At 37.5% G+C, this 72,089-nt stretch overlaps 1 protein-coding gene and 1 pseudogene across 1 annotated transcript; both read left to right on the top strand.

Annotated features, from left to right (window-relative positions):
* Nucleotides 1–25,056: 25,056 nt before the first annotated feature.
* On the top strand, nucleotides 25,057–31,482 carry LOC114265950 (wall-associated receptor kinase-like 1 pseudogene; annotated as a pseudogene).
* A 22,007-nt stretch (nucleotides 31,483–53,489) lies between these two features.
* Nucleotides 53,490–63,976, top strand: LOC114265929 (vinorine hydroxylase). Its single transcript, XM_028206800.2, has 2 exons — nucleotides 53,490–54,473; nucleotides 63,218–63,976. The coding sequence occupies exons 1-2, from the start codon at nucleotides 53,490–53,492 to the stop codon at nucleotides 63,842–63,844; spliced, it is 1,611 nt and encodes a 536-aa protein (XP_028062601.2). The 3' UTR covers nucleotides 63,845–63,976.
* Nucleotides 63,977–72,089: the final 8,113 nt, after the last annotated feature.

Raw genomic sequence — 72,089 nt, forward strand, 5'->3', positions numbered from 1 at the left:
TACTAGACTAAAAAGGAAGTTTTATAGAATGGCTATTAGACAAGCGATGTCGTATGGAACGGAATGTTAGATAATTAAGAAACATGTATATAAGATGAATATTGTTGAGATGAGGATGCTTAGGTAGATGTGTGACGAAATTAGAAAGAGAGAGAATAGATTGAGATGGTTTAGTCATATACAATGGAGACCAACAGAAGCAATATTGAAGAAGAGATGCGATACAGTGATGGTAGATGAAAGTGTTAGGAGAAGGGACAGACCTAGGTTGACGTGAGTTAGTGTAGTAAATAAAAATACGAATCTCCTTAATTTGACTAACGATATGGCCTTGGATAAAATCGAATGGAAAAGGATGATTCATGTAATCGATCCCGTTTGATAAAATTTAAGGCTTGATTTGGGCTGATTTGGTTTGGGTCAAGTGTGGCAGGCTTGATATAGGCTATTTCTTTTCAACTAATAATTGTTTAATGTGTCAAAATTGACATTTTCAAATTTTATTGTACACGAGAAGCTCCAAACCAGAAGAAATGTTCATCGAACTTATCGATTGGCTTTTCTTTGAGAAGAGAAATGACATGCAAACAGAAACTGAGAGGGTAATTTATATGTAAATTGGGCCGAGCTGGGTAATGGGCCGTTCTGTGGGCCACAGTAAAAAGGGCTGAATAAAAGAGCCTTGTAGTTAGCCCGGTCTAGAAAGAGCCTTGTAGTTAGCTCGGTCCAAGAGAGCCTTGTATTTAGCTCGGTCACCGCTGTTAGAGTGATGACAGTTAGCTCGGCCATACCCTTATGAGCCGAAGTATTTTGAGCTTTTCTGAGGACCTTGCTACGGTTTAGCTCGGTCCAATCTCGTTATGGTTAGCACGGTCTCAGCAGGAGAAGCTGATGTACACGTAGTGAAGGGGAGAATCGAGCTAGGTAAAGCTCGGTCATTTCAGCCAGTATAGCATGGCTGTGATAGCTCGGTCGTTTTGTCATACCACCGAGGTAAAACCATCTCACTTGGTTTAAGTAGTAAGGGCAGTGTTGAAGGATAAGAATTATCTTTCAAGAGTGTGATTCCTTGGAGAACTCTGTATGGAGGAATAAGAGTCCTACTAGGATTGTGCCACGCGGAACCTATAAAAGCTCATAACATCACTTATGGAGAGGTAACACAACTTTGATTCTCGAATACACATAGCTTTTGTCTATTTGTCTATTTTGCTGACTTAGGCATCGAATAGGTATCCGGCACACACCTGCTGGCTAGCTCACGTTTGTGTTTTCAGGGAATAAAGCGACGACGTTTGAAGGAGCGCAGATTTGATCAACAGGATTATACGAGAAGATTATTTCTTGCTCGTACAATTGGCGCAGTCTGTGGGAATCACAGAAAGAACAAAACCTCTTGATCAAAGTTTTCCTCGCTAGATTAGACGCAATGGCACACAATGAAGATTTATCGCAGTCCGCCATTGACGGACAAACCCCAGAGGGAGGTGGGAGGCGCGAAGGTTTGCCTTCCATCCCTCCCATAGCAGATTTAGAGCCCCAACGACAAAACTCCTGGAGGGATGCAAGGGGGAGGCGGGGTAACAGCCCCCGTTGCTCATCAAGTCCTGATAGGCAAAGGTGAATGGGAGGATCGGGTAAAGGAGCAGGACGAGTCAGAAGATCGTGGTAGGCATACCATGCCATCGTAAACAGAGAGTAGGAGCCTCAGAACAGGCGACACTCAATCAAGGACTTCTAGAACTCGTTACTCTAGGTCTGAGAGAACGAGATCATTGAGGTCTTACACTGAGGGAAGCACCTATCGACCCTCATATACGCATCAGACATTATCCAGGCAAACGGAGTTGCCTAGATCGTCCGACTTACGAACTATGCTTGAAGAAAGGGCACGACGGAAGGAGGATGCCAAGGCACGCGACCCGCACAGAATTTCAGCCCTTCAGCGGTTGGCTCCTCGGACGCATGGACGCGTCGAGGTAAGAATGCCAATACCGCATTTTGCCTACGAACTAACAGATAAAGCATTGGCAAGGCTACATAGCTCGCCGTTCGTTCCGGCGATTGAGAACGCACCCTTACCTTTAGGCTTCATCCAGCATAAATTTACGACTTACGAGGGGACGACAGACCCTTACATGCACCTAAGCCACTTTCGCTAGGTCATGGCAGTATACCGGCAGAACGAGGCTTTGATGTGCATTCTATTCCCATCTAGCCTTGGCGACCTAGGTTTAACCTGGTTCGAAAGGCTACCAGAAGGCAGCATAGCCTCCTGGGCACAATTAGCGAAGGCGTTCGTGACAAGGTTCAGAACGAACACCAAGATGCCAGTAGAGATCGATCAGCTACTCTCCATTGACATGGGCGACAAGGAGACGTTGAGATCCTACAACAGTCGTTATTGGGAGACCTTCAACCAGATAGGAAATTGCCCCACAAATCTCGCCATCGCACAATACAAAAGGGGTCTTTCAGTCGGAAACAGGCTGAGGGACTCAATTACCATGACGCCCCCTCTCACAATGGAAGCCTTAATGGAGAGGGTACACCAGCACATTCGGGTGGAGGAGGACGGCGCCCGCGCTAAAACGAAGTCTGGTACAACCGTAATACCAGATAAAAAGACTTCGGCAAAAGTCAACGTGGTAGAACGTCCAAGCAAAAAGGGCGAGACAGGCGGGACAACGGAGATGACCACGATAAAAGGTGGTTGAGAGTCCGCACTGCCATTACCACGGTGTTCAAAAAATCGATCTATCGGATTCTCAATGAGATACGTGATGAACCTTTCGTCAGATGACCAGCTAAATTGGGAGAGGCACAGAAGGACTATGACGAAAGATCCCGGTGCACCTTCTATAAGGAAAAAGGCACCGCACTGAGAATTGCACGTTATTGAGACAGCATCTGAAAGAATTAGTGGCAGCTGGGCACCTAGACCAGTACATAGAAGGAGGGACACAACCAACCCCTCAAAACCACGATCACCTAGACGGAACGCCGATCGACGCCCCACCACAAGGCGTGATAAACGTAATACATGGGGTATTCGAACTTGAGTGAGTATATGAGCTCAGGGGAATAATCAAGAAGGCTCAACACTTAAGGGAGGTATTAAGTGCGCAGCCTACCATTAAAAAAGGGAGAACAGAGGCCACGAACGTCATGTCTTCTTCAGACAGAGACTTGGCAAGGATATATTGCCCTCACAACGATGCACTGGTCGTCACTCTCTGCGTCAAGGATTACGACGTCAAGCGAATTTTGATTGACCAAGGGAGCTCATGTGAGATAATGTACTACGAAACCTTCAAACAACTGAAACTAGAGGACAAAGACTTGGCACCTGCCGTATCTCCCCTGATCGGATTCAACTTAATGCCAGAGTGGCCAGTTGGCAAGATTATCCTCCCAGTCAGAACAGGAAGCATGACGAAACAAGTGAAATTCTGGGTATTAAAAGTCCCTTCCACTTACAACATAATCTTGGGAAGGACATGGCTGCATGCCATGCGATCGGTAGCGTCAACCTACCATCAAGTAATGCGATTTCCCAACGAAGCCAGAGTAATTGAAGACGTCTTTGGAGACCAAATTAAGTCCAAGCAGTGCTTCGTCACAGTAAATGGCAGCCGAGCTGCCAAAGGGTTTGTTCAGATGGTGGAAGAACATGAGAGTAATGAATTGTTTGCGGATGTTGGCAAAGCTGCAGAACAGAAGGCAGTGGAAGACTTGGTACAGGTAAGAATAGATGAAAAGGACCTGAAAAAGTTTTTTTTGCTTGGCTCATCTATGTCCAACACTGAGAGAATAGAGGTCATGGAATTTTTGACCTTTAACATCGAAGTGTTTGCTTGGACGCTATATGACATGCCTGACATTAACCCAAACTTCATCTATCACCAATTGAATGTTGTCCACCCAACTGCAAGACCAATTATACAGCGCACTCGCAGATCAGCACTCCACCACGCCAAGATAGTGGCGGAAGAAGTGGGAAACCTTCTAGAGGCACGAGCTATCAGAGAAGTGCACTATCCCAAGTGGATATCCAATACAGTAGTGGTGCCAAAGAAGAATGGAAAATGGCGTGTCTGCGTGGACTACAAAACAGTCAACAAGGCATGCTCAAAAGACAGCTTTCTCCTACCACGGATAGACCAACTGGTAGACCTAACGGCAGGACACAATCGACTTAGCTTTCTTGATGCATATAGAGGTTATCATCAGATCGCTATGTATGAACCAGACCAGGAGGTCACATCTTTTACAACGTCAAGAGGTCTGTATTGCTACAAGGTCATGCCCTTTGGCCTAAAAAATGCAAGGGCAACATTCCAGCGGATGATCACCAAGATGTTCGAACCATTGTTAGGCAGAACAATGGAGGCTTACATCGATGATATGGTAGTCAAAAGCAAGGATGAGAATGACCATCTCAGGGACCTAGGTGAGATGTTTCAGATCCTAAAGAAGCACAAGTTGCGCCTTAATGCATCTAAGTGTGCGTTCGGCGTAGGATCAGGCAAGTTCCTAGGCTTCCTGGTGACCAACCGAGGTATAGAGGCAGACCCTTCTCAGATCAAAGCAATTCAAGATCTAGAAAGGCCCAACTCAGTAAAAGAAGTACATTATCTCACCGGTATGGCAGCCGCGCTAAACCGGTTTATAAGTCGGTCGTCAGACAGATGTCGACCATTTTTTCAAGTATTAAAGGCCAAGTTTGAGTGGGATGAAGAATGCGACCGCGCCCTAGAAAGTTTGAAAGAATACATGTCTTCTCCACCGCTGCTAGTGACCCCAATACCTGGAGAATAACTATTTTTGTACCTGGCAATTTCACAGCACGCAATTAGCGCAGTGTTGGTCCGAGCGGAAGGAATCCAACATCTGCCCATCTTTTATGTCAGCAAGACATTGTTAGGCGTAGAAACCAGGTACTTACCATTGGAAAAACTGGCCTTAGCCTTGATGATGGCCTCAAGGAAGTTGTTGCATTACTTTCATGCCTACACCATAATCGTTCTCACAGCTTTTCCATTAAAAGTTTTGCTTGAGAGGGTGAACTTTTCTAGGCGAATCTTGAAGTGGGTAGTAGAGTTGGGACAGTTTGACATCAAGTTTCAACCCAGAACCGCGATAAAAGCCCAAGCTTTAGCAGGCTTTGTCGCAGAATTCACACCAGGAAGTCATCACGTCTGCCTAGTTGACTTAACGGGTACAATCGAAATAGGGATGGAAAGTGGCGCCGGAATAGCGCAACCCCTAATACAGAATACCCAGCTACTTCCTAGGGCAGACCAGAGTGAACAAAGGGAGGGAGAAACAAACCATGCAGCACCAAGCAAAGACCCATCAACACATAAAGACTTGGTCCAATCAGATAGCGAGGGGCAAACAGTAAGTGTGGACTTTGAAGAAAACACCAGCAACACTCAGGACCCCAAGGCATCATCCGATCCCTCTACCTGCTGGAAGCTATTCGTTGGAGAGATGTGAAAGCTCTTTGTGGATAGAGCATCCACCAGGCACGGAGCCGGACTCGGTATAGTCCTCATCTCACCGGATGGCCTAGTGGTGGAACAGGCAGTTAACCTTGGCTTCCCAGTATCAAACAACGAGGCGGAGTATGAAGCACTTTTAGTAGGACTGAAATCAGCATTCTACATGAAGGCCACCGAGCTCATGGTCTATAGTGACTCACAGCTGGTGGTAAATCAGATTTCAGGTGACTACGAGGAAAATGATGAAAGGATGGCTAAGTACCAAGAGTTGATCAGAAAAGAGATCATGAAATTTGAAGTAGTACGGATAGAGCAGATTGGCCGAGAAGAAAACAGCAGAGCAGACGAGCTAGCAGGCTTTGCTTCAATGGCAGATACGTCCATCCCACATTCGTTACTGATTGACTACTCATCAAGACCAAGCATTGAAGAACCCGAAGTAGAAGAGGTATGTTGTGCGGAACTAGGCCCTTCATGGATGGATCCCATTATATTGTTCCTAAAAGACGGCATTTTGCCCGAAGAGAAGAAGGAGGCCAACAAGATTAGAGCAAAGTCACAACGATTTTGTCTCTCCTCATCAATGGCCTTGTACAAGAAATCCTTCACAGGACCTTACCTGAAGTGTGTCCATTCCAGCAAAGTCGAAGCATTCCTGTTCGAGATTCACCAAGGCGTATGCGGCAGCCACCAAGGAGGAAGATCTTTAGCCTACAGAGCAATTTCACAAGGATATTGGTGGCCCTACATGCAGATTCAGAGAAGTATGTGAAGAAGTGCGAGAAATGTCAGAAGTTTGCACATCAAATACATCAATCGGCTAGAGAACTTTTACCACTAACTAGCCCATGGCCTTTTGCAATGTGGGGCTTGGACATAGTAGGACCACTTCCAACAGCACCCGGCAACAGAAAGTTTTTTCTTACAGCAACAGACTACTTCACAAAGTGGGTGGAAGTAGAAGCACTAGTATCAATAAAGGAGAAAGATGTAAAGAAGTTCGTCTGACAGAATATCATCACTCGGTTCGGCATACCCAAGGCGTTAATATCAGACAACGACACTCAGTTCGACGGCAAAATTTTTAGAGGCTTTTGTGAGGAGTACAAGATAGAATTCTACAACTCTACAACTCTACACCGGCATACCTCCAAGCAAATGGCCGGGCGGAAGCATCAAACAAGGTCGTCTTAGATGGATTGAAGAAAATGTTAGAGAAAGCAAAAGGCAAGTGGGCTGAACAACTTCCTCATGTTTTATGGGCTTAACGTACCACACCTCGGCGATCAACCGGAGAAACGCCATTCTCTTTAGCCTATGGCATGGAGGCAGTAATCCCACTAGAAGTCGGCCTCCCCACAATGAAAAGCGAGAATTTTGATCCAGACTTAAATGGAGAAGCCATAGCCTTGGAACTCGACCTTGCAGAAGAAAGAAGAGAAAGAGCACTGGTTCACATTGCCTCATACCAGCAAGAGTTGTCCAGAAAGTATAACAAGACAGTACATCCAAGACAATTCAAGGTTGGAGATTGGGTACTACGCAAAGTAATGGGAAACACCCTGGTACCCGGAGACGGCAAGTTAGGGCCCAATTGGGAAGGACCTTACAAAGTGGTTGGGTTAGCAGGAAAAGGGGCATACCACTTGGAAGACGAGGACAGCAAAGCCATTCCCAGGCTATGGAACACTGTCAATCTTAAACTATTTTATTTTTAGATTTCTCTTTAGACATACTTGTCATTTTTCTTTTCCTCAATAAAACAAGTAGTTTTCTTTTCAGCATAATTGTTTGATTCTGTAAAAGTTGTTTGAGTAAGCTAGGGGCAACAAAAGCAGAGTTGGCCGGAATAACTAACTTTGCACTCTCTTCAGCTAGGATTAGGATCTGGGCTGAAGAGGTTGGCTGGAAAAACCAACAAACACTTCTTCTAAGCCCAAGATAAGGATCCAGGCTGCAGGACGTTTGACTGGAAAAATCAAACACTTTACTCTAGGTTGGTAGGAACAACCAACTTAGAGGTTGGTTGGAAAAATTAACAAACACTTCTCCTAAGTCCAGGATAAGGATCCAGGCTGCAGGACATTTGGCCGGAAAAATCAAACACTTTACTCTAGGTTGGCAGGAACAACCAACTTAGAGGTTGGCTGGAATAACCAACACTTCTTCTAAGCCCAGGATAAGGATCCAGGCTGTAGGACGTTTGGTCAGAATAACCAAACACTTTACTCTAGGTTGGCAGGAATAACCAACTTAGAAGTTGGCTGGAATAACCAACACGCCCCCTAAGCCCAGGATAAGGATCCAGGCTGCAGGACGTTTGGCAGGAATAACCAAACACTTCACTCAGGGTTGGCAGGAAAAACCAACTTTGAGCTCTCTTCAGCTAAGATTAGGATCTAGGCTGAAGAGGTTGGCTGGAAAAACTAACACTTATTGTTCTTCAGCCGAGATAAGGATCTAGGCTGAAGAGGTTGGCTGGAAAAATCAACATTTATTGTTCTTCAGCCGAGATAAGGATCTAGGCTGTAGAAGTTAGCTGGAAAAACCAACACTTATTGTTCTTCAGCCGATATACGGATCTAGGCTGAAGAGGTTAGCAGGTAGGGCCAGTTAGATTACAAAGTTAAGACCAGAATAAATATCTCGGCCAGGGAATTTACTTCATTCAGATTATATCATAGAAGTAAACCGAACAGACAGTTGAAGAAAACAAAAGATGATTTCATTGATAATGCAAAGCCAAAGTACAAAAGATGGGGCCGTAGCCCAGTTACAAAAACTTCTAAAGTTAGCGCCTAAAACAAAAGAAAGTACATAATCAAGCAAAGAGGTCATCTAAATCGGCGTCCAAAACAACCCGGTCTTCACTTATAGGTAGCTCGGTTGTTGCAAGCACCTCTTGGTTCAGCTCGGTTGGAGGCACCGCATCAGACATAGCAGGCAAAGGGGGGATGGAGACCATTGGAATTGGGGAGATAGACTGATAGCCGGGCTGGGTGTTGTCTTCTGGAACAAAATCTTCGTCCTCTCTCTCTTGCAGAAATTTTTACTGAATCGCAGCAGCGTACTCCGCCATACAGCTTGGTATGAAATACGGGGAAGGGTTTAAGACCTCGGTCTCTGGACCATGACCGAGCTGCGCCACAGCCGCCTTCCATCCGCATTTGAAGAAGAGATCTTTCGCAGCTTCGCATTGCTTGATATAAGTGGCCTCCCCCTCCTTGTAATCCCGGTCCTCTGCATCGTTTGCTTTCTTCTCCAGCTTGGCAATTTCAGCGTTCTTCTTGCCCTCAAGCTTGGCCAGCTCGCGCAGGTACTTATCTTTTACCACGGTCGCGGCCTTTTTCTTATCTGCCTCAGCCGACCTGACAAGATCGGTTAGACGTGCTATCTCGGTTTGTAGCTCGGCTATTTGCTTCTTTGACTCTTCTAGCTCGGTGGTTTTGGCATTAGCTTCTGCCATGGCCTGCCTTGTGGTTTTGCGCAGTTCCAGCACTCGCTTGTGAGCGATGTGGTTTTTCTGCATGGCCTGCAAAATGATGGTACGAAGCTTTTAAAAGAAACCGAGCAGAAAGTCGTTCAAAATTAGAAAGACAAGCAAGGAGGTAACTTACCAGCACCATTGATTTTGTGGCTGAGCGAATGGCCTTCAGCTCGGTTAGATGGTCGTGGTGCTCCATGTCGGCTGGAAGGCAAACGCTTTTAGCAAGGTTGAACGCCAAGAAATGGTCTTTTTCTGCGACCACGGAGTCAGAATCCTTGATAGCACGGTTCTAAAACGTGATCTTTGGCACCCACTTGGAGGAGCTAGCTCGGTCTGAGCGCTTCGGTTGTGGGCTTGGTGGAGTAGATTGTGGGAGAATGGTGTCTTCTTCATCAACAAGGTGTGGCTCGGTTGTGGAAATCCGAGCACGCTTGCTTGCCCGCGATGTTGAAGGCTGATGGGTTGGCAGGGCTACCATGGTCTCTTGAGCTTGGCAGGCTGGTGGTACCTCGGGCTGGTTTGTCTCGGTCAGAAGGGCTCTTACGGGTTTTTTGTTGGCCATTTCTTGCTCAGCAGTTAGTGGGATCAAGTTGATTTGGGGCAAGGTTGGATCCGGTTCAGGAGAGGCTTCCAACAAAAAGTCAGTTACCTTGGTCTTTTGTCTGCTGCTGTATCTATACGTCGGTTCAAAATTCAGTAGTTCGGCCCAACTTCTATTAGGGTACCATAGTGCGGCACGAAAGGTGTTTAAGTTGGGGTAGCTGTATTAGGACTTGAGAAAGTTCAAATCTGTATGAAGTAAAAAAGACAACAGTCAGTGCGGTTCAAGATAAGAAAATCGAGGTAAAAGAAGGCAGAAAGCTAAGCCGAGGTAATTATACCGGCGATTCCTTTATTCCAGTTTATCCGGTCGCCCGGGATCTGGGTTTCTTGGTCTTCGAAGTTCCCAGAAACCCAGAAAAAATCATCATCGTTTACATCATTATCTGGGGTATTCTTTATTATCTTTTCACGCCGGGGTCTTATTTTTAAATAGTAAACCCAGCCATCTTCAGCCGATCCTATGGAATATTGGTGGAAAAGTTCGGCTAAACTGAGATTAAGGCCAGCCCGACGGTTTAGCTCGGCGATACCATTGATTATGCGGTAAGAATTGGTGGAAAGCTGGGTAGGGCAAAGGTTTGTTTGTTTGAGGAATTCACAGAGAAGGGGCTGTACAGGGAATCACAGTCCGGTTTCTACAATGGAAAGAAGGGTAAAGGGAACGAAGCTAGCGTTTTCCCAGGGTATGGTATCTAGTTCGGCTAAGGTAAGATGGACATTATTAGGGATATGGTAGTCCCTTCGGAACTCGGTCATAGCACCTGGTGAGTTTACTAAGAACCTATACTTCCCAATATGGGTTTAAATTATGTATAAATTAGCCTAAGTGTTAGCTCGGTGCTGAAAAGATGTTGGATATCTCGGTCGGACGTTCAAAGGAGTGCCTGGGCAACCTAGTCAGAGTCTGCAAAGTGAAAAAAGAAAGGTGTTAAGCATAGATCGATGGACCGTGCTAAAAGAAATAAAGGCAAGATATATGAAGTCCTAGCTCGGCTACGTGGGCGACTATCCATTCTTAGCTTGGTTTGAGCAAGGGCTGTTAGCCCGGTTGAACTTTTGGGGCAGCATTCTTAGTTCGATTTTAGCTAAGGGAGTTGATTTAGCTCCAAGTTTTTAGCTCGGTCGGTGGTTAGGACTTTCTAGCGCGGTATTGCGCAAACTTAATGCAGTTCGCTAGCCCGGCTAAAAGGTACGGCCTATTAAAACTATGAGTAAGGTATGAAGTTTTAGTTCGGTTGTCTAGTTCGGCCAGGGTCGTACCTAATATAAACAGTATCCTAGTTCGGTTGGAGTGTGATTTTGGATCAAAACTACCATTTCTCAGGTTATTCATATAGATAGTGGTTATGTTATAGGGGTTTTTTCCAGAAAAATGGAAACCAAAATGCTATGTGTTGTGAAAAGTATACAAGTATTGTGCTATATATTTCAAAAACTAGACAAACAAAAAGGGAATGGGACTAAGGTACTTACAGTTTGAAGGAAGGATGCAGATCTGAAACCACGAAAAGGGTGTTGAAAATGCAAGCTTCACAGGTGCAAAGGTCGCTGAAATGGAGACTCAAGCAAGAGAGAGAGAAGATGAATAGTGCAGGTGAAATGGTTTGAAGCATAAGGGTTTGTTTTATGAAAAGGGAAGCAAAATGGCGGGACTGTTCAAATTTTGCGAAGTACAAAGACAGCTCGCCATGTGTGCTCGAAATGGGAAGCGATTCAGTTTCAGTACGACTGGAGAGACGTTTTGTAACCGTACCAATCGGTAGCACGGCGACATACTAGCTCAGTTAAAAGGCTAAAGTTTTTTAGCTCGGCTGGAAAAAGATAATCCCGCGCAGATGGAATTAAGGGGCAATTGAGAGGGTAATTTATATGTAAATTGGGCCGAACTGGGTAATGGGCCATTCTGTGGGCCACAGTAAAAATGGCTGAGTAAAAGAGCTTTGTAGTTAGCCCGGTCCAGAAAGAGCCTTGTAGTTAGCTCGATCAAAGAGAGCCTTGTATTTAGCTCGGTCATCGCTGTTAGAGTGATGGCAGTTAGCTCGGCCATACCCTTCTGAGCCGAAGTATTTTGAGCTTTTCTTAGGACCTTGCTACGGTTTAGCTCGGTCCAATCTCGTTATGGTTAGCACGGTTTCAGCAGGAGAAGTTGATGTACACGCAGTGAAGGGGAGAATCGAGCTAGGTAAAGCTCGGTCATTTTAGCCAGTATAGCATGGCTGTGATAGCTCAGTCGTTTTGTCATACCACCGAGGTAAAACCATCTCACTTGGTTTAAGCAGTGAGGGGGGTGCTGAAGGATCAGCATTATCTTTCAGGAGTGTGATTCCTATGAGGACTCTGCATGGAGGAATAAGAGTCCTACTAGGATTGTGCCACGCGGAACCTATAAAAGCTCATAACATCACCTATGGAGAGGTAACACAACTTTGATTCTCGAATACACAGAGCTTTTGTCTATTTGTCTATTTTGCTGACTTAGGCATCGGAGAGGTATTCGGCACACACTTGCCGGCTAGCTTACGTTTGTGTTTTCAGGAAATAAAGCGACGACGTTTGGAGGAACGCAGACTTGATCAACAAGATTATACGTGAAGATTATTTCTTACTCGTACAGAAACTATATTATTTTTATTTATTTATTTGAAGTCAATATATTCATTAAAATGAGTTGGTATTTTATAGGATAAATTGTAAACACTCTTTAATATTAAATGGATGATTATCTCTTAATTACTTAACAAATATTTCACCTATAAAATTTTATATTTATTTTAGAGATGGACAATATACTTATAAAATCGTACTTATCTCAATAAATAATATGTTTTTAATGAACAATACCATCACAGCTGCGCAAATAAACAGACTGGTTCTTGCAATTTCCATTATATATGAACAAAACCGTTGCGAGCATACAGGAACAGGTACACTTATTTATGGAGAACAGAGATAATTGATGATGATAACAAACATCAACATAGATATTTCAAACTCAAAATGTTTATCATCATCATCACAATAATATTGTGTTTAACCAACACAAGATAACAAAAATCAACAAAGATATTTCAAACTCAAAATATTTATCATCATCATCACAATATTGTGTTTAACCAACACAATATTATCACCACCGTCACCATTGTTGTCACCTCTAACAAATCTAGGTTGTCAATTAACCTGCAGTGACATTTTAATCCCATACCCCTTTGGAATCAACCCTAATTGCTCCGTTGACTCGAACAAGTTCTCAAATAACTTGCAACACCGCAATTACTCCCCAAAAACCCTTCCTCCAATCCATAAACCTCCAACTCCTAAGGTTTCCTTTGGAAATTAGCTTTTTAATTTTTTTTTATAAAAAAATGTACAAAATAATAATAATAATATAATAATTTACCATGACCTTTTAATTATTTTAGTCAAATATCAAATGAGAAAATAAAAACTCATTAGTAGCTTTGAGGTCTATCACTTTAAAACAAAAGTTCATTTCTATGATTTCTATTTTAAAAAGAATAAATTACAAATATATCCCATGTGATTTAATTAAAATACGAATCACCTCTTGTAGTTTTAAAATTTACATTTCACTCCTGAGGTTTCTAATTTTATAACAAATTGTCCATTTTATTAATAAATCATCAAGTTGATTAACCATTTTTAATGATGTTAGAAATATGTTTCAATTAATAATTTAGGTAATTTTATTATTGTATAGGAAAACAATTATGAATTTCATTTTTTTTAGTTAATTCTGTTAAATAAATTTTTTTAATAAGGAGGTATTTATAATTTTTCAAACTATATAGGACAATATATACTTTAAACAAACCTCAAAAAATATATTTATAATTTACTCTTTTAAAAATTATTACCGTTACATCATTCTGTTTATATATCACTTTTCTTTCTTTTTTTTTAATTATAACTGTTAACTCTTTACATTTTCAATCAAGTTGCAAAGTGGTTGTTTCCTTAATCTACTGCTAAATTAGTTAACAAAAGTTGCCATATAAGACAAAAATGTCATTTTCTTTCTCTCGATCTTTTTCTTCGTCAACAATTGTCAACTTCTTTCTGTGGCATTATTTCTTTTTTTGTGTGTATTTTTTATATTTTCAAACCCTTCACAACCCACGGATCCAAAAAGAAAAGGAAAAAAAAAAAACCATTCACAACCACTAGGGAAGGGCGGCCAGTAGTACTGATGGTCTTTGAAAATACAATGAATAAAGGAGAAGAAAATGGAAGATTACTATACATTTATATTAAAAAATGCTTTATGTGATGCTTAAATAAATGAAAGAACCACATACTATCTTGACCAAAGTAGGATTTGCTATAAATCTAGGAGTCTATCCAATTTATTTAAAAATTTATCAATTATTGATAATTTAATTAATTAGAATGTTATTTTTTTCTTAAACTAGTCTTCACTTTGAGGTAGGCTACCGTGTATTCGGATAAATTAGAGAGGCTCCCTAGTCTTATTGTAGGATTTGATGTACAAATTGAAATTTATTAATAGAAGAATTTCACCATAGTGAGATAGATAAAAAAAAATTATAAAAATATATGGAGTGTAAGTGATTTTGTGATGGGATACAAGTGAAAGTTTGTATGGGTACAAGTGCGATTTGTACCATTTCATATTTGTGATGGGATACAGATGTAATTTTCTTTTATTTATTTATTGTTTTTTTGTAAAAATTAACTGTGAAAAGCATATACCCATCCATGGTAATTGAATGACAAATATTGATGAATGTGCAAAGAGTAATGTTAGAAATTTTGAATATTTTATCAAATGTTTCATATGGATGTGAGATTTTTATAAGACCTACATAATATGGATTTCATACCTGAGAGGGTAATTTTTGGGAAAAATTGGGCCGAGCTGCGAGTTGGGCTTTGAGGCCCAAAACGCGAAGGACTGAGTAAAAAAGGCCGTAAAGGATACTCCGGCCCAGTAGAGCAAGGTTACTCCGGCAAAGTTACTCCGGCCAAGGAGGTGTGATTACTCCGGCTCAAGCAGAGATAGTTACGTCGGCCCAAGGAAGAGTAAAACTACTCCGGTCCGGAGGCAGCTCGGAGTTAGGCCGGTCTCAGAGTTAGTCCGGTCGCTGTATGTTCTGTGAAGGCCGGTTTCGGAATTAGTCCGGTCGTGACTTACAATGGTTAGGTCGGTCAGAACTTATTACTTGGAAGTTTGATCTAAGCACATCAAGGTTGAACAGGGCAGCCGAAGTAAGGAGTTAGAGGAAAAGACCGAGCTAAGGATAGTTCGGCCCTCTGTGGCTCGGTATAGCCAATTTTACTTCGGTCAAATGGAAGTTCGGCCATAAAGAAAACCATCCCACTTGGTTTAAGCAGTGGGGGAGGGTGTAAAAGGATAAGCATTATCCTTAGGAGAATGAATCCTAGGAGGACTCTGCATGGAGAAATACAAGTCCTACTAGGATTGTGTCACGGGAAACTTATAAAAGCTCACAAGCATCACCTTGGAGGAGGTAATTGAACACAATACTTTTTGAGAACATAAAACTTTGTCTATTTGTCAAGCTTACTGACTTAGGCATCGGAGAGGTTTCCGGCATACACCCGCCGGCTAGCTCACGTTTGTGTTTTCAGGTAACAAAGCGACGTCGTACGGAGGAGCGTGGACTTGGTCAACAGGATTATACGAGGAGAATTATTTCCTCCCCGTACAATTGGCGCCGTCTGTGGGAACAACAGACAAGAACAAAAACCTCTTGACTAAGCTTCTCCTTTTCTCATTCAATGGCACACATTGAAGACTTGCCGCAGTCCGCCGTCGACGGACTAACTCCAGAAGGAGGCGCAAGGCGTGAAGGATTACCTGCTGTCCCTCCCATGGCGGACTTGGAGCCCCAACAACATAATTCCAGGAGGAGTGGCAGGGGAAGGCGGAATGGCAGCCCTCGTCACTCTCAAAGTCCCGACAGGCAAAGGAGGAGGATTGATCCTCAAGCCCTGGAAGATCGCGTAAAGGAACAGGATGAACTAATTCGAAGGATGGCGGCGGACATGGAGGCTTTGAAACGCCAGATGAAGACTAAAGATGTGGCGACGGGAGAGGGGCGCAAGCACAAGACGCCCCCTCGCCACTCAGAGAATCGTAGTAGGAATACTACACCCTCCCAAGGAGAGAGCAGAAGCCTCAGGACAGGCGACACTCACTCCTTATCTTCAAGGACTCGTCACTCCAGGTCTGAGAGGACGAGATCCGAAAGATCATACACTGAAGGAAGCACGTATTGGCCTTCACATTCACACCAAACCAGATCCAGACAAATAGAGCTGCCCAGGTCATCCGACTTACGAACCGTGCTAGAAGAAAAAGCACGATACAAGGAGGATGCCAGGGCAAGAGATCCACACCGAGTTTCGGCCTTACAACGGTTGGCTCCTCGGACGCATGGAAGCGTCGAGGTTGGAATGCCAATACCGCGACCGGCCTACGAACCAACGGACAAGGCATTGGCAAGACTACAGACTTCGCCGTTTGTCCCAGCGATCGAAAACGCACCCCTACCATCAGGCTTCCTTCAGCCGAAATTCAATACATATGAAGGGAAGACGGACCCGTATTCACACTTGAGCCACTTTCGCCAAGTCATGGCTGTGTACAGGCGAAACGAGGCCTTAATGTGCATACTCTTCCCGTCAAGTCTTGGCGACCTAGGCTTGACTTGGTTCGAGAAACTCCCAGAAGGCAGCATAGCCTCCTGGGCTCAACTGGCGGAAGCGTTCGTAACAAGGTTTCGGACAAATACTAAAACACCGGTGGAGATAGACCAGTTACTCTCCATCGACATGGGTGAAAAAGAGACCCTCAGATCTTACAACAGTCGCTACTGGGAGACATTCAACCAGATTGGAGACTGCCCCACCAATCTAGCCATTGCGCAATATAAAAGAGGCCTACCAGTAGGGAACCGACTAAGGGATTCAATTACCATGACGCCACCCCTCACCATGGAGGCCCTGATGGAGAGAGTGCATCAGCACATCAGGGTAGAAGAGGATGACGCACGTGCAAAAGCGAAAACTAGTGCAACCACGGTACCAGAAAAGAAGGCCTCAGCAAAGGTCAATACAGTAGATAGGCAGAACAAAAACGGGCGTAGCAGACGAGATAACGGAGAAGACCCAGACAAAAGATGGTTGAGAATCCGCACTGCCATTACAACGGTATTAAAAAAACCAATATATCGGATTCTGAGCGAAATAAAAGACGAGCCATTTGTCAAGTGGCCAGCCAAGCTAGGGGAAGCTCAGAAGAATTACGACGACAGATCACGGTGCACCTTCCACAAAGAAAAGGGGCACCGAACTGAGAATTGCACGCCACTGAGACAGCACTTGGAAGAATTAGTGGCAGCAGGCCACTTGGACAAATACATTGAAGGAGGAGCGCAACCGGCCCCCCAAGATCATAATGACCATCCCAATAGAATGCCAATCGATGCACCACCTCAAGGCATTATCAATGTAATTCATGGAGTTTTTGAACCTGAGCGCGTATGCGAGCTCAGGGGTTCAATCAAGAAGGCTGAGCACTTTAGGGAAGTATTAAGTGCCCAACCTGCCATCAAGAAGAGGAGGACAGAGGCAACAAACGTCATGTCCTTTTCGGATAAGGACTTGGAACGAATTTACTGCCCCCATAATGATGCCCTGGTCGTCACTCTCCGAGTCAAGGATTTTGACGTCAAGCGGATTCTGATTGACCAGGGTAGTTCATGTGAGATCATGTATTACGACACATTCAAACAACTAAAGCTGCAAGACAAAGACTTGGCGCCTGCAGTTTCTCCCCTGATTGGATTCAACTCCATGCCAGAGTGGCCTGTCTGCAAAATAATCCTTCCAGTCAGAGCAGGAAGTGTAACAAAACAAGTGGAGTTCTGGGTATTGAAGGTCTCCTCCACCTACAACATCATCCTGGGCAGAACATGGCTGCATGCCATGCGTTTGGTAGCGTCATCATACCATCAGGTAATACGGTTCCCCAATGACGCCGGTATAATAGAAGAAGTCTATGGCGATCAGATCATGTCAAAACAGTGCTTCGCCACAGCAAATGGAAGCCGAGCTGCCAAAGGATACGTTCATTCGGTGGAAGAGCCAGAAGGTAATGAACTATTCGCGGACGTCGGCAAAGAGGCTGATCAGAAAGCGGTGGAAGACTTGGTGGAGGTAAAAATAGATGAGAAGAACCCGGATAAGTTCTTCTTGCTTGGCTCATCGTTGTCCAGCGCTGAGAGATTAGAGGTCTTGGAATTCTTGACCTCTAATATCGAAGTGTTTGCCTGGACACCTTACGACATGCCAGGCATTGATCCAAACTTCATCAGTCACCAACTCAATGTCCACCCATCCGCCAGACCAGTCATTCAACGCACACGTAGATCGGCACTCCACCACGCCGAAATAGTGACAGAAGAGGTAGGCAACCTGCTGAAGGCAGGAGCAATAAGGGAAGTGCACTACCCAAGGTGGATCTCCAACACAGTTGTAGTGCCAAAAAAGAATGGTAAATGGCGTGTCTGCGTCGACTACAAAACAGTCAACAAGGCGTGCCCAAAAGATAGCTTTCCTCTACCAAGGATAGATCAACTGGTGGACCTAACGGCAGGGCATAACCGTCTTAGCTTCCTGGATGCATACAGAGGCTACCACCAGATCGCCATGCATGAACCAGACCAAGAGGTCACCTCCTTCACAACACCAAGGGGGTTATATTGCTACAAGGTCATGCCCTTTGGCCTAAAGAACGCTGGGGCGACATTCCAAAGGATGGTCACCAAGATGTTTGAACCATTGTTAGGCAGAACAATGGAGGCTTACATCGACGACATGGTGGTCAAAAGCAAGGATGAGAATGACCATCTTAAAGACCTAGGCGAGATGTTCCAGATCCTGAAGAAACACAAGCTACGCCTCAATGCGTCCAAATGCGCATTCGGAGTTGGATCTGGCAAATTCTTGGGCTTCCTGGTGACCAACCGAGGTATAGAAGCCGACCCCTCTCAGATCAAAGCAATCTAGGAGTTGGAGAGACCAAACTCAGTCAAAGAAGTGCAGCATCTCACTGGTATGGCGGCTGCACTCAACCGGTTCATAAGCAGATCGTCGGACAGACTACGACCGTTCTTCCAAGCTTTAAAGGCCAAATTTGAGTGGGACGAAGAATGCGACCGAGCTCTGGAAAGCTTGAAGGAATACATGTCTTCCCCACCACTACTTGTTACTCCAGTACCTGGTGAAGAACTCTTTTTGTACCTAGCAGTCTCTCAGCACGCAGTCAGCGCAGTGTTGGTTCGTGCAGAAGGAATACAACACTTGCCCATCTTTTATGTCAGCAAGACATTATTGGGAGCCGAAACAAGGTACTTGCCATTGGAGAAACTAGCATTAGCATTAATGATGGCATCCAGAAAATTAGCGCACTACTTTCACGCCCACACCATAGTCGTCCTCACAGCCTTTCCATTAAAAGCTCTGTTTGAAAGGGCGAACTTTAGTGGGCGAATTTTGAAGTGGGCAGTAGAGTTGGGACAATTCGACATCAAATTCCAACCTAAAACCGCAATAAAAGCCCAATCCTTGGCAGACTTCGTCGCAGAATTTACTCCTGGAAGTCATCATATCTGCCCAGTCGACCTGACTGACACAACCGAACTAGGGACGGAAGTTGACGCCGGAATAGCGCAACCCCTAGTGGAAGGTAGTCCATCAAGCACAAAGGCAGACCATACTAAGGACAACAAGGAAGAGCCAAACAAAGGCTCACCAGCAGTTCAAACAGAGGACGAAGGGCAGACAGCCAACATGGACTTTGAAGAAAACACCATTCTTGACCTCACAACATCGTCTGATCCTTCCACTTGTTGGAAACTATTCGTTGGAGAGATGTGGAAGCTCTTTGTGGATGGAGCATCCAACCGACATGGTGCAGGGCTTGGCATAATCCTCATCTCTCCAGACGGCCTGGTTATAGAGCAAGCAATCAACCTTGGCTTCCCAGCATCCAACAATGAAGCGGAGTATGAGACACTTCTCGCAGGACTCAAGTCAGCACACTTCATGAAAGCAACCGAAATAATGGTATACAGTGACTCTCTGCTGGTGGTAAACCAAATTTCTGGCGAATACGAAGCAAAGGACGACAGAATGGCCAAGTACCAAGAGTTAGTCAGAACGGAGATCAAAAAGTTTGATGTGGTAAGGATAGAACAAATTGGCAGAGAGGAAAACAGCCGAGCGGATGAGCTAGCAGGCCTGGCCTCAATGGCAGATACATCAATCCCTCATCCATTACTCATCGACTTCTTACCAAGACCAAGCATAGAAGACCCCGAAGCAGAAGAAGTATGTTGCACAGAATTAGGCCCTTCTTGGATGGATCCCATCATCCTGTTCCTAAAAGACGGCATCCTACCAGAAGAGAAAAAAGAAGCCAACAGAATAAGGGCAAAGTCGCAGCGGTTTTGGCTATCTCCATCTTTGGCATTATACAAGAAGTCGTTCTCTGGGCCTTACCTCAAGTGCGTTCATCCCAGCAAAGTAGAAGCATTCCTGTTTGAAATACACGAAGGGGTGTGTGGAAGTCATCAAGGGGGAAGGTCGCTCGCTTACAGGGCTATTTCGCAAGGATATTGATGGCCATATATGCAAGCAGACTCAGAGAAATATGTGAAGAAGTGTGAAAAATGCCAGAAATTCGCACACCAAATACATCAACCAGCAAGAGAACTCCTACCCTTAACTAGCCCATGGCCTTTCGCATTGTGGGGCTTGGACATAGTAGGACCACTTCCAACAGCGCCCGGCGGCAGAAAATTCTTTCTCGCAGCAACAGACTACTTCACAAAGTGGGTGGAAGCAGAAGCATTGGCGTCAATCAAAGAAAAAGATGTGAAAAAGTTTGTTTGGCAGAATATCATCACTCGGTTTGGCATACCAAAAGCACTCATCTCAGACAATGGTACTCAGTTCGACGGCAGAATCTTCAGAAGCTTTTGTGAAGAATACAAGATAGAGTTCTACAATTCCACACCGGCATATCCTCAAGCGAATGGACAAGCTGAAGCATCGAATAAAGTCGTCTTGGATGGACTAAAGAAAAGGCTAGAGAAAGCAAAAGGCAAGTGGGCGGATGAACTTCCTCACGTCTTATGGGCTTACCGCACCACACCTCGGCGATCAACTGGAGAAACACCATTTTCCTTAGCCTATGGCATGGAAGCAGTGATCCCACTAGAAGTTGGCCTCCCCACAATTCGAAGCGAAAATTTTGATCCAGACTTAAATGGAGAAGCCATAGCCTTAGAACTCAACCTTGCAGAAGAAAGAAGAGAAAGAGCGTTGGTCCACATCGCCTCATACCAACGAGAGTTAATCAGAAAATACAGCAAAAAGGTACATCCAAGACAATTCAAGATTGGGGATTGGGTACTACGCAAAGTGATGGGAAACACCCTGATCCCAGGAGACGGCAAGTTAGGCCCAAATTGGGAAGGTCCTTATAAGGTGGTTGGGTTAGCAGGCAAAGGGGCATACCACCTAGAAGACAAGGATGGCAAGGCAATCCCTAGGCCATGGAATACGGCCAATCTCAAGTTATTTTACTTTTAGCTCCTCTTTTTTCAAACATATGTAATTTTTTTCTTCCTTCAATAAAATGAGAAATTCTTTTTAGCACGAATTATTCTTTGTAAAAGTTAGCTTGAAAGACTAAGTATATTGCAAGCATTCTATTCTAAGTTAGCTGGAAAAACTAACTTAGAGGTTGGCTGGATTAAACCAACACCCTTCCTAAGCCCAGGATAAGGATCCAGGCTGCAGGACATTTGGTCGGAATAACCAAATACTATAAGTTAGCTGGAAAAACTAACTTCAATAGTTGGCTGGAATAAACCAACACTTGTTACTCTTCAGCCGAAGTAAGTGCAAGACTGAAGAGTGGTTGGCTGGAATAAACCAACACTTGTTACTCTTCAGCCGAAGTAAGTGCAAGGCTGAAGAGTGGTTGGCTGGAATAAACCAACACCTGTTACTCTTCAGCCGAAGTAAGTGCAAGGCTGAAGAGTGGTTGGCTGGAATAAACCAACACTTGTTACTCTTCAGCCGAAGTAAGTGCAAGACTGAAGAGTGGTTGGCTGGAATAAACCAACACTTGTTACTCTTCAGCCGAAGTAAGTGCAAGGCTGAAGAGTGGTTGGCTGGAATAACCCAACACTTGTTACTCTTCAGCCGAAGTAAGTGTAAGGCTGAAGAGTGGTTGGCTGGAATAACCCAACACTTGTTACTCTTCAGCCGAAGTAAGTGTATGACTGAAGAGTGGTTGGCTGGAATAAACCAAACACTTTGTACTCCTCAGCCGAAGTAAGCATATCGGCTAAGGAGTGGTTGGCTGGTAAGCATAGTTTAAAAAGCCAAAACCGAAATAGAAATTAGAGTAATAGAAGACATTACAAATGCAAGCATACACACAACAACCGGAATAAGAGTTGCGTAAAATTTTCATTCATAGAGAAGTCATTACATGGGCATACTTCGGTTACAAAGAGAAGAAAAAATTAAGAGAAAAGTTCATCAATTTCAGCATCAAAAGCCGCATCATCACTAACTCGAAGACCGGTCTCAAGAGGAAGCTCACTCTCGGCTGCCATGATTCCTTCGGTTGGAACCACGTCTTCATTCGGCTGTTCGTTAGGATGGTCCTCTACCATGGGTTCCAACTGAAGTGATGGGTCGGCACCAACCACCGGAATGTCTTCAGGAGCAGAGGAGTCATCAGTGTCAGAGTCCTCCAGGAACTCTTGTTGCAAGGCATCTGCATACGCCGCAAGGGACTTCGGTATAAAGTACGTTGGAGGGTCGAAGACCTCGGTCTGTTCATCATGACCGAGCTTCTCCACAGCCGCCCTCCAGCCGCACTTGAAGAAAAGCTCCTTGGCGGCGTCGCATTGTTTGACATAGGCCTCCTCTGCCTCCTTGAAACCTCGCTTGTACCCCTCCTTTTCGGCCGCCTCCATGTTCTTTTTCAGTTCGTTTATTTCGGCGTCTTTTCTCTTCTCAAGCTTCAGCAGCTCACGCAGATATTTGTCTTTCATTACAATGGCCGCTTTTTGCTTCTCCGCTTCAGCCGAGTTAACCAGATCGGCAAGTCGGCCGTTCTCCGCTTGAAGCTCGGTCATTCTCCTTTCGGCCTCCACTAGTTCGGCCGCCTTTGCTTCGGCTTCCGCCATCGCTTGCCTTGTGGTCTTGCGGAGTTCTTGGACTTTCCTATAAGTGATATTGTTCTTTTGCAAGGCCTGGCAAAACAAAGATTTCTTCTCAGCCGAAGTAAAAGTTGGAAAAATTTAGACAGAAAAAACAGACAGAGCTACTTACCAAGATCATGGACTTGGAAGCAGACCGAATTGATTTCATTTCGGTGTTCAGCTGCTTCAAGTGGTGCTCCATGTCCTTGGGGAGGCACACACTTTTGGCCAGGTTAAAGGCCAGTTGGTGGTCTTTTTCAGCTACGACCGAGTCAGTGGCTTTGATGTTTCGGTCGTTAAAGGTCAGCGGCGGAGCCCACTTCGGAGATTCAGCTCGGTCAGTTTGTTCCGGTTGAGGGGAAGGTTGAGGGCTCTGGGGGATGGATTCAACCTCATCGACAAGTTGCTGTTCGGTCGATGTAGGTCGGGCGCGTTTGGAAGGGCGAGATGTAGAAGGCTGCTGAGAAGGGAGGGCCACAACGGCAGGCTGCGCCTCGACGGATGGCTGTACTTCGGCTCTGGTCGTTGAAGTTAAAAGGGCCCTGACTCTGCTCTTCTTTGCCATTTCTTCCTCAGCAGTTAATGGAACAAGTCTTATTTCGGGCAAAGTTGGGTCCGGTTCTGGTGCTTCCTCAAGAAGGAAATCGGTTACCCTTGCTTTTCGGCGACCGCTGTACCGGTAGGTCGGCTCGAAGTTCAGAAGCTTAGCCCAACTTCTTTCTTTAATCCGTAGTGCGGCTCGCAAAACCGCAAGGTTGGGATAGCTATAGAGGGAATGGAGGTGGGCGAAATCTGCAAAAAAGAAGAAGTGTTAGTTCGGTCAGTAGATTAAAAAACCGAGATAACCTACAGGGAACAAGACCGAAGTTAAATTACCAGGCTCTCCCATTTTCCAATTTATAGGACGGCCAGGAATTTGGGCTTGAAAATCCTCGAAATTCCCAGAGACCCAGAAGAAGTCATCGTCATTAAGGTCTTTGTCCGGCGTGTGCTTAACAATCTTCTCTCGGCGGCGGCGGATCCTAAGGTAATAGACCCATCCAGCATCTTTCGAGCCGATGGAATATTGATGGAGTATTTCGGCAAGGCCAAGGTTTAAACCAGTTTGGTGGTTTAGTGCGGCTATTCCCATAATAATACGGTATGTATTGGTGGACAGTTGGGTGGGGCATAACCTAGTTTGCCTAAGGAACTCACAGATCAACGGTTGTACGGGAAACCGTAGTCCGGTCTCTATTATGGATTGAAGAGTAAAAGGAACGAAACCTTCGTTGTCCCATGGAATGACGTCCTTTTTTGCTAAAGTCAAATGAACATCATCCGGTATGTTATAGTCCTTCCTGAATTCGGCCATCCCACCTGGGGTCTCAACTAAATACCTATACTTACCCATTTATTGTATAAGTTACGGATAAGTTATCTCGGCGCAAAAATCGTGCTCAGAAGCTCGGTTGAGCGCACGCAGGAGTGCTTGGGTAACCTAAGTCTGCAAAGTAAAAAACAGGGGGTTAAAGCACTGATCAGTGGACCGTGCTACAATTTAAAAGCATGGTATAAGAGCCCTACTTCGGCCTCAAATTGGCTGGTTCTATCTCGGTTCATCTAAAGGTTTGGCAGCTCGGCTTGAGCAGTTTGCTCGGTAGACCGGTTTAACGTCTAGGGGCAGCTTTCTGAGTTCGGTCTAAAAAAGCTAAGAAAGCTGGTTTAGTCCCAGAACCTAAATCGGTTGCAGTGTGAGGAAAGTTACTTCGGTTGAGCCCCTAGGGGCGGCTTTCTAAGTTCGGTTTAAGAACTAAGAAAGCCGGCTTGGCCCCGAAAGCTTAGCTCGGTTGTAGACCGAAGTACCTAGTTCGGTTTGTGCACGTTTGTTCGGTGATCTTATCTTGGCTAGAATGGTTCAGAAGAAACTACTGATATTCCTACAAGTTCTAGTTCGGTTATTGGCTGAAGTGATCTACCAATATTGGACAAACAGTATCCTAGTTCGGTTGCTATGTGATTTTGGATCTAAAAGTGGTTTTCTACATAACAGTTCATACACACATGGAGTTCTACTGGTTTTTTTTCATAAAAGTACGAAAGTAAAGCAACAAATGGAGAAAAATGTTTACAAAAAACATACAAAACATGGAAAGTAGAGTACGAAAACATAGAAAGCAAGATGGTCAGATTTTCTTACCAGAGAAGAGAGAAAGAAGACTGGAGTCGGAAACAGTGGCAGCAAGTAAAGAACTCAAGCTTGGGTATGGAAGGAGTAGAGGCACAGAAAGAAGATGAAAACAGTAGAGTATGTGATTCAAGAAGTAGAAAGGTTGATTTTGTGAAAGAAGGGAGAGAAAAAGGCGGCAAAAAGAGGCGGGAACAGTACAAAATTTCTGAAGGGCGGCATGACAGTTGGCCGCAGCTTATCAGAGCTTGCCACGTGTCACTAGAATGGGAAGCGTTACAGTCGCTGTGATTGAAGGGACGTTTTGACCGGACATAGTGATACCCGAGGTAAAATTAGCTCGGTTGGAGAGCCTGAGGGTAATTCGCTCGGCTGGAGAGGCTAAAGGGTTTTTAGCTCGGCTGGAAAGGCTTAATAAACTCTAGCTCGGCCAGTAGACTGATAATCCCAATCATGCTGCGCAGATGGAATTAAGGGGTAATTGAGAGGGTAATTTTTGGAAAAAATTGGGCCGAGCTGCGAGTTAGGCTTTGAGACCCAAAACGCGAAGGACTGAGTAAAAAAGGCCGTAAAGGATACTCCGGCCCAGTAGAGCAAGGTTACTCCGGCAAAGTTACTCCGGCCAAGGAGGTGTGATTACTCCGGCTCAAGCAGAGATAGTTACGTCGGCCCAAGGAAGAGTAAAACTACTCCGGTCCGGAGGCAGCTCGGAGTTAGGCCGGTCTCAGAGTTAGTCCGGTCGCTGTATGTTCTGTGAAGGCCGGTTTCGGAATTAGTCCGGTCGTGACTTACAATGGTTAGGTCGGTCAGAACTTATTACTTGGAAGTTTGATCTAAGCACATCAAGGTTGAACAGGGCAGCCGAAGTAAGGAGTTAGAGGAAAAGACCGAGCTAAGGATAGTTCGGCCCTCTGTGGCTCGGTATAGCCAATTTTACTTCGGTCAAATGGAAGTTCGGCCATAAAGAAAACCATCCCACTTGGTTTAAGCAGTAGGGGAGGGTGTAAAAGGATAAGCATTATCCTTAGGAGAATGAATCCTAGGAGGACTCTGCATGGAGAAATACAAGTCCTACTAGGATTGTGCCACGGGAAACTTATAAAAGCTCACAAGCATCACCTTGGAGGAGGTAATTGAACACAATACTTTTTGAGAACATAAAACTTTGTCTATTTGTCAAGCTTACTGACTTAGGCATCGGAGAGGTTTCCGGCATACACCCGTCGGCTAGCTCACGTTTGTGTTTTCAGGTAACAAAGCGACGTCGTACGGAGGAGCGTGGACTTGGTCAACAGGATTATACGAGGAGAATTATTTCCTCCCCGTACAATACCCATATAAAACCTTAAGTAAAATATTTGATAAAATATTTAGAATTATTAACATTTTTCATTTGCAAACCCTAGTCTCAATAGGTGTAAGAAATTACGTGTGAATACGCCTGGCTGGGGGATACAATTGCTCTTGTCCAGCTGGATATGTCCAAATTTCTTCACATGGTTGCTACAAAATGCCCAACAATAGCAACACTCACATTAAAGTGGTTATTCATGGGTAAGCTCGTTTCCAACTCCACACACATGAAAGTGGTTTATGCTTGGGTATAGATTAAGACAATGGACTAATAGTTAAGTTATGGCCAGGTTGAACAAAATATCAGGTATAACCACAGCTATAAATCATGTTACTTTTAGTATTTTAAATATGTTACTTTTAGTATTTACCACAGCTATAAATCTTCAATAATTTTAAATATAAATATATAATTTTATCAAAGTTTTAATTTTTTTAATAACTATGCATAAACATGTACATATCTATTATTTTATTATAAAAAATATTAACATATATTTATTTACTAATTTAATAAATAAATGAGTTAAGTGGTTCATGTTTAGGAATAAATTAAGACAATTCTCTAATGATTAGGTCATGGTCAAGTTGAGATAAATGTTGAGTCAATTAGATTATGTCACTGTTAGAGTCTAGCACAATTATGAATCCTCAAGCAAACTCTTACATATTTTATTATACAAAAATACTAACATATATTTATTCACCAATTTAATAAATAAATGAGTTAAGTAATTCATATTTAGGCATGAAGTAAGGCAATTCTCTAATAATTAGGTCATAGCCAAGTTGAGATAAATATTGAGTCAATTAAATTATGTCACTTTTAGTGTCTAGCATAACTACAAATACTCAATAATTTTAAATATAAATATAAAAATTTATCAAAGTTTTAATTTTTTTTAATAACTATGCATATACATGTACATATTTATTATTTTATTATAAAAAATACTAACATATATTTATGTACCAATTTAATAAATAAATGAGTTAAGCGGTTCATGTTTAGGTATAAATTAAGACAATTCTTTAATGATTACGTCATGGCCAAGTTGAAATACATATATTGAGTCAATTAGATTATATCACTGTTAGAACTGTTAGAGTCTAGCACAATTATAAATTCTCAAGCCAACTCTTACATATTTTATTATTCAAAAATACTAACGTATATTTATTTTCCAATTTAATAAATAAATGAGTTAAGTGGTTCATACTTAGGTATAGACTAAGACATTTCTCTAATAATTAGGGCATGGCCAAGTTGAGATAAATATTGAGTCAATTAAATTATGTCACTTTTAGTGTCTAAGACAACTGTAAATCCTCGATAATTTTAAATATAAATATAAAATTATATCAAAGTTTTAATTTTTGTACATATTTATTATAAAAAATAGTAACATATATTTATCCACCAATTTAATCAATAAATGGGTTAAGTGGTTCATGTTGAGGCATATAGAATTAGATCATGGCCAAGTAGAGATAAATGTTGAGTCAATTAAATTATGTCACTTTTAGTGTCTAGGACAATCATAAATCCTCAAGCCAACTCTTATTCTTTTGTACTCATGAATTATGGCATGGGAGAAACTACAATTTTATGGCTAAATAGACATATTTTTAAACTTTTACAAAATAGACAATCGGTAGTTAATAAATTGACAAATATAATTTATTATATGATTGGGCTATTTTTGACATAAAATAAACTAAATTGCAAAACTTATAAGACAAAATGCATTTATATTTCATTGTAAAAATAATTTTTGTAATTTTATTGCACTTTTTTAAAAATACATTCCACCATAGTTTATTTATTTCTTATAAATAAATTTTATGTTATTATTTAATTTCAAAATTAAATTTTAATTATTTATTTAAATACATGCATAGCACAAGTATTATGGTTTCTAAAATAATTTTAAAAATTACACCCATGCTATGAAGTTCCGTTAAGCAAAGGTGAGTGAGTGAGAAGAATAAGAAAATGACCAATGTGAGATGTCAAAACTAGCGATTGTGAGAAAATCTAAAAGTTATACTTGGGGTAAATACTGATTTCAGGAAAGATAAGAGGATAAGGGTCATTAGTAATTCATTGTTTGTCATTTTTATTTTGTTATTCAATTTTTTGATTTAAACAAATTTTGCTAGATTGGAGTTTTACAAAAAAATTATTATTATTATTACTATTATATGGCATACTAAGAAAATATAATTAGTAAATAATAATAATAATAATAATTATTGAGTTTCACATAATTTACAATATCATCTAATATATGGCAAATTAAAATTATGAAACCCTTAGAAAATAATAATGTATTTATATTTTATCACAGGTGTAGTTTTTGTTCTTAAAAATAAAAATTAAAAAGTGTAATTTTATAATTTATCATAATTTTTGTTTAATTTTTGCTAATTACATTATGATTCATGTTATTGTTATTCAGAACTTAAAACATAGCATTAATGGTAGGAGGATAAAAAAGAAAAATCATAAGCGAAATTGTGATAAAAATAATTAAAATTTAATTAATTTTATTTAAAACCGTGTATAACACGGATATTACGCTAGTACTAATTGATTTGCCATAAATCTAGGAGTCTCCCTAGTCTAATTTAATTATTAATTATTTCATTCAAGGGTTTATGAATTATTGATAACTTAATTAATTAGAATGTTATTTTTTGCTTAAAAGTCTTCACTTTGAGGTGGGCTGCCATGTATTTGGATAAATTGGGGAGGCTCCCTAGTCTTATTGTAGGATTTGATGTACAAACTGAAATTTATTTATGGACGAATTTCACCATAGTGGGATAGATAAAAAAAAAAATTTCAAAAATATATGAGGTGTAAGTAATTTTGTGATGGATACAAATAAAAGGATATGTAGGTACAAGTGTAACTTGCACCCTTTCATATTTGTATAATTTTTTTTTTCTCCCATTGAGAGGTAATTTCCCTTTATTTATTTATTGTCTTTTGTAAAAGTCAACTATGAAAAGCATATATCTATCCATGGTAATTGAATGTCAAATATTGATGAATGTGCAAACCCTAGTCTCAATATATAGGTGTCAGAAATTATGTGTGAATACGCCTGGCTGGGGGATACAATTGCTCTTGTCCAGCTGGATATATCCAAATTTCATCACATGGTTACTACAAAATGCCCAACAATAGCAACTCTCACATGAAAGTGGATATTCATGGCTAAGCTCTTTTCTAACTCCACACACACGGTGAATGTCAAAAAATTATGAATACTGCTACTTCAAAAATCTTACTAAAATTTTATCAAATATTTTAAATATATGTGGAATGACATTACCACAAAGTGATCTATGTCATCCATTTATGTGGATTCCACTTAATGAATGATCCGAAATTTAGTGTGCAAGGTTTTAGTGGTTAAGGATTTCAAGGAATTGAATAAAATGAAGGAAATATGTAGTATGAACTCTTCTATTATGACACCAAAAGGAATTTAAGGAAAATGTTCTGCTTCAATACGGTTTGTTTATATGCCCCCAGTTTAAATTTGTTTCCGCACTCATAAAATGTTGCACATCCATTGGGTTCCTCAAGCATATTGCTTTATACTTTTTTCAAGAAATTAACAAGTGAACGCAAGAATGAGTTTTCTTTTTTTTCTTTTTTTTTTTTTTTTTTTTTTTTTTTTTTTGGGGGGGGGGGGGGGGGGGTGAGTTGATGGGATTTGAAAAGATCAGTAATAGGGCTAAACCTAAATTTGACCTTTGAAAGTATTTAGTGCACTAGCTGAAAAAAAAAAAAGTATTTAGTATACTACGATCTTCTGTGTTCAAGAACTCAATGTTTAGTTTTATGAAATGAGCCATTTCTATTTGTTTATGTTTGGCAGGAACTAGCTCCAGTCTTGGAGTGTTATGTTTACTTATCTATGTACGGTGGTTGTGCAAAATACTAAGGGGTTGTTTGGGATGACCTAAATAAGTGCGTTTTTTATCTTTTTACGAAAAGATGTGTAGAAAAGTAAAGAGATGATGTGATGGAAAAAAAATAAAAAGATAAAAAGTGTGTATTTATTTAGGATAGCCAAACTTGACCTAAATAGTAGAAAGCAAACTAAGCTCAAGGGAAAGTTCTTCAAATGAAATGGTGGTTTATTATTACAGCAATAGTTATCATCAAATAATGGTAATGTTGAGGCGAATAAGTTATTCACAGTAAAGGAATTGAAGAAAGCGACAGACCACTACAATGCTAATCGATTCCTTGGTCAGGGAGGCCAAGGAACAGTTTACAAAGGCATGTTAAGAAATGGAAGAATCATAGCAATTAAAAAGTCCAAAATGGTTGATGAAGGCAATCTGGACCAGTTTATCAATGAGGTGGTCATTTTATCGCAAATAAGCCATAGAAATGTGGTTAAGCTACTCGGGTGTTATCTGGAGACAGAAGTTCCTATGCTAGTCTATGAATTCATTCCTAATGGAACCCTTCTACAATACATCCATGATCAATATGAAGAGTTCCCACTATCTTGGGATTTACACTTGCGGATTGCTATTGAAATTGTTGGAACTCTATTCTATTTGCACTCGGCAGCTTTAATACCTATTTATCATCGAGACAGTAAGTCCTCAAACATACTTTTGGATGAGAAATATAGAGCAAAAGTCTCGAATTTTAGCATTTCAAGATCAGTTCCTGTGGATCAAACTCACTTGACCACATTAGTGCAAAGTACCTTTGGTTATTTGGATCCAGAGTATTTCTAGTTGAGTCAATTCACAGAAAAGAGTGATGTTTTCAATTTGGGGATAGTACTCGTTGATCTCCTAACTGGACAAAAGGCGATTTCAGCAACTAGGACTGAAGAAGGGAGAAGTCTGGCAACATATTTTATATTGACAATGAAGGAGAATCGTTTATTTGATATTCTTGATGCTCGAGTAGCAAAAGAGGATGGGAAAAAAGGGATTTTGGCAGTTGCTAATGTCATGACCCAAACTCGGTACCCGGAGGTTTGGCGTTGCAACAAGACAATAATTGAAGTCATAACAAATTAATAGTGCAGCGGAGTAAAATAAAAGGTGTATGGGGAGCAAATATTCCAGCAAGCCCGTACTCCTTTCTTCCAGGTTCCTGACTGTCCGATCGACTTGCGAGCACAACAACGGTGAGCTACCCGGTGGTGTGTGGCCGGAATGCCCCTCCGACGATTAAGTTAGACACACAGGGATAAAGAGAGAGAGAGGATTGAGTGTTTAGTGTAAATCTCACCAAATGTTCATATGTCCGAGCGTGGGGGGCGCAGACTCGCTTATATACCTTCTGCGCCCCAAATCTACTCCCATTAGTCTCTCGATACGTGGTGCTGCTATCCCATCTGTCAGCACAAATCTAGCTGAACATCACCTAACTGCCAGCCCACACCACTGGGAGCTCGGCAGCCGGGCTACAGCATCTCGGCTGTCAACGGCCGTGCTGCGCAGCTAGCCAAAGCGCTCTGCCCGCCGAGCTCAATGATATCCAAGCTCAGTTGCGTTCCGGCTTAGCAGAGCTCGGGACGAGTCATGCTGGTTAGCCGTCGGCCTTCCTGCTGAACTAACGCATGAACCGTGGGCTGAACCATCACTCGACTGGTTTTTGCACCCCGATGCCAAGCAGCTCGGTCCAACCATGCCTTGCCTTAACTGAGCAAAATCTTTCTGGACAGGCCCATGCTACCACGGCCCAACTATGTTCGGTCCAAATTTGCCCGGCCATTACCACGGCCCAATCCAGATCATAAATCTCCCTCTCAAAAGGATACCCAAATCTTAATTATAACAAAAACATATGCATTGGAACTTCTATTTAATTACACTACCAAAGTTGATCTTTGACTACAAAGTGCCTTGTGCCTATCTTATGCACTAGTCCTGACACGTCACCTGAAAGTAGTTAACAACTATAAGCATATGGTAGAGTGAGAAATATTATACTTGAAGCATAAAGGGTATGAAAATCACCATAGATAATTATTTAGGCTAAACAGAGATTTGTTTGATAGTAAAATACAGAGTATATAATACGAAAATCATTTTGAATAACTGACATATAATACAAAGATTATATAAACAAAATAATCATAGCCGTGGTACAAAAAAGAACAAATGTATGGACTCAAGATGTGGCTTGTACGAATTTTAGAGGTGGCTTCCACAATAATGTATCACTTAGCTCCGCACAACACTTTGCTCCATACTAGAGAACAGAACAGAACAGATGTATGGACTCAAGAGGTAACTCGTACGAATTCTAGAGGTGGCTCCCACAATAGTGTAGTACTTAGCTCCGCACAGTACTTTGCTCTATACCAGATATCAGAGGGGTTAGTGGATCCATGACAATAGAGGGTCACATAAAGTGACAATTCAGAGAGCCAATAGTTATTTAAGTCTCTCAAGACATGAGACCTCCGTGGTGGTACTTACAAAATAATTGTGCAAAACACATTTAATAAATGATTATATCCATTGTTTCCCTTTTTAAGCAAATAGAGTTCATTTAACAAATAATACATTTTAAGAACTAACAAGTTGCAAAACATAATTTATATAAAACAATTTATGGTAACTCAAAATATAATAAAACTTACTTTAAACTAATATAAGTTACAAAACATAATTTACTAAAAACTAATATGATTTGCAAAACATAATTTACATAAAATAGTTTATGGTATCTCAAAATATAATACAACTCACCTCAAACTTGATCCTTTACTCTTACTTCTTACTTTAACTCACTCTCTCAGATACTCCTCGTTTGTTATTCTTGTGATTTTATTATCATGTAACTCACCTATTTATAAGTGAGAAGACCCTTACTATGCAGCACTATTCAACACTGTGCAACCATGTTGTGAAACTACATGGCATACCATGCAATCCACAAGGTTTCTTGAAACAATTTGCACCAATTCCCTCATATTTCTACTATGGCCCAAAACATGTCATAATTACATTATTTGGCAAAACACAATGACTCCTAATTAAATTAAATTACATTATCATAAAAGTAAATATAAATTTTCAAGTATCAATTTAACTATTTGATATTATACGATAACTAATTTAACTTCAGGTATTTCAAAAATAGATCATCGTATAATTTTCATAATAAGTATTATTTGAGGTGTTACAATCTTCCCTTCTTTTAAAATTTCTTCCTCGAAATTGATTTAGAAGACTGCATTTTCATTTCCGCTGTGCACTCTAATAGAATTATGTAACGCCCGAATTTAAATCCCACAGAACAATCAAAATAGCATGTTCCAAACATTCAAATAATACCATTTCATTCAATATGTTTCTTTCTCATTGAACTATAGATTCATTTTACAATGATTTCCAAATATAAACCTCCGTTCTATGAGTCAGAGAAAGTTACAAAACAATTACATTTCGGCCCTTAATACAAAAATACAAAACTCAAATAAACTTAAGAAGAGGAGTTTCATTATTTCATTACAACTTCAAGTTCACAAAAATTTAGACTGTTACAATAAAAACAAAGAAATATCTTTTTCCTCTTCTTCTTCGTGAATGGGTTTTGGGCTCTTCATTGCCTGAAATGTTAGTAAAATAGGAATGGGCAATTATCCAGTAGAGAATAACTTTAACCAAGTATATAAGCATTTGATTTAAATATGCATGATCTATAATTAACGCTCAAGAGTTCATTTGTATTTTAAACTTTATTTTACAAACACAATTCACAATCAACTTCTACACTTTTTCCGTCCTCACACGGATGGCATGTGGACGCCTTAAACCTTTCCACTTTCGTCGTCTTCACACAAACCAACCAGTGGATGCCTCACAACATCCTTACATTCACCACCCTTACGCAGACCGAGCAAGTGGGCACCTCAAACGCAACTCCACATTTGTCGTCTTCACATGAACCAGGCAAGTGGGTACCTCAAACATTCCATAACATTTGCATTTTTCACACAATACCAACAATGAGAAGATTCTTCAATTCATAACCATCATCATCTCCAGTTTTGGTGTAAAAGTCTCAAAGTCTAACCTTTCAACATCAAAGTCAAGTAAATACACTTGATTTTAGGTTTTAGAGACCAATTGGGCAAAACCCTTTTTTACTCTTCCAACCATTCATACACATTAGTACCACAAGAAAAATTAAATAATGTATATAATGCATGAACTTAAAGTTTTCAATTTTCCTCAGGATGATTTCAATTCACAATAATCCAATAGTTCATATTTCAATCTCAAAGTCGAATAAACACGCCCAATTTCATATTTTAAAAATCAATTGAGCAAAACCTCTCTTTATTGAACAAGCCTCAAAATTAGGATTTGTAGAAAATTAGGGGTTTTCTCTCTTTCATGAATTAGAGACTAATTTTTATTATCAACAACAATAATCATCAATAATAAACATAATTTCATCTGTAATTTGAATTATTACCCACATCCTTCGAAACCATTTATTAGCAAACACAATGCATATATATATACACATATATCATTCATGCTAGTTCCATATATCTTAAAATTCACATCTATTTAGATCAAAATAGAAATATACAAGGGTAAAGGTATTCCTACCTCCAAGATGAGAGTAGAGAAGCTAGATCAAGGAGATTCCTTCACAAATCCAAAATCCAATTGGTAGGAAGAAAGTTCTTCAAGTGTACTTCATTTCTAATGTAAGATCCATGGTGGATTATTGGTGAAAAAATGGATGAAATCAAAGTTTTGAGGGCTAATGTTTCGAGTATGGAAGAGAGGAGGAGAAGAGAAAAAGAAAGAATGAAGAATTTGGGCCAAAAACTCGCTTTATAGTGCCTGATATCGACCTGACCACTCGAGCAGTCAAAACTTGGCTCGAGCGGTGGAAAGAAGCTCCCAGAATCTCTGAAATTCGCGCAGACCTGTAACAACCCTGACATATGATTAGTTTATTATCCTTAATTAAGAATGCCTAATAAGTAATTAAGAGGAAATTGAACGTTAATTGCATGTGTATTGTGTTATTTGTATTTATATCTGTCTGACGTGGGAATATTTGTTTGAATTTCTGTTTCAATATGCAAAGTGATGGCCTTATCGGCATCCGATCATGAAATTGCTTAGGTTAATGTATAATTTGAAATTTTTAGAATTTTATGGTAGATTTAATTAAAATTTGATTCGGAATAAAATAATTAGAATAAAATAATTATAATTGATTAGCTTAATCGACGCCTAATGAAACTCCACTAATGGAGCTTAGATAAGGCTAATGTAATTCCACTAACTCATATAGACTTCCACTTGATCATCTCCCTTAAGCAAAAAGTGAGAGAAAGAGAGAGTAAGTGATAGAGTTTGAATTCAAGGGAAATGAAGAAGAATTAGATGGAATTTGAGCATTCGACTTGAGAGCTCAAACAATTTAGCATCTAGAACGCAATTGAACACCTAAGGTAAGAATTCAACCCTTTGGTTATGTAATTGAGTCAATTAAGGCATGAATTCAAGAGAATTTAGAGACTAAGATATGAATTGAGTTAAGGAAGTAAGAAAGCAGAGTAAACCATGCATGCATGTGCATTACATGAAGTTGTGAAGTTGTTTTCAAAAGGATTTTTTCATGCATGTAGTAATTCTAGTTTGGTTTTAAGGATCCATCGCATTTTCTACCATTCTATTCAAATTGATCATGTTTTGGAAGCTTTGAATTAAATCCATTTCATGCATGTTGTAACAACCCCAATCTAAGATTAATTGTTAAGCCATGATTAAGTATACCTAATAAGTAATTAAGACGAAATCATGAGTTAATTACACGTGCATTGCATTATTTGAGTTTCTATCTGTCTCTCATAGAAATATCTATTTGCATTTCTATTTTGTTTTGTGAATTGAAGGCCTTATCGACATCCGACCAAGAAATTGACTTGGTTTATGTGTTATTTAGCGTTTTTAGAATTTTATGGTAGGTTTAATTGAAATTCAATTTGGAATGAAATAATTAAAATAATTAATGTCAATTTGATTAAAGTTTAATTAGGCCTACCTAAGACTTATATGAGCTAAGACTCAACTACACACTCTCATTTCATCTTTGAGCAAACAAACATGAGAGAAAGAGAGAGAGAGAGAGAGAGAGAGAGAGAGAGAGAAAGCAAAGGAGAGAATTGAGTTCAAGCAAGGATTGCTAGAGAATTCAAGAAAATTAGCTTGGAACTTTAGTGAATTCACCAACTAAGGCTTCATTGAGAAATTGAGGTAGAAATTCAACCCTTGAATTGTATAATTAGGGTGTTTAGGACATGAATTCAAGAGAATAAAGTGTTTAACTTGAGAAGTGAGCTAGAAATGAATAAATTTAGCTCATACATTGCATGCATGTATAATTCATGAAGTTTGGAGGTTGATTTCAAAGAATTTCAACTTGCATGTACTCATCATACCTGTGTTTTGAGAATTCATCTTGTGTTGCATCAATGTATACCACTTGATCATGTTTTGGAAGCTTTGGAGTCAAACCATTGCATGTATGTCATGTTTTGTATATGTCAAGTTTGATTTTGAGCAATTGGCAAGCTTTTGGGCCTTGATTTTGAGAAATGATTTTGAATTCCCAATGTTTGCCAAGTTTATATGAGTTTCCTTAAGTTTTTGGCCCAAGAAAACATGAATTTCAACATGGAATTGGAGTTTTCAGCTGGGAAGAGCAATCTGGAAATTTAAGATTCTGCCTTTCCACTCTAGCGACAAAACTTGCGCTTGAGCGACCACTCTGTGATCTTGCACTTCCGCTCAAGCGACCAGAAGTTTGCTCGAGCGTGAAATACAAGCTTTCAGAAGTTTACATGTTTTGCAGACCGCTCGAGCGATAGAAGTTACGCTCGAGGGAAGACCTGAGTCTCACGTTTGAGCCAGCGTCGAGCAGAAAAATCAAGCAACCAATACTTTTTGCAGAGTTCATAGATCACTCGAGCGACGACAGAAGTTGCGCTTGAGCGATCACTCATATTTTGCATGTCCGCTCAAGCGAGACCCCCCATTTTCAGCAAGTTTTGTTAAATGTTTTCAAGTGTATTTTTGCATCCTAGGCATTCTTAGGCCAAGATTAAGACACAATAATGAGGATAAGAAATAGAAACACACCAATACAAGAAAGAACTAACTTAATGATTCTGGGTGTGTAATTCAGTACGTATTCGTTCTGTATCTGTGTAGGTCACGCGCCACAAGATATCTGATTTGCCTACTTCGTCTATTTTCTTTGGAGCCAACTGTGAGTAATAACTTAATAAAACTATGTTCAACTTTAATTATTTTCTGTATATGGAATAAGACCTGTTCTGTGAAATGTTATGTTCTGTACTATGAATGATTGTCCAATTTCTGACAAGTATTCATGGCAACAACTTCATGGCGCAAGTATGCTATCTGTTCCCGGTCTGGAGGTTCTTTTATGGAACTGACAAGTTATATGTTCCCACTTTAGAGGTTCTTTTAAGGAACTGACAAGTTATCTATACCTGGCCGGAGGTTCTTTTATAGAACTGACAAGTGTGACCTTTGATGCTCTGTATGTAATCTGTTAGCGCTAACGGATGTACCATGTAAAAACAAGCATAAATTCTGATTTCTGTCAATGACTTGAACAAGAATATGAATATGAATTTGTTTCTGTGTGTTGATTTAGTTATGGGACATCATTCATTTAACCCTTTACTCTATTATTATTCATTGGGTTTTCGTTCACTATTTATATTATGTATGTAAGTAAGCAAGCACGTGACCAGGCCTAAGCTGCTGCTTGGAGAGTTTTGAGTCAGCTAGCTACTATGCCTCCCGGGAAGGTCCCCTTTTGATTAGTCAAGTTGTGAATCTTGGAAAAGATATTTTTGTTTGTTTGTATCGATCTGTACGTTGGGCTAAGTCCCTTAAGACACTCTTTGTATGACAAGGCATGATGTATATGAAGTCTGGTATTAAAGTTTTAAATTTATGTCCCATGTATATCAGCACAACTCAATAGACTATGTCTATTTTGTATATTTGCTTCTGCAGTCTTTAAGTATATGTTATTCTGTTCAGAGGCCTTCGGTAATCTAAGGATTACTGGCCGGCTACGACGCTAAACCTATAGGGACGGGTTTGGGTCGTGACACATGTATAGTATTTAAAGTATTTAGAGTTTCAAGTTTGATTTTGACCAATTGGCATGCTTTTGGGTCTTGAATTTGCGAAATGGTTTTCAATCCATGGAATACTATAAGTTTACACATGTTTCCTCAAATTTTGGGCTCAAATGATGTTTTTTGAAGCTTTGAATTTGAATTTTGCATATTGAACAATAATCTGAAAATTTTAGAATTCTGCATTATCATTCGAGCGCCCAAAGCTGTGCTCAAGCGACCACCCTTTGATTTGCACCTTGGCTCGAGTGACCAAAAGTTGACTTGAGTGTAAAATTCAAGCTCCTAGTACTTTTGTCGACATGAGTACTCCGCAAGAGCAACAGAACATGCGCTTGAGTGACCACTCTTATCTTTGATCCTTGGCTTAAGCGTAAAATAAGAGCTCTCAGAAGTTTTGCAGACCAAGGGGTCCGCTCAAGCGACCAAAGTTGCGCTCGAACGAACTTCCTTGTTTCTGAAGATTTTGCAAAGTGTTTTCAAGTGCATTTTAGCATCCTCATTACATCTTAGGAATTCCTAAGCCTTAATTAAGACTTAATAATAAGGATAAGGATTAGAAACACACCAAGATAGAAAAAAAATGAGTTAAGTGTGTTCCGAACGTGTGTTTCAAGGTGTATCTGTTATGTGTTTGTGTAGGTCACGCGCCATAGACTATCTAACTATCTGATCTGTTTTGCTACCGGAGCTATTCGTGAGTAACAATTCTGTAAAACTATGTTTCATTATAAGTAATTTCAAAATGATAATATATGATTTGGTTTATGAAATGCTATTTTGTGAATCATGAATGAATGTCCAATTTTCTGAAATGTATTTGTGGCATCCTTAGTTCATGTGACCCTCGCCCAGGAGAAACTATACCGCGGCCTATGTTTATGTGGCCCGTATCTGAGGGAAACAATACCGTGGCCTATGTTTACGTGGCTCTTGCATGGGGGACATAATACCATGTCTACTTGTGTACAAGATATTGACCTTTATGGTCATCGGTATCAACTATGCATGTGGGTCTCATGACCAATTTGATCTTATAGCTAATGGATGTACCACATATAACTACTTATGACTTCTGAATAAGTATGAGAATCTGATTCTATTTCTGATATGAACTCTGATTTCTGAATCCGTTTTAGACAGCATTCATAAACTTTTTACTCTGTTGTTATTCACTGAGTTCCAACTCACTGTATTATTTATGTATATGTGTTCAAGTGCGTGACCAGGCTTAGTGTTGATTGCCTGGAGTTCCGTTTTATCAGCCAGCCATTGTGCCTCTTGACGAGGTTCCTATTTGAGGAGTGGTCTAGTTTTTATGAACAATGTTTAAGACTTTTTGTATTTCTTCTATTACTGGTTGAATGTATCTTTTGTTTATCTATATATATGGTGACGTGAGGATGATGTCACAATCATGTAAATTAAGTTGTAAATTTTCGGTCCCATGTATATCTGCACAACTCTATGGACATTGTATTTGATATTTTCTTCCTCTAGCCAATTTTGTTTAATTTGTTTAGAGGCCTTCAGTAATCCCATGATTATTGGCCGGTTACGATGTTAAACCTATAGGGGCGGGTTTGGGTCGTGACAAGATCGCTCGAGCGATGAAAAGTTCACTTGAGCGAATTTGCTTCCAATACAAATACTCAAATTTCAAACAGGCATAACTCCCTCGTCCAGACTTCATTTTAGGTCATTCTTGTGTCAAAATCGATGCTCCGGAAACAAGATTTCCAATGGTTCTAGCCTCACATCCAAATTCAAAGTGCAGAAAGAGAAAAGGGCAAAAGAATGAAGGCTACTCATGGAACAATTATCCAAATCAATGTTTTTGGTTCAATCTGATTTTACCATTATGATACCACTTTAATCAATATTCCAAAATGAACCAAAGAGGCTCCAAGTACAATAATAAGAGTGTTAAGAGCAAACCCACTAGTCTAAGAAGTACCAAGTGTTACAATTTCCTACTATTTAGTTATTTATTTTTTTCCTCCGTATTTTTATTTTCCTTTTTGTTTTTGTATTGATTTTTTTTTTACCAAGGCATCGATCGCCTCTTTCTTCTTTGTATTTTCCTTCTTCTCTATTTTTTTTCTCTTATTTTCTCGAAGCGTCGAGAATCGTGTCTCCACAAGTTCCACAACTGCGGCGCAACGCCTAACGATATGTCTGTCCTCAATTTTCTCCCACCGCCCTCTTATTTGTCTTCTTTGTTCTCGTCGTCCTTTTCATTCTTTTCTTAAAGAGAGCCTAAAAGGAAAATGGCAGAGCGAAACGCTGTCTCAATTTGCCAAATTTTGCCAAACTCAATCCATTACAGTTCAAATTTCCTCTAACATAGCCTCCTCTTATCCTCTTACCTTTTTCCTTGACCTCAACCAAACTATTATAGAGATAACTAATTCTGGTTCTTCTCAGCCTCCTCAGGGTACTCCTATCCTTTTTTCACATTTCTCGTAATGTCAATCGAACGACTGATGGTGGCACAATCTGACATCAATGCCAATTCCTACACATTAAAATTGTGTGAAGACCGTGACTGCGATATCCAATTTGTCCGGCAGATTGCAAAGCAGAACGAGTGAGGTACAACGACTGAGTGTGTAACTTTCCCTGTTTCAGCGTATGTATCAGGACGCTCTATGGGAGATTAGTCAGTTGAAGAGGCAGAACAAAGAATTGAAATACCAGACAACAAACATAGAGAGATCACTAATATATTGGGGTTCTCTTTTTGATGGCCAACAGGGGTACATTTCTTTCGAAAGCCCTGCAAATCCTAAGGCAGGGCTGTCAAGGTGTTCCCTTGAATGAATCCTAATGTGAGGTGATCGGTGGTAGAGTCGAACGGTGAAACTATCTTCAAGTGCAGTCGACCTATGACCTTTGTCGCCGGCTCTTGTACGTTACCGGAAGTTGAGACAGACCCTCCGTTTTTATTTATTTATTTATTTATTTTGTATTGTTGTTTGAGAGTTGAGCACTTATGCGTAGCTTTAACTCTCTCTCTCTTTTGTAAAATTTTGGGGTTTGATCCCTGAAGTTTAATAAAAAAAAAAGTTTTGGTTCGCAAATTTGAATGGCATGAATGACACAACACCTGAACATGAAAAACATTTTTCTTTGAATCTTGAAACTAAGAATGGTTAAAATTGAACAAGTTCTAAATTGGATGTTGAACCCAAAGTGTAACTCAAAACAAAAACAACCTAAATACAAGCCTTAAGCAATCGTAACTTGGGGACAAGCCAGAGCAGTTAGAATCACAGACTTGATTGGCTTCGGGCATGTGATATTAGAATAGCATTTGTGGAAAGGTATCTAAAAGTAACTTCATCGCTGGCACGGTTAGATAGACTACGGGCGCAAACAATTAAGAACTCGTGGGTATGATTCAGTCTATTGTGGGCACAACATACCCATTTACACTTATTAGAAGGAAGAGGAAACAAAACACAATTAACGTCGATAGACTGTCTAGCGGACTGAAAGGTCCTATTACATTGCTGGAGGACACCACTATGCATACAAAACAAAAACCATTGCCGATCGACCGTTCAGACAACTGCCTAAACGACCAGTTGGTCCTCTACCCAAAGAGTGGTTCAACCTCTTTCAATAACCATTTTACTAATTCAACTTGTTCTACTCCACAATTCCTATTTGTACCAAAATAATTTCTAATTATTACATATACAAAATATAAGCCCCATCGTTAATCATTTTATTGATTCAACTTTTGACCAATTTGATTAGCAACAAAATATTTGCACAACTTTTATTTGTTTTCAGCAAAGTAGTGATTGAAGGGGGACAAAAACTTATCCCCACAACTTTCCTTTACTTCCAACAAAATAGTGATTGTAGTGAAACCTTATGGCACACCTTGCAATCTATGAGGTTTCTTGAAACAATTTGCACCATTTCTCTATGTTTCCACTATGGCCCAAAACATGTCATAATTACATTATTTGGTAAAACACAATGACTTTTAATTAAATTAAATTACATTTTAGTACATACAATCATAAAAGTAAATATAATTTTTCAAGTATCAATTTAACTATTTGATATTATATGATAACTAATTTGACTTCATGTATTTCAAAAATAGCTCATTTTATAATTTTCATAATAAGTATTATTCAGAGTGTTACAGCTAATCTCGCAAAAAAATGCTTGAATCTTAGTGTAAGGAAAAGACCAACAATGAAAGAGGTTGTCATGGAGTTGGAAGGGATTAGGTTGTCAAATAGAGCATCCATTGTTAAACAAAATTGCGAAGAGGTTGATTACTCCATGCATGAACTTACTAGACCTTGGGAGGGTACCTCAACTTCAACAAGGTCAGCATTTTGGGGTTATAGTACATCCCCATCATTGGATGTAGAACCTCTGTTGCTTGACAAGTCATCATGATTGGGGAGAAATTTTGATTTGGAAAAAGACATGCACAGCAAAAAAAATTGCATATGAACAAATGTGAACATTGTTGGTTTTTTTGGCTTTCGAAAGTTATTTTTGTAATTGTGAGCGTTCCAACAAGGAGCAATCAGTCCTTACAGAATATTAATTGCTAACTAATTATCAGACGATTGTGTTTTAGTTCTTTTAGCCTCAATGAAGAGGACTTTTACTAGTGACTTTGTTTAGGAGAATTAAGCAAACAATGATTAAACGAAGAACAGTTGTAGTATTTCATTAAGCAAAATGAAAGACTTACAAAGATCTGAACCAACCTTATAGAGGTTTACAACAACAAGCTACTTGAAAACTACTCCTATGAACGAAATGCAGTGCAGGAATTTTAAAGTACAGAAATACAAAGAACAGGAAATGTAAAACTGGAAAGGAAATAAAGTAGATAAAACTGGATTTTTGGATCTGAGTCTGGGGCTTTTTCTGCGGCCTTCTCTGCTATTTATACTTCTCAAGGATAACCATCGAATTGCACTTCTAACTGTCGAAACGCTCCTCCATGATCGTTGATCATGTTGCCTTATAGTTAGCTCCACTACGCCAATATCGGCAGTTAGGCTTTTCTCTTGATTTTGAATTTAAATGTGAGTAACCGTTGAAGCCACATCACTTTGCATCTCTTTGCTGATCCAATACTACGCAGATCTTATGAAAACCAATACTAACTGCCACGTGGACGATCACGATCGAAGGTTTGAATTGTCTTCCCGTATTACCCTCAACCTACCACGTGTTGAACTGTGATTGGCTTTATACAAAATATGTAGCCAACATTACCCCCCGCACTAATATACCCAATACTTGGTGATATTAGTGGATCAAGGTAGTTTCCCATGTCTTAAAACGTGCATGGACTTTTGCATTTCTCAGAAATGCAACTGTCATTCATCATTTGTATTAAATTCTCGTCTAACCCTTGAACACACCCACTATCTCAGGATTCGAAAAGACTAATACATCTTTTATGGCCAAGCCAATCTTCTCTTTTATTGATCGAGTATACGAGGAGTCATCTGATGATGCTGTTCTTTTTCGAAAGAACCTTCATGCATTGATTAGCCACCTTTACCCACCTTCCTATATTCAAGTCATGGAAGCTTTTGCAAACTATCAACCTTTGGATTACGCACTTGCTACTCATAATTTTCTAACCCAAAATTTTGAAAAAATGGACATTAGAAGCTCTTTTTCTAATTCACAATCTTCTGCATGGGATGAGATTGTGGCTTCTTCTTTCTCTGGGGCTTCTGGTTGGAGAAGCTGGTCAGAACCTGAGGCACGGGAGTTAAGGAAGCGAGTTAATCATCACTTTGTCGAGTTCACTGATCCTCTAGAATTCCCTTCTGATGCTCGAAGTTCGGTGGTTTATCCTTACGTTCCCATCGACCGTCGACGCAGTTTAGAGGACAATCTACTTGTAGCATGGTACACATCCTCCATGCCTACAAAGATAGTACAAGCTTCCTGACGCCCAGAAAAAGCACAAGGGTATAACCCATCGTTCTTAGCCTAGAAGGCGCGACTTTGCTCTTCTGACTGGCTTGATTGTGTTAATGCCCCCAAGTTTCCTCCTTCTTTCGAAATGGAAGCTTCTATACCTCCTCCTCCGCAAAATCCCCGCTGAATAGAGAGACTGAGGCTTACCCTCTCTGCGGACAAGGTTTTTCTCCCCTATAAGCCTCCACCTCCCCTTACTCCAGCTCAGGGAAAGCAAGCCCAACTTCTGCTTACGGCCTTTTCTCACTTGCCTTTCAATGTTCTTGAAGACGATGTTCCTCTCAAGAACCTTCGATGGGCTTGTGATGTTATGACTCGGGGTCACGTCTTCAACCCCATCGCCCAAGCAGAACTCTAAATGTTTTTAGACCAACTTCCGTTGCTTCTTCATTGGCACCAGACTTCTGTGGCCACCACCCAATCTTTGAACCAACTTTCATCCCTTCGAGTTCATACCCAGTACGAAGCAGAGAACCTCATCGAAGAATATGATGACTTCAAGAATAAAGACTCTGTGTACTGGGATGACTTGGATATGGATGAGCTGGAACAAGGGTTAAAAGAAACAGCGTTTGAAATAAAGGCTGAGGAACTTTTTTATCAAGTGAGAGCACATCAACATCAGCAGCCAAGCTTGGAGAAAATAGAAGATAGAATAAGAAAAGAACAGAAATTTATTGACCATAGCTGGACCAAATTCTATGATCTTGTTATTTATTTTATTCCTTACTTTTATGAACTCGAATTTGTACCCAAAGAGGGCCTTTTGATGTAATTGCTTTTGTTTCAATACAACTAACACTTTTCTCTTTGTTTGGCATGGTTTGACTTTATCTCCATTTGTTTTTACAAGCAAATTTAGGGCTTCGAACTCAACAATCTCATCCTTCAAGTCTAGATTTAATCATCTCAAATGAAACACTGAAAAACCAACAAGAACTCTTCCAATTCATGGAATACAGTTGACAACTTTTGCTAGTTTCCATTTAGAATCAGTGCTTCGAATTTAACAATCTTACCCCTTAAAGCTTGTTTTAATCATATCCAACATATGGTCATATGGTTAGTACGATCAATCAGTTTTAAATTGATCATTTTTGCTTCAAACAACAGTTCATACTTTCAAAAATATGGAAGCCCCTCTCAAGGGCTACACTGTTTTAATCCGAAAAAACAATCTCTTCTGTATATTATCAAACCAACTATTGGTTTTGATACTTCGAACAATAATTTCCATCCTTAAGGGATCTCAAGTTTTGTTTCGAAGGATTTATTCTCACTAAGAAACCCTAAAACAGGTTTTCAATCCTGTTGAGGTAAACAAATACTTGAGCTTTCTTGCATCCTTAGGTGTGGAATGTGCTTCGAAGTTGGCTCCTTGCCTTCGAAGCTATTTGTTATTTGATCTCGACGCCAAAATTTGACTTCGAAGCCAAATGTTTTATTTCGAAGCTGATATCAGTATTTGAGATATATTTCCCTTCAAAACTATTAACATTGAGGGAAACCTTTCGCATCCGTATTTTTAGTACTTTTTGTGAATTCCGTCCATGTCACACGACTGGGTATATTTTTAGACACAAAATTTTTAAAACCCTTTTATTTCGTGCTCGGAATTCACTTATTTGTCTATCGCACAAACCCTTTATCTCTACCGACCTTCCACTTCTCTCTACCCTCTTTCTCAACTTCGTCCTCTGAGAAAGTTTTCTATCAATGGCTTCTTCTTCCTTGAAAATACCAGTCATAGAGCGTGCGTGCCCGTCTGTAACCCTGAAAAGGATTATTGACGCAGAATGTGAGAAGTACAAGGCTGGTGAGAAAAGTGCCATTAACGGACGCATCTTCATTTCTCTTCGTCATGAGCAGCAAGACTATGTGCTTTGGCCCATCTTCAAGGAGATTCCTACTGAGATTCCAGCTTTATATCCACGTCTAGAAGACCATTGTCTCATTTACGAAAGTAGTCTTGACTGGGGATACTGGAGGATGAACCGCCCCCATCGCTGCTGGCCCACGGTGAGACCAGAGTGACAAGAATGGTATGATCGGGTTGTCCCTGATAGGACTCTGGACCTTCAAGAGCTCTGCCTTTTCGACGCCCTCCAATTATCCAGGTTCACTATCTTAGAGGACCTTTTCTTGATACCTGCTGCTCTTTGTTTTTGGAATTTTGCCTTTAATTTCTTTCAATTCAAATGTGAGATGATGGCCCTTACTGTTCTTGATATCTTCCATCTATTAGGATTGTCCCCCACCGGAAACCCCATTGGACCAGATTATCCTGACTTACCAACCTTTTTTCCCCTCCATTCTTTTAACTCATCTTATAGTGACTTTGTCAAGGCTGAGAATAAAAGGGAGGGCCTTATGACTGATAGGGAATTCTTTTCTTTCATATTATATTGGCTTTGCAAATTCCTTTTCTGCACCTCTTCTCAAAGAATCATGCCTGAATTCGCCCCTCTTGCCAAAGCCTATGTTTTACAGAAAAAGGTGGCCTTAGCTCCATACGTTCTAGGTCACGTATATAGAGCCTGTTCTCTTTTTTGTGAGAAACCCTTGGATGCCAATCAAGGGGGTCCATTTTGGATACTTCAGCTTTGGCTTTTTGCTTATTTTACTGAGTTACAATCTAAATGCCTTAAATTTTTTGAGCCAAACCCTACTACTCATGGCATGAGGCTAGCCACTCTATCCTTCTACCTTTGCTTTTTACTTCTCTTTCTTCCACCAACTTCCAGTTTCCCTTCTTTCTTACAGCTTTTGTCCCTTCGAACCTACTACCATTGGCCCATCTTGGTTAAAAAACTTTCTAAGTGATAGGTTTTGTTTTTCACCTCATCACAAGAACATATGGGCCTCTATTCTAATCTCCAGAGAGTTATTCATTGGGACTATGAACCCTAGAGCTTACAAGTGCATTGCTGAGCCCTATTGTCCTGCTCAACTTGCTAGGCAATTTGGCCTCTCACAAGGGGTCCCAATACCTCTCTGCAGCCAGACCAATTTAAGTCTTACCAGCAGGGATTTAAAGGTTTGAAGATCCAGACTAGAAGAAACAACTTCTAAATTTATCCAGGACTTGATTGAGTTTGAGTATATCCCTTTTATTCCGCAAGGTAACCTATTGAAAAGGTGCCAAAACTGGTGGGTGACCAATATGGAGGTATACTTGGTCATTCCTCCCCAAGACCTATTAATGGTGTTGGATGTGCCCCAAGCCAAGCCCAAAGGAGCTGGAGTTGTCACCTCTTCTACTGCTTCTACCACTTCAGTTCCTGTGCTTGCCACCACACAGTCTATTCCTACTGCCTCAACTCCTCCTAGAGTTACTCGAGCTGCCTCGAAGAAAGGTATATACCCTTGTTTCTTTTCTCTTCTTCTTCTTCTTTATAATGCTTTTAGCCTTACCTCTAGTTCTTCTTTTTGGTGAAGGTGGTGCGGGTACCTTACAGGGAGATTCTCCCCAAAAGGTCCAAGCTTTAAATCTTCTCAGGAGCAAACAACAACAAAAGAAAATGAAGTTTTTACTTGATCCTAAAGAGGAAGCGCCTGGACTTCAGGCAGCAGAAGAAGAAGAGGCAGAACAAGAGCAAGAAACACCCTTAAAAAGAAGAAAGAAGATGATTGTCTCTCTTGTTGACTTCACTGGAGATCCTATACATGAAGCATCTGCTAAAGCAGTGCAAGCAGAGCATTCTAAAGAGCTTATTGTATTCCAAAGGGCTGAGAAGAGGAAGCAACAACAAATGCTCAGGGATGAGCCACCGCCACTGATGCACTCTAGAGAGAGGTTGCAAGAAAACAGCAAGTTGCTGGACACTATACTCTTCGCAACTTCCCAATCATAGCCATTACTTCTGAAACTAGTAAGCTCCTTTGTACTTCTATTCATCTTTCTCAAATTCTCAATGCTGAGGCTTGACATTGTTTGGTATTTCTTCTTTTGCAGCAACAACTACTTTGCCTATTCTTCCAATAAGGACTCCATCAGTTTCAGTCGAAGTTGAACAACCTCAAGATGTGGAGCCCATTCAAATAATTCTCCCACTTCCTGGCCCTATATTTTCCATACCCTTCTTGAGGCCAAGTATTCCTGCTTCTCTTTCTTCTGGCTTAACTCCATATCTCCCTCATTTGTCTTTTGATTTTACTCAATTTGATTCTCTTTCGAGCCTTGCTTCTTCTCCCCCTCCTAAGGAAATTCCATCTGACACTTCATCTTTGATGGTAGCTGATTCCTGTAGAGAAGGTACTGGTAGCTCTCTAACTCATGGTCCATTATCTCTGCCTAGCTTCAGTCCTTCTTCTCTTGACCAACTGGTAGCAAAAACCATAGAGACTGCTAAGGACACTCCATCTTCTTCTCTGATTCCCATGCAGTCATTTCTTCCTTCTACCAGAGCTCTTTCTGCATCTTCCATGTCAATAGATGAGGTGGACATTTTTGAGGCTAGACTAGCTAGTCTTTTTGACATACCTTCCACCTCTCCATTAACTAGCAATGAGACTGAGCCATTAGTTCTAGCTGGTTCTCTGCTAGAAATTTTTAAGAACTCTTCCTTCAGTGGTAAGACTTCCTTGCCTTCGATAGACTTAGACAGCTGTCTGGAGCTGCTAGCATCGTTTTCGAGGATTCCTTTCGAAGCCTTACAGAGGCCTAAAATTAAAGATGGCTTCCTCCAGTATTGCAAGGTTGTTGAGCAATCCGACATGGCTGTCTCAAGTTATTTATCTCAAGCAGCAGCCACCATTGATTTTTACATCAACATTTGCCATGCTGCCAAGGCTGCGGAGGAAAAATTGGTGAGAGATCAGAGCTTTGTTTCCAAGGTACATACTGAGGTGTCAGAATTGAAGGAACGACATTCCCCTGTCTCCCAATTTCGAGCTCAACTATTGGAGAAGAAAGCTCAACTTGAGGAAGAATTATCAGCAGTTAACCAAGATTTGGATCGAACTACTACCAAGCTGCAAATCACTAATCAAGAGCTAGCTGATCAAAAGCAAGAGATGACTACAGCTATTCAATTGTTTCCATCCCTCAAGAATAGAGCATCTATTGTAAAAGAACAATTTAAACACTGTACTGACTTTTAGGCCAATCTATGGCTATATGTATTTGACTCTTTATGAAATAAATTCTTATTTATCATTGAAGTGTTCTCATGTTTTTTTATTTAGCACTTATTCTATTCCTTGTGTTTTCCATACAGTTGGATAATAAGGCTTCAAATATCTGCCATTAATCATTTTAGGATGTACATATCCATTCAAATTTCTCAAATGGTATGCTCCAAAAGAAAGAACTCTATGAACTTAATATGGTCCTTCCCAGTTAGGTGACCATTTGCCAAACTTATGACTTTTAATCCCTATTGGGAGTATTGTCTTCCATACCAAATCACCTTCATCAAAGCCAATGTGCTTGACTTTCTTATTATAGTTTTTGGCTGCTTTCTTCTTTTGGAAAAGAATGCTATTTAATGCCAGAATCCTAGCCTTATCTATACTTTCTAATTCCAAGCACATACTCTGATGGTATTGCTCAAGATCTAACTGGTCTTGGCATCTCACCCTCAAGAACTTAACATTAATTTCCACAGGTAGCACTGCATCATGCCCATACACTAAGGCATATGGAGTGATTTCTGTACTTGATCTTGGAGAAGTCCTATAAGCCCACAATACATCCAACAATAAGTTATGTCAATCCCTAGGATTGTCTTCCACAACTTTCTGTATTTATTTTTTCAAAGACTTATTGGATGATTCAGCTTGACCATTGACTTGTGCATAATAAGGAGTGGAATTAACAAGGCTAATTCCAAACTCTATCACAAAAGAATTTACCATTTTCCCATCAAATACAGTCCCATTATCAACAGTTATAGTCTATGGGATACCAAATCTATGGATTAAATTCTTAATGAATCCAATGATTTCAGTCTGGTCTACAGCCTTGTATGGCTTAGCTTCGACTCACTTAGTGAAGTAATTAGTGGCCACTAAAATGAAACAATGATGTTTCGAAGAGGGTGGGTGTATTTTTCCCATTATATCCATGGCCCATCCTCTAAATGGCCAAGGCTTCACAACTGCATGCAGGTCAGTTATGGGCACGTGCCTTATTGTGCCATGTTTTTGGCATGCCTGGCAACCTCTTGCATATTCTATGCAGTCTTTAAGGATAGTTGGCCAACAGTAGGAATGCCTTCGAAGCAACCATCTCATCTTCACACCAGGCTGATGAGCACCACAGATGTCTTCATGAACCTCAGCCATAGCTGTCAATGCTTCCTTTGGGCCTAAACATTCCAACAATAACCCATCCCTCCCCCTTTTGTAGAGAGCATTACCATACATTATGTATTGCATAGATTGCAATTTAATTTTTCTGCTGGCTTTCGAAGATGGGCCAGCCAGATACTGCATTATTGGATGCCTCCAATCTTGTTCTTGTAAGTCATTATGATTGACTTCCAGGACTACATTCCTTTTATTCAAGGGTGGTATTACTTTTTGATATGTTATTTGGTTTATGTTCCCTTGGGTATTATCCCTTCTCTTGAAATTCGAAGATTTCTGAGTCACATAATTAGCTTTATTATTCAAGAATCTTGGGACATGAGTTACATTTGCTATCTGAAATTGAGAAAGCAGATGTAATGCAACAACATAGTATGGCAACATGCTTATACTTTGACATTTGAAAACCCCTTTCACTTGGCTAACTACCAATTGAGAATCCCCAAATATATCAACTGCATGAGCTTGTAATCCAATAAGTATTTCCAGTCTCATTATTAAGGCTTCATATTCAGCTTGATTATTGGAACAAGTAATTTCATCCACTATGAAACCATGTGTGGTCTCTACTCCTTGTGGTGACTTAATTACTATACCAATTCCAGTTAAACCATTGGTTTTTGATCAATCGAACCACATTTGCCATGGTTCAACACTAACCATACTAAGCTCCATTATCTCTTGGCTTTCGGTTTGAGACGGATGGTTTGCCAAAAAATTAGTTAAAACTTGTTCTTTTACTACCTTTTGAGGAACATATTCTAAATGAAATTCTGATAAGGCTAGTATCCATTTGCCAATTCTTCCTCTCAATATAGGTCGAACTGCACTTCTAACCGTCGAAACGCTCCTCTATGACCGCTGATCATGTTGCCTTATAGTTAGCTCCACTACGCCAATACCGACAGTTAGGCTTCTCTCCTGATTTTGAATTTAAATGTGAGTAACCGTTGAAGCCACATCACTTTGCATCTCTTTACTGATCCAATACTACGCAGATCTTATGAAAATCAATATTAACTGTCACGTGGACGATCACGATCGAAGGTTTGAATTGTCTTCCCGTATTACCTTCAACCTACCACGTGTTGAACTGTGATTGATTTTATACAAAATATGTAGTCAACAAACATGTAATGAATTTTTTGTTATTTTCATGATTAATTTATCACTAGATACAAAATAACGAGTCAAACATATAAATATGAAAAGAAATTCTTTGCATAACATTACTTTTAAAATTAAAAAAATAATAATAATCTAATGGCTTTAAGCGGATGAAATCATCTGGACTAACTAGTTGCTTATTCATCAATATTCATTCAGAAGTAATAAAAATATTATTTCCAATGTACCTAAAAAAAAGAGGTAATCAAAATAGACATGTCTAGTCAACACAAAAGCCTCCCTTAGTCACTCAAAAACAAGGGGTAATCAAAATAGACATGTCCAGTCAAAACACAAAAGCCTCCCTTAGTCACTCAAAAACAAGGGTTAATCAAAATAGACATGTCTAGTCAAAACACAAAAGCCTCCCTTAGTTACTAGTGTGATGACATAGATAAGAACAATAATACATTAAACACAAATCATACAAAACAGCAATACTAGAGACAAAGAATTTTCAAAAATAAATAAATAAGTAATATGATTTAAATTCAATTAGTGTATAATGGGTTTTACACTAAAAATAAATTTGGATTACGCACTTATTTTCTTGATACTTTTTTGTATTAGAGTTTTTAGTATGTAGCATTACTGTACACAAAATTAAACATAAAAGAGAACATAAATGAACAAGATTAAGAGGCGGCGGGAGTGAGGATCCGGGGATTTTTTTTTTTTTTGCAAATATAAAGAAAAAAATTTAAATAAAAAAATTATAAAAATATTATTAGAGTGAAATGGCAACACATTTTAAAAATTATGAGAATAATAATAGTTGTTTTGATTGAAAATGAAGAGACTACTAAACCATATTATTTATGAAAATTTTATGAATTTTTTTTAATGTAATGGTGATGTAAATATAAGTAATATCACTATAAAGATCTGAAATTTATTGGATTGTTAGTTATATTTAACATGTGAGGTTCGCTCTCTATGTATTTATTTACTATTAGTTGGTGATATTACATATCAATGATGACGTGGTATTACCATATATTGAATTTTTAATCAAATTTTATATAAAAAATAATTTATTATTATATAATTTATTTTAAGACTTATATCTATATTTTTTTTGTATTGTCAGTTATAAATAACATTATTTTTTTGATATTTCTCGAAATCAATCGTAAAATTTACGTGAAATATTTTTATAAAATTTTTTGATATTGTAATTAATAAGTGTCACATCTAATTTAATTTTCTGACTCCGCTACTGACAAGATTTATTAGTGAAGCTTATTTTACAAAATTTATATCAGACTATTATCTATATATATGTGTCTGATTTTGTATTTAATTTTTATATTCATAAATTTACTAGTATAAAAATGTGTCTTCAACCACTTAGCATGTACCCAAAAATACACCTCTCTCTCTCCCTCTCTCAAAATGGATTTGCTTTCACTTGAGCAAGCAAGTGCAACTCTTCTAGCGTTAGTTTTACTTTACTTTTTGTGGGGATTGATAACAAACAATACTCATGCAAGGAGGGTTGTGGAAGCCCCCCAACCAAAAGGTGCCTGGCCAATTATAGGACACCTCCCTCTCCTAAGTGGTCAGAGTCCAGTTTTTCGAACTCTTGCCACCTTAGCCGATCAATATGGCCCGGTATATGCAATTCGACTAGGTTTACACCGGGCCATCGTCGTGAGCAACAAGGAAGCAATCAAAGATTGCTTCACCACTAACGATGCAGTTTTCATGACTCGTCCCGACTCAGCCACCATGAAGTACATGGGGTACAATGGAGCTTTCTTCGGATTAGGCCCCTCAGGGCCATACTGGCACAAGATGCGTAAACTCACCACGCTCGAGCTTCTCTCAAACCGCCGCCTAGACTCGCTCCAGCGTGTCAGAGCCTCCGAGGTGGGTTCATGCATCAAAGAGTTGTACTTTGGTGCATGTGGGGGTGTTGCTCAAACAAAAATGAATATGAGCCAATGGTTCAGGCGAGTAACTATCAACATTACACTTCAAATGATCGCTGGTAAGCGATTTAGTACAACTGATGACAAACATAATGATAATGGCAATGACAATGACAATGACAATGACAATGACGACTCAGAGTCGCGGCAGTTTGGCAAAGCGGTTAAAGAATTTGTGTACTTGGCATCGGTTTTTGAATTGTCGGATGTAATTCCGAGGATGGAGTGGTTGGATTTGCAGGGGAGGGTGAGGGCGATGAAGCGGACCGCGAAGGAGATGGATTATTTCATGAGCAAGTGGTTGGAAGAACATATTCAGAAGAGGCAAAATGGGGATGTGAAAGAGGAAGAATCAGACTTCATGGATGTGATGCTATCATTGTTGGGAGAAGATGAGTTGGTTGAAGGACATAAGAGTGGGACTGTTATTAAAGCCACAACCCAGGTAATTATCTATTATTCAGTAATTTTAAAATAGGATTGGGCTTTCCTCTTATTTACAATCTTGACTGAAAGGTATTGCTCGAGTATGTGGATCTATCATAAATTTTATTTTAATGATTTAGATTTTTTATTTTGTACAGTCTTTTTTATATATCATTTATATAAAAATTAGATTAATTTAATAATTTTAATATATTTAACTTATCGTTTTTGTTACTAGAAAATGTATGATTTACATTTTAAAATATATTTATTATTTACTTTTTTTTACACAAATATGATAAAATTGAATAAGTTATGATTATTGAATCGATCAATTTTTTTTTTTTTGGGGTAACTAATAAACATAAAAAAATCTTACAAAATAAATAATTTAAATTATCAAAAATAGGACCATAATCTCTATCTACCCAAACAACACCCAAATCCAATAAGGGTGTACACAGATCGGATTGATTTGATTTTAGAGTAAATCAGGAACAGAATCATTTCTTGCCGGTCTAGAAAAATTAAAATCATAACTGAACCATTAACCTGTGGAATCGGACCATAATTGAACTATACAAACCGGTTTGGTTAGATTCAGTTTATGGTTTCAGAAATTTTATACAACAATAAATATGATATGTATTTTATGTTAGTAAATAAATTAATAATAATTAGTTCAGTTAAATTGGTTAGAGTTTATCAATTTCACAATAATGACTAATGTTCAAATCATATAAGAAATATCTTACACATTTAAAGTTTTTTATATAAAAATATAAAAATAATAAACATATATGTCACGGTTTGGTCCAATTTGGAACCATAACCAAAGCCTCGGAATCATAAATCAGACCAATTTGAACGATTCCACCATTTTCAAAACCAAAACCAGAACTGTAATTTAAAAACCAGACCAAACGGATGGTGTACACCAAATTGGATTGGTTTACCGGTTCTATCAATTTTGAAACACCCCTAAAATCCAACACTTTCGTCACTTCCTTGAGAGCATCTCCAATGAAAATTTATTGGTTGGTTTAGAAGTATTACCTGGCTATGCCTTTAGCCAATAACAAATCTTCATGCCCTTTTATATTTTCAAGTACTCAACCCAAAATCGTGAGTTATACCCTCTTCATCAATTAAAAACACAAGTGGTGGCAATACCCTAGAACCAACCAATAACTTCTCATCTCCAATGGGTTGATAAGCAACCCATTAGTGTAAGAAAGTTACTTACTTTTCTGACTTAGGAATGTTTTAGGAAGTGTGTGTTTTGACTTTTTTCTTTTGGTTTATTTTCATCTTTATTGAATTTTTTTTAAAAAAAAAATCAAAAGACTTAGGTCTTTAGATTCAACTCAACAAGACAAACCAAAGAATTATATAATTTTTGTAAAAAATTTCAAAAAAGACAAAAATAAGCCAAAATAAATAATCATTTTTGATTTGTTTTCGTCTTTAGTAATTTTTTTTTTGAAATTTATTTATAAAAAATATAGGACTTATTTGGTTTGTTTTTGGAAAAAAATTTTAAGAAAAATTCTCTACAAACAAATTTTTAAGAGTAATCAAACCAAACAAATTTTTCCAAAATAAATCTCAAAATTTTGTTTGGTTTGCTTCTTTCCAAAATCACTCTCTCTCTCATACACATCAAATCAATCACTTTTTTTAAAACTCTCTCCCCAAAATAATTTTCTAAAACCATTTCGCAAAAAAGACAAACCAAACAAGTTTTCATACTTTTTATCTCAAAAACTACTCTACAAACACAAACCAAACAGGCCCATACTTTTTAGATTCATTTTGACAAGATGGATTAGAAAAATAAAAAAATTTGACATAATTTTAAAAAAAATTAATAAAAATAAAAAAATTCAAAAAAATGATGATTTTTTTTTTTTTTTTTTTTGGAGGGGGGGGGGGGGGGGTGGTTGCCAAAATGGGCCTTGGTTAACAAGCAATTTTGATTTTGTCTCTTAGAGCATCCTCATGGATACTTTAAAGAGGTATTTACGTATATGTCCTAATAAGTAGATTTATTATTTAATAGGTCCTATGAAAAAAATTTATAATAAAAAAAGGTCACTAATTGTAAATTTTAGCGACAATTTATAAAAATTATGACAAAAAAAGTCACTAATTGTCAATTTTTAGCGACATATATAAAAAATTGTCACAAAAAAATTATTTTTAACGATAATTTTACCAAGACTTATTTTCAATAGAATTTGATGAAAATTAAATCTAACTATTAAGACCTATTGGTAATTTACCCAACTTCCTTTGGGTTAAAGGATTGTTACTGTCAATGTGTGACAGTAACAACATTGGGAGAGTCTTGTCTCCAATGTTCTCTGCAGATTGGAAAGTATTATTAGGTTTATGAGATTTATTATGGGTTTTATTTTAATAATTCAAATTATAATATATAGAACTCGACGGGTACTTATAAAAAATCATGTTAATTAGATATCGGTAGCCTTTTAATCGGAACATATTTTTGTCAATGATAAATATGATTTAAAGAATAAATTATTAAAAAAAATGTGTTCCGATCAAGGGGTTACCGATATCCAATCAACGTGATGTTTTACATACATGAAATACTTGAAGAACTCTATACATTGCACGATTCGAATTATCGAAAAAGGACCCACAATGGGTCTCACAGACCCAACAATACGCTCTAATCTATACAAAAAACTGGAGAGAAGCCTCTCCAAAAAGATTTATCTATACGGACCATATAAGTTGAAAAAAATATTGTCAGATGCTAAATATTTTAATTGATTATTTAATTTTTTAATTATTTTAATTTGACTAAAAAAGTTGTGTTTGAAAAGTTGATTAATTTATTTTTTATAATTGATTTGATAATTGTGAAAGAAAATAATAAAATGATTATATATTAGATAAAAAAATTTATCTTATTAATTATTTTAAATTATTTTATCTTTTAATAAAGGATACATTATAAATATATCCCTGAGATTTGATTAAAATACGAATCACCGCTTGTGGTTCTAGAAATTACATTTCACCTTCTAGTGTTTTTAATTTCATAACAAATCGTTTTTTTTATTAATAAATTATTAAGTTAATTAATAATTTTTAGTGATATTATAAATATATTTTAATTAATAATTTAAGTAATTTTATTATTATATAAGAGAACAATTATAAATTTTATTTTTTAATTAATTCTGTTAAATAAAAAATTTAACAAAAAATATTTATAATTTTGTAAATCATAAAAAATAATTTATATTTTAAATCAATCTCAAAAATTATATTTTTGAGAAGTTGGTAAAAAGTTGACTTTTGACTTTTTACCAAACTTTTTATTTTTTTTGGAAAGTGATTTGAAAAGTTGGTAAAAAACTGACTTTTGGCCTTTTGATTTAATATTTGTTTATGGTGTCATATCACATTAAAATGACCACAATATCCTTACCCAACTAAGAAAATTTACTTTTTTACCTATTGTGTGTGTTTGAACAATTTTTTGGGAGCACAAAGGGTAGTTATGTAAATTCACCAGTATGCGTTTTACACCACTTCCCAATTGGTTTGTTGCGTTTTGCTACCCATGGCTTTTTTTTCGGTGGTGATACATACCACTAATTTAAGAGCATCAATGCCAGCTCTAATGACCTGACAGTATAAGGAGAAAAAAAAAAGAAAAAAAAGCCAAACTATCACATCAAGGTGGGACCCACAGCAATGTCACCTCATTAGTGATCCCAAATATCACTTTGCTTGGTTTCGTTTTTTCAAAAATACTTTTTAGAAAATTTTACTTTCTTATTTTTCGTGTGTGTGTTTTTTTTATATTTTTACTAAATTTTTTAAATATTTTAACCAATTTGTTTTTACTTTTTAGATATACCTAACATAAACATACTTCAAAAGTAAAAAATTTGTGAAAAAACTTTTTAAAAATACATGAAATACCAAAAGTATAAAAAAATACGAGAATTTAGTATATTTTTTATATTTTTATGTATTTATTAATTTTTTAAAATATTTTTTCACAAATTTTTTACTTTTTAGATACATCTAAGTAAGCTGTATCTAAAAAAATAAAAAAAATGTTTAAAATTTTAAAAATATTCACCAAAAATAAAAAAAAACACGAAAATAAAAAAATTTAATTTTTAAAAAATTTTTGTTTTATCAATTTTATGTTTACGTAACATATTTTAACACAAATCTTAACATTTCTACTATAACACTCCACATACTAACATATAAAATTGAATATCATTTTTAACATTTTTTTATCATATGATACACTAAAACACACACAAGATGTTCCAATAATTTTGTTAAGAAGAAAGACTTGTCTCCTATCTGGTTTTAAAATGAATTATATTATTAAATTTCCGTAGGTCTATTATAGAGTTTACATAGATGATTTGAATCATTCATTATATAGGACTCATTAAATATTTCATCTCTGTAAAAATTTCACGTTGATTGAATATCTATTACTACTTGCACCATGCACACAAGAGATTTGCATTATTATGAAAATGTAAATATTTTTTTATTATGCCACTAATTTATAATTTTCCTAACAACAATGCTAGAGCTTTCAAATTTTTTTATCAAATATCTAGGTATGAAACCTATATAAAATTCACATAGTGTAAATTCCACAACCATATAAAACATCAAAAATGTTTGGGAGCACTAAATATGGAGTTCTAGGAAGAACTCTAATGAACTGGCCTCCCATGATGTGATGGTTGTATATATGTGTTTTTTTTTTTTTTTATTTACATTTCCAACTCATCAAAACTGATTTTGTGTTTTTTTTTTAGAATTCTTAATTAACTCTCATTAAATATTAATAAAAAAAATTGATAACAATTTTGGGATGTGAAACATTTTTCTTTTCCTAATAAGAAACAATCATTTGTGTCGGTGTGGAGGGGCTACAACTGTGTTTGGGAAGCAAGTTTTAGGCTAAATTAGCCACTACAGGACAAAACATGCTTAATTAGCCAAGTGAAGACAAAAACTTGAGTTCTGCTTGGCAACAATTAATGCTCAGCTAAATTTACGAAACTACCCCACATGATTTGCAGGGGCATCGCCTCTCAGCACATGAAAAGTAAAAAAAAAAAAAAAACTTTTCCCAAAAAAAACCTTTTCCCAAGGAAAAAACTTAAAATATAGTTGAAAAAAACATTAAAAACATTTTTTTGTTTTTCGTTAAAATATTTTATAAAAATAAATTCAAACTCTATTTATAAAATTATTTTTGAATATTTTAATTTTTTTGTTATGTATTTGGTTATGATTTGAGTGTAGAGTTGTGAAAGTAGTATGGAGTTTCGAGTTATGTGTTTGGTTATGAGTTTTAAAAATAATTTATAAAAATAAATTCAAACTCTATTTATAAAAATACTTTTAAATATTTTAATTTTTTTGTTATGTAATTGGTTATGATTTGAGTGTAGAGTTGTGAAAGTAATATGGAGTTTCGAGTTATGTGTTTGGTTATGAGTTTTAAAAATAATTTATAAAAATAAATTCAAACTCTATTTATAAAAATATTTTTAAATATTTTAATTTTTTTGTTATGTATTTGGTTATGATTTGAGTGTAGAGTTGTGAAAGTAGTATGGAGTTTCGAGTTATGTGTTTGGTTATGAGTTTTAAAAATAATTTATTAATTGAGTTTTATTTTATGTGTTTGGTTACGATTTGAGTGTAGAGTTGTTTTTAAATTTAAAATTTTAACATTTTAAATTATCTCAATTATTTGAATATTTAAATTATTTAAATTTTTACGATTTAAATTTTTTGAATATGTATTTAAAATTTTTGCTTATTAAATTTTTTAGATTATTTATATTATTTAAATATTTAAAATAAAATAAAAATAAAAATAAAAATAAAAATTTAAAATTAAATTAAAATTAAATTATTTAAAATACACAGGACAATAAAATAAAACCTCACTTTTAATCATTTCACAGAAAATGAAAAAAAAAATTAAAAAAAATAATAAAAAACACATGAAAAAACCATTTGCCAAAAAAAAAAAAAATTAAAATACATAAATTATTTTTAAAAAATACGCCTCATTCAAAAATATTTAAAAATATTTAAAAAATTACAAAAACGTAAATTCCAAAAAAAAAAAAAAGAGCAACAAAAATACGCCTCATTCAAAAATATTTTAAAAAAAACATAAAAACATAAATTATCATTCGCGACGTAATTTAGAAATAAATAAAACTCATAAAAATTCATTTTTGAAAAATAAAAAAAAGTTATTGTATACAAATAAAAATAAAAAAGAAAAATAACATAAATTAAAGAACAAGAACTAATTAATGTATAAAAAAAGAAAAATGACAAAAAAATAAATTAAAAAATAAAAAATAAAAAAAGTCCAAATCCAAACCCAACAGAGAAAAAAAAAAAATCAAATCAATTGTGGTCCACGCCATGAACTGACGTGGAGGAGCAGAACCAATTCCTTCACATGTATTAATTATGTGAAGGGTAGTTTGGTAATTTACTATAAAGACACATCATCAAAAAGTTAAAAAGTCAAAAAAGTTAAAAAAATTCTTTCTAAATCATATTTTTTAGCTCAAATTAAAATAATTAAAAAATTTAAAAAATTAAAAAATCAACTCACTTTCCAAACGGAGGCCAAGTCATCTTCTGTTTAATACCACCTGTATCCAAACTGTGCATCACGCTACACGACGTGTCCTCTCATTACTTATCGAGGCCCAACAACTTTCTCTTTTGGATAAAATAATTAAAAAATCAAAAATTTTAATAATATATAATTTCCAATATAACTGAAAAAATCATTTAAAAATATATTTAATGTGTTTGTTTTTAATTTTTTGTTCAGTTTTTTAAAAATTAAGTTTTTTTTTTTTTACTTTTTTAGCTGTACTTTATTTAGATGTATTTAAATAGTAAAATATTTGCCAAAAAATATTTTAAAAAATTAATAAATACACAAAAATATAAAAAAAGATGTACTGAATTTTTATATTTTTTATATTTTGGTATTTAGTGAATTTTTTAAAGATTTTTTTTATAAATATTATACTTTTTAAGTGTATTTATGTTAGGTGTGTCTAAAAATTTTAAAATTGTTCAAAATATTAAAAAAAATTTATAAAAATAAAAAAATGCAGAAAATAAAAAGTAAACTTTTTGAAAAGTGAATTATGTAAATTGAAACTAAACAGAGTGATTACTATTTTTTAACTTATTAAAAAAAAATTAAAAGATGATTAAAAAAATTAATTTTCAAATGAGACTTATATAAAAAAAAAAACGGTTCAAGGTAATAATGTGACAATATTATTCTTGTAAATAGAAAACAACTTTATGAATATTTTGTTTTAAAATAAATAAAACATGTTAAAGGGTTCATTTGAGAATGACTTTTTTAGTTTTATTTTTTGACTTTTTTACTAATTTAGCCGGGTTAAATTAGCTTTGTTTGATAAATTTTTTAACTTTTTTACTTTTTTTTGAGTAAAAGGTAAAATGATTATGATTTAGATTTGACATTTTATCTTATTAACTTATTTATTTTATTTTACCTTTTTGTATTTTGTTGTGTCCTAACTTACTTCTAACCATGTTGTCAAATGGTAGCTAAATCACATCAATATGTACAAATTTTATGTTTATATACCATTACTCTAAGGGTATGTTTGATTAATAGAATTAGAATATGAGATTGCGATTATTAATCTGCGGATTCAATAATTCTGTGTTTGTATTGAAATTTTATTTCAGAATTATTAATCCAACGGATAATTAATCTAACAAATTTGTAAGATTATTAAAAATGGAGTAGATGTGAGATTATATATCCTGAGTTGGGAAATAAAATAAAAAGACTCTTTTACCTTCATATGTTTTCTTATCCAATGCATATCAAACAATCAACAAGAAAATAATTTATCCTATTAATCCAATTGGACATTGAATATCACATTAATTTAATGAAATTATTAATACTTCCACTATTAGCCTTATGAATCAAACATGATCTAAAATCTCTCAACATATCAAAACCTAAACTAATCCCACCTTATCTCTCTCTCTCTCTCTCCAAACTATTTTTCTTTCTTTCTTTTACAATGACAAAAACCTTTAACAACTAAGAGATGAGAAAATAGACGATTTATTTTTAAAAATATGGCTCATGTCTGTTTTTTGAACATTAAAATAATAAAATCATGTTGGATTAATTTAATTTTTTAAATAAATAACGTACACCATAGAATAAAAAATAAACAGAATCCCATGGGCATGATTGGACTGTTTGATAATCCAATTCCTTAATTTTTTGTTTTTGTTTTTGTTTTTGTTTTTGTTTTTAATTTTGTGTTTCTTCAAATTTAGATGATGGTTTTTATTTTCCATTAAAGCTATTTGCACATAATCTATGTAAAAAAACATACCAAGAAAGGTAATGTGGGGTTGAGATTCAACTATCGTATAGTAAAGCTCAAATCTTAAATGAATCAATCTAGATCATAAATTAAATATTTTAGGTATTTTTTTATACGTGAATTTCGTTCTCACACTCAAAACAGTTGTTCTACTTGCACAAAAATCCATCATACAATTAGACACAACCGTCACATGGGTGAGAGACCTACCTCATGTAAGAGAAGATGTTCAATTCTATAATTGATTTATGTATTTCTTGACTTTTTTTTCACTTAATTTTTTTTTTATATTCTGCAGTTGTTCATCCTAGCAAGCTTTGAAACTCCTAGTATCACGATGACATGGGCACTCTCCTTACTACTAAACCACAACCAAGCCCTAAAGCTTGTCCAAGAAGAACTTGACACTCATGTTGGAAGACAAAGATGGGTAGAAGAATCAGACATCAATAACTTGCCATATTTACGAGCCATTGTTAGGGAAACCTTACGACTCTACCCTCCCGGTCCCTTATCAGTACCACGTGAGGCCTTGTCAGATTGTCATGTGGCTGGCTACCATGTCCCTAAAGGCACATGTCTTATAGTGAACTTATGGAAGCTGCATAGAGACCCAAAGATTTGGGCTAACCCTAATGAGTTCCAACCGAGGAGGTTTCTCTCCGAGAATGTGAAAATGGATGTAAAAGGACAGTGTTTCGAGTACTTGCCTTATAGCGCAGGCAGAAGAATGTGTCCAGGAGTTACTTTAAGTTTGCAGATGATGCATTTGGTGCTTGGCCGCATGCTTCAGGGTTTTGATTTGGCTACGCCAATGCACGCAAGAGTGGACATGGCTGAAGGGTTAGGGTTGGCCTTACCTAAGGCAACCCCATTGGAAGTCATGCTCATTCCACGCCTACCTCGCAAGCTCTACCAAGAGTGAACAAAGAACAAGAAAATTAAACATTATGGCCTCCTCCACAATTACGAATAAAAATTAAGTGTAACAATGATATGACACTTTCATCGATATGTGATATTGAACAAACTCATTATAATAATTTTGTGTTTTGCATGCCTTTGGTAATTTTGCACATATATGCTTTTTTTGTACAAAATTGGTATCTTTAAGAAGATATGCCCAAATGGCTTATTTTCACATATGTTGTAGGCTTCATATGTGTGCAATCATATGGAAATTTCTAGGAATGTCTTCCCCAAGTAGAAACCCAATGCCTACTTTATAAATGGAAGAAACCAGTCAAGCACATAGCTTGCTTATATGCAATTAGGACTCACATTTTATATGCATGATTGCATCAGTTAAATTTTTTTGGCCCATGTGCATAAAAATGTTGCATACTAGCTGAAGCACCTCTTTCATTTTCTTCTTCCTTTTCATATTCTCTTTCTTCTTCTGTGCGGACATATCCAAGTTACTATTTTTGGATTATTATTCATAACCCTAAAAAATGTACTTTTCAATCCCAAACCTTATCCAATCATGCCTAAATCAACTATAAACCTTTTCCTACCAATTGGCCTTCAATTTAACCATTAAAATGCTAAATTATTCACTGCTTTGGCCAAGGGGTCTTGTCCTGCCTAAAAGTTACAAGGATTTTCCCCCCTTTTGGGTGTGTGTGTTCATGCACATGCACTTGTTGCATTTGCCCTTCAGCAATAAACTTTTTACTTAGTTATTATAACCAGGAAACAACACCACCATTCTCATATCACAAGGCCTTGAACGTAGCAGTTGCAAGTTTATAACTTTGTTGTGTTTCATTTGGTGTCTATTTTTGTTATAAACCATTGGAGAATTTTTTTTTTGGGTCATTTTTTTCTATAAAACTTATTTTTGATTACTACATGTGCTTATTTTGGTCACAGAAATTTCTTTCAAATGCTATTGTATAGATATACGTTGTGACTTATTAAATTCATTCTTGTAGCATTCTTTCAGCAGAATTTATTCGTACATCTATACATGGTGTTGGCAATATGGATGCAGTAATATTGTCAAAAATAAAAGCAAGGGCAAGTCTACCCAAAAATGGTGAGGATAATGAAGTAAGCATGACATGTGTTCTCTTTTCTTGTTGTACATCTACATGGTACTGCTATGATATCCTCAAACTATTTCTTTTCCCTTATGCCCCACGACTTAGGAATGTATAAGTTATGGCCACCAATTTCTGTTTCAGCTTGTGTGGCTTGTTTTCTCTTTGATATACATTGGCTTCATATTTTGGGGCTTAAATTGTTTAGTTCCTTGATACGCCTAATTAAAGATATTGAGGTGGTTAAGTCTCTTATATTTCTTGTTTCAAAAGTTTATCCTTATATTGCTCTAGCCTCTACTGTGATATGTTTAGAATGATATTCTTAACTTCTTTTGTGTGTAACTTTATATTTTTTATTTTGCTTCAATTTGTGCAAGTTGGTGTGTGATTTCCAAAGCTAGGTCCTTTGCTGAACTGTAAAACAAATGACCGAAGTTGGCATGTTTGTAGGTTAAATTGGATGAAGAAGAAACATCCTATTGGACCATTTTAATATCCTTTATTTATTTATATATTTTTGTTTATGAATTTTCTTTTGTTTTGTTCATGAGTCTTATCTTGTTCATGAATGGAGATTCATTGCTTTGGTATCTTTTTGTCTTGTTCATGAATGAAGATTAATTAGAATTCATGAACTTGGTGGTGAATTCATATTTGGATACACTTTCCCTTTTCTCTAGGTTCATGGTCATTATTATTTTTTGGTGTATTTTGTAAAGTCCTAGTGACCTATAAATAGTTCCTCTCATCTACTCTTTTCTACACTAACACGCCAACTATTTTCTATACTTGAGAGATTACTAGCAAAGAAGAGTGTTTTTCTTAGTGGAGCTTTGGGTTCACCATCTTGTGCAGAGTTGGCTTGAACCATACGACAAGTGATCGGGTTGTTGTATCCTGGAGGGGACAAGTCATAGTTTTGTGACTGCTGCATCGGTATTTGGGTTCTTCCTACCGCAGTGGGCTTGATCTCTTTAAAGAAAACGAGATATCCGTGCCTCAACCTGATCTATTTGTATATCTTTTTCTTTGCATTATTTATCAATAAAATATATTTTTCTGGTATTTTCACCAACAATTTTAAGGAGATCAACCATGGATCAAGTACCAGAAAAACTAATGATGGAATTAGAGATCTCAACAAGCCTTTTAAGTTCAAGGGAGTTCATTTAAAAGATGGGAATGAAAAGTTCTTTTTTACCTTAGTCTTTTGAAAGTTGTATATGTTCTTACCGAGAAGAACCCAAACAAAATCCCAACCGAGGAGATGAATGATGAAGACTATGAGGCACATGAAGCAAAAGTGGCTTCATATAATACGGATGAGTATAAATGTCATTTTTATCTCTTAAATTGCCTTGCTGATCAATTTTATGATTACTATGACATCACTTATACTTTGTCTTCTATTAATTTTTGGCATTCTCGCTTGTGTCATATTAACAGTAAACATGTGGGAATCATGAGTATTTAGGATTAATTCTTAAAGTGAATTTTTTTTTGAGAAATGTGAAGTTTGTAGTAAAGCAAAAATTACCAAGAGGCCTCATAAAAGTGTTGAAAAAAATACCGAATTGCTAGAATTATTTCATACTAATTTGTGTGAGTTTGAAGGAATTTTAACTCGGGGTGGTAGCCGATATTTTTTCACTTTTATTGATGATTTTTCAAAATACACAAATGTATATTTATTAAAAAATAAATATGATGCTTTTGAGAAATTTAAAAAATTCCTTCTTGAAGTGAAAAATCAATTCAGTAAAAAGATTAAGAGAATTAGAAGTGATAGAAGCCGCGAGTATGAATCTCTTGGATTCAACTCTTTTGTTCAGTCATTGGGAATTATTCATGAGACTACTCCACCATATTCACCTTCTTCTAATGGTGTAGATGAAAGAAAAAATAGAACGTTAATTGACTTGACGAATGCTATGCTTATCTATTCAGGTGCTCCTTCAAATCTTTGGGGCGAGACTATTTTGACAGTTTGCCATGTGATAAATAAAGTGCCACACAAAAAGACTAAAATTGTACCTTATGAGTCGTGGCGGGGGCATAAACCAAATCTAGGTAATTTGAGGGTTTGGGATTGTTTAGCTTTTGTGAGGCTTATAGATCCTAAACGACCTAAATTGGGTGAACCAGCTACCATCTGTGCTTTTCTTGGGTATGCGTTTTATAGTACAGCTTATAGATTTTTTCATATGAAAAATAATATTATTTTTGAATCAGGTGATGCTATTTTTCATGAAAATAAGTTTCCTTTCAGATCTAGAAATAGCAGGAGTCAAATAATTTCTGAAAATATTTTATCCGTGCCTAACTCTTCCATTCCATCTCAAGTTTTTTAAGAACAAGAAAATTCTCAAATCTAACCAAGGAGGAGTAAACGAGCTAGAGTTGAAAAAAAATTTGGCCCTGACTATTATCTATACAATGTGGAAGAAATTCCTCTTACGGTGCAAGAAGCTTTATCATCACCTGATACTATTTTCTGGAGAGAGGTTGTAAATGATGAGATAGATTCACTACTTTCAAATAAAACATGGAAGCTAGTGGATTTACCTCCAAGTTGTAAAACTATTGGATGTAAATGAGTCCTTTGTAAAAAACTTAAACCAGATGGAACTATAGATAAATATAAAGCGAGGTTTGTCGCTAAAGGTTTTAAGCAACAAGTTGATATTGATTTCTTTGATACTTTTTCTCTGGTTACTAGAGTTACATCCATTAGACTGTTGATAGTAGTGGCTGTAATTCATGATTTAAAAATTCATCAAATGGATGTAAAAACAGCATTTTTAAATGGAGATCTAGATGAGGAGATTTACATGGACCAACCCGAAGGCTTTGTGGGGCCTGGCCAAGAAAGCAAGGTGTGTAAGCTAACTAAATCCCTTTATGGTTTAAAACAAGCTCCTAAACAGTGGCATGAGAAATTTGATTCCTGCATACTTGAGAATGGCTATAAGACTAATGAATGTGATAAGTGCATATATTATAAAACTTGTGAGAATGCACATGTGATTAGTAGCCTAAATGTGGATGATCTACTTATCTCTGACTCTAATTTCCATATTATAAATGAGATTAAAAATATGCTTAATAACCACTTTGATATGAAAGATCTTGGTGAAGCCAATTTTATTTTGGGAATTAAAATTACCAAGACTAATGATGGTATTTTTCTTGATCAGTCGCATTATGTTGAGAAAATTTTAAAGAAATATAATTTTCTAGACTGTAAACATGTTGCTACTCCTTTTGATGCAAGCATACATTTATCTGTTGTAACAAATGAAAAAGAAGTGATTAATCAAAAGGAATATGCTAGCATGATTGGTAGTTTGAGATATGCTATTGATTATACTAGACCCGACATTGCATATGCTGTTGGAGTACTTAGCAGGTTTACTAGCAAGCTAAGTCGAGATCATTGGCTAGTTATGGGAAGAATTATGAGTTATTTATCTGGTACCAAAATTATGGTTTATAACAAGTATCCTACGGTACTTGAGGGATATAGTGATACCGATTGGAACACTTTGTCAGGTGATTCTCTCTTTACCTCGGGTTTTATTTTTACCTTAGGTGGTGGTGTTATATGTTAGAAGTCTAAAAACAGACTATAATTGCTAATTCTACAATGGAAGCTGAGCTTATAGCGGTAGCTTCAGCATTGGAGGAAGCGAATTGGTTAAGAGATTTGTTACATGAAATCTCTTTTTGGGAAAAACCAATTCCTCATGTATTAATTCGTTGTGACAACACTGCTACTATTGGTAGAGTGAACAACCATTTTTATAATGGTAAATCCAGACCTATTTGAAGGAAACACAGTAATGTAAGATCCTATTTGAGTAATGACATCATAACTGTGAATTATGTAAGATCTTGTGATAATCTTACGGATCCGTTAACCAAGGCCTTGACGAGAGATAGAGTCTGGAATACATTGAGGGGGATGGCTTTTAAGCCTATAAAATCATAAACCATGTATGAGGATACCCAACCTAGGTAGGTTTAATGGAAAGAACAAATTGTCACGCCCTAATTTTTAATTATTCGGAAACATTACCAAAGCCTTAAAATAAGGTCCATTTTTTTTTCAAACATCCATTACCCTTGAGTAATAGAAATATAATGATACATGTTCTCTCTCTCTCAATGAACATTACAATGATAACAATACATGCCAATCTCCTACTGTGAAGCTACAAATGAATAAAATACAAATACATGATCCATCACATCTACAATGAAATTACATATAAAAGACACATGGACTTCTTAACTCTTCAATCAAAGAATCCAAACTTTCTTCTTGTAAAAAGATAAAACAACAAGGAGTAAGCACTAATGCCCAGTAAGAATCTCATAGTTCTAAATCAATAACTAACACACAGATAAAAATGATCATGCATGCAGGGTGATGCCATATAGTAAGGTGACATCTTCTAATTTCAAAATATCATAAGTAAATTACATTTTTCTCAAAACTATTTAAACACTTTTAAGAAAAACCTCCGGCCATTAAAAATCATCCCTTAACATTAGAAAACCATAGTGTTAGGTTTTATTCTTGGCAACCCCGTTTAACAAAACTCCTTTCAGTTGTATTTATTTTCGCACTTTTATTTCAGTGAGACTATGAGTGTTTAGATGCGAATCCAACCTGAATTGTGCCTTTCAGAGAAGTTTGTGACGCTAATACTTTCAAGATTGCCACTTCACTGATTATGACGGGGATCGAGCTGGATTCATATTAGAATTCATGAACTTGGTGATGAATTCATATTTGGATACACTCTCCCTTTTCTCTAGGTTCATGGTCATTATTATTTTTTGGTGTATTTTGTAAAGTCCTAGTGGCCTATAAATAGTTCCTCTCATGTACTCTTTTCTAAACTAACACACCAACTATTTTCTATACTTAAGAGATTACTAGCAAATAAAGGTGTTTTTCTTGGTGGAGCTTTGGATTCACTATCTTGTACAGAGTTGGCCTGAACCATACGACAAGTGCTGTTGTATCCTGGAGGGGACAAGTCATAGTTTTGTGACTGCTGCATCAGCATTTGGGTTCTTCCTACTGCAGTGGGCTTGATCTCCTTAAAGAAAGCGAGATATCCATGCCTCAGCCTGATCTATTTGTATCTCTTTTTCTTTGCATTATTTATCAATAAAATATATTTTTTCTGGTATTTTCACCAACACATCCATTTTTCGAGATCAAATTCTACCTCTTATAATTGGATTGCTGATAACAGTGAGTAAATGTCAAGTCTTCATATTTGACACTTCCAATTGTCGATGTATCTAAACTTTATGAATGACCTATGTTTCATAGAGTTGGATATGATTATCGGGCATGACTATGTGCCCAGGCATCGGACCACCCCAACCCCTTAATCTTAGGTTATAGGTATTTGTATCCAAAAGTTGGATATGAGTGAATGGACACATCCTGAGCATTTAAATATATTTTTGTATTATATTCTGGCAAAAAATGTTTTTTTTTTTATTTTTTAGAAGTGTACTTGAAATTAAATGAGATTTAAGGGGGAAGGGGGATTTCTATCTTCCATCCATGTGAGAGAAGGGGCATTTTTCTTTACAATCAAATGTGAGTTTCTTATTTCTCAAACATTGTAAAAAATGATGAGAATTCAAGGGTCTAGTTTGGTACAGGGGTCTGACCCATCCCATACCCTTAACCTTCTTATTTGGAGTTTACTCGGGTACACTGGGGGGAACAAAGAGTCTATAACAAACTTCTGATAAAAAAATGAAAAGGGAAAAAAAGAAAAATTTTAGTTTGAAGTTTGGTTATGGTTGCTCACAGCTTGCTGTCATATTGAATTCAAGTCTATTTTCTAAATTATTTCATTATTCGATCTCCTTCAGATGATCTATCTGAGGTTGCTATGAAAATTTTCTTGGCATCCTGGTGTAGACGTCCCCGAACGCCCCGGGAGGGTGAGTCCCATTCTGTTCATCGTGGGGTTACTACAGCTCGGACTCTCAAATTGTCACGGTTCTTAATCTTGAACCAAAGAGTCCAAATCTAGCAAATCGTTTTGAGAAACAGATTTTTTTAGAAAAAGAAGTGCCAAACATGGACTACTTCGCCAGATACAGAGTCGCCACCTAAATATTTTTTATGGGGGAATTTAGGAAACCCTAACTCGGTGCCGAAGGCCACATGTCCGTCATCACCGGAGTTGTCTCGGCTCGGGAGCTAGGGTACGATTGGGGAAGGTCAGCTATGAGCACCCTCTCTCGCCCGATCCGAAGATCGGCCTCTACTAACCGTGATATCCGTTTTTGGAAACGTTATGGGTTCTTATTCCAGTTATTAGCCTAGAATTACTACGTTATGCGCACAACAAACAAGTATAGACTAGATTGCCTAATTTGGAAACAAGCATTGCATATCCGTTTGTTTTGGAAAAATGTTTTGGAATTTGCTACTCGCAAGTAGGCTAAAATACGGATTTCAACGAGTTTTTCCAACTCAAACAATCCAACCTTCACCCACAGGCATTCAAACAGTTTATCACATAAGCATCTAGCCACATGGTAATCATGCTGTCATGTTAACATTCACACGCATGTGAGATGCTAAAGCATAAATACTTACATCGTACTCCGTGCCAAAACAATAAACTAGTTAGCAAACATGCGTGATCCTAGTTCATGTCAAGTTGACTAATGCAACACATGCAAGATGCAATTAGAGTAGGCTCGGCTAACCTAAACATGGCATGTGAAATGCAATCAATTGATGCACGTATTCAATTTGGAATTGAAATACAAATGCAGTTAGAATGATGTACCGAGCCCGGTGCATGCAGGATAAATGTATGGATGCACGCATGCATAACACAAGGTATGCTAATTTAAAACATGCCCTAATCTACCATCATAAGCAGGTAAATAAAAGGGAAGAAAGAAGTGGGGGTTGAAAGACATTCACACACTCACCCACACTTATTACAGATTCGTCCTCGCTCGGAGGGACCGAAAGAATAATACAGATAATTAACCTACAAGCTAATTAATTATTACAAATTACCTAATTAGTTAACAAACTAACTAAGCTAGGGAAAACAATAAACC

The sequence above is a fragment of the Camellia sinensis genome, chromosome 9, assembly GCF_055761805.1.
Source record: "Camellia sinensis isolate YWXY chromosome 9, ASM5576180v1, whole genome shotgun sequence".
Lineage (NCBI taxonomy): Eukaryota > Viridiplantae > Streptophyta > Magnoliopsida > Ericales > Theaceae > Camellia > Camellia sinensis.

Excerpts from the sequence above, each read along its gene's own strand:
- LOC114265929 (XM_028206800.2), top strand. The coding sequence starts at position 53,490 with ATGGATTTGCTTTCACTTGAGCAAGCAAGTGCAACTCTTCTAGCGTTA. Across the intron at positions 54,474-63,217 it reads TTATTAAAGCCACAACCCAG|TTGTTCATCCTAGCAAGCTT; the intron begins GTAATTATCTAT and ends TATATTCTGCAG.